At 36.8% G+C, this 72089-nt stretch overlaps 2 long non-coding RNA genes across 2 annotated transcripts; both read right to left on the bottom strand.

The window, feature by feature from the left end:
* Positions 1-30984: 30984 nt before the first annotated feature.
* On the bottom strand, positions 30985-34080 carry LOC113276541. The gene is made up of 6 exons (XR_003324452.1): positions 33723-34080; positions 33477-33531; positions 33196-33350; positions 32947-33050; positions 31793-31979; positions 30985-31682 (listed from the first exon to the last, which is right to left on the bottom strand). It is a non-coding gene; the product is annotated as an uncharacterized LOC113276541 (long non-coding RNA).
* A 29350-nt stretch (positions 34081-63430) lies between these two features.
* On the bottom strand, positions 63431-66412 carry LOC113276540. Its single transcript, XR_003324451.1, has 6 exons — positions 66169-66412; positions 65917-65971; positions 65648-65802; positions 65399-65502; positions 64247-64433; positions 63431-64136 (listed from the first exon to the last, which is right to left on the bottom strand). It is a non-coding gene; the product is annotated as an uncharacterized LOC113276540 (long non-coding RNA).
* Positions 66413-72089: the final 5677 nt, after the last annotated feature.

Raw genomic sequence — 72089 nt, 5'->3', positions numbered from 1 at the left:
TTAAAGACTTCATCGGTGTTGTGAAGCCAGACCGATACTACTTTTATCGTAGTTTTGTGATCTGATCTTGCATCTTCCATCATACGAGTACAATCAGATTGATTGGATTGAGATTGATATCTCTGATAGGCAAGATATAAAAAGTAATCGCAAACATATTCGTCTCATTGTTTGTGATTCCACAATATCTTGTTTCGCTACCATACAATTAAGATTGTTGTGAGGGGATTGATAACTCTAGGTTGTTCTTCGGGAATATAAGAACGGATTATCAGTTGGTTCCTGTTCACCTTGATTATTATCAAAAGACGGAACAAAACCTTTTAGGGTTTATCTGTGGGAGACAGATTGATCCTTTGATAGACTTGTCTGTGTGAGACAAATTTGTTTATTGTCAAGTCTTAGACTTTGGGTCGTAGCAACTCTTAGTTGTGGGTGAGATCAGCTAAGGGAATCAAGTGCGCAGTATCCTGCTGGAATCAGAGGCGTTTGGAGTAAAATTGTACCTTAGATCAGTGGGAGACTGATTGAGGTTCAACTACAGTCCAGTCCGAAGTTAGCTTGGAGTATGCGAGTGTCTATAGCGGCTTAATACAGTGTGTGTTCAATCTGGACTAGGTCCCGGGGTTTTTCTGCATTTGCGGTTTCCTCGTTAACAAAATTTCTGGTGTCTGTGTTATTTCTGTTTCCGCATTATATTTGTTTATATAATTGAAATAATATAGGTTGTGCGTTTGAATTAATCAATTGGAAATCCGACCTTCGGTTGTTGATTGATATTGATTGATCCTTGGATATTGGTCTTTGGTACCATCCAAGTTATTCCTTGTATTTGATTAGAACTCGTAGTTCTTGCTTGAGTAAATCAAATCAAGAAGGGAGATATAAACTCTTTGATATACTTTTAATTGATTGAGTCTTGTTGATTCTCTTAAAATTATATTCGAGTTTGTCCATACAGATTTCTTAGCGAAATATTGGGTGGTGTTGTTAGACCCCCGCTTTTTCAGTAATGTTAGCATTTCTCAATTAGTATCATATCGAACTTAACTTAACTAAAATTTCGATAAAGGTATATAATGATAAAAATAATAATCATGATTAAATGTCTATGAAATATTATTAACACTTATCTACGGTTAAGTTTTGTAAATTAAACTAACGAAAAATTAGAAATATATGTTTTGCGTTTAAACTAGGCAGTTAATATAATACTTACTAGACATCAATCAATAACCTAAACACCCAACCACATCTCTCACACCACATCGAGAGTTGCGCTTACCTCTCCTCCCATTAGCCGGTGAACAAAACCCTCGCTTCTGATTGGCTAAAATACAAGTTAGCCTCCTTACATATAGTGGCCGTCAATTACTAATTAAATTGATTCAATCTAATGATCCGCGTTAAACGATAACGTTCACCTGCTTTTATGTTGGTAGGTCGACGAAACCCTTGATCCTGATTGGTTGAGATTTGATTAAAAATTCTTACACTTGATTTACATTAAAAAAATAAAATCCAAGCCGCTGGAGTTTTATTTGTAGCTTTCTTAAGATTTTTTTCTTTTTTTTTGTGAAAACTATCAGTATTAATGGTAAGTGCTCCTATATAAGGCGCGTACCTAAAATAGGTAACAACTAATTTTAGAAAAAAAATCTAGGACTACTAAATGAACTTAGATACTTACTATCCCTACGCCAAATATTATAAGTTTATAGAGGTATGGATCGATATATTTCCAAGACAATTTTTCCTTTCATGGAATTTAATGGTTCACATTTCAGGAAAAGCCAAATCCTTCTTGCACCCACGCCTATTTCATGTTCTTCTTCTCTCTTCTGAAACCCTAATCATGTTTTTATTCATTACTGACCGATCATGTAATTAATAAACACTACTTTCTTCTCTTCTTCTCTCTTCTGAAACCCTAATCATGTTTTTATTCATTACTGATCGATCGTGTAATTAACAATGACTACTTTATTTTTATATTTGTTTCAGAGATTAATGTTGGTTCTAAACAATCTTTTTGCATCAAATCGATTTTACCAGGTACTGTTGTTTTAACTGTTTCATAAAATTGAACAATTTTAATGCTTTTATCATTGGTCATCTTGATGATTCTGCTGAAGATGTTGAGAGAGTTAGATTTTTGTATACAATTTGTTTTTTTTTTCCTTTCTGTTGTAGCTTGATTAATAGTTAGATTTTCTATCCACTAATTTTTGTTGTTGTTTTTGATTGCCAGCAATAATAACGGATCTAATCTCTTGTGAATTCTTTATGCAACAAGAGATTTAGGCCTGTTAGTCATCCCAGTTAGCTGTCTGACTTAGTGTATCTGACTGAGTTAACTCAGTAACCAGACTTGACCGAGTTAACCTTGACCGATTCCTGTTTGACTTAGTGAATCTTGATCGAGTTAACCTTTGACCGTGGAATGGACTTTGACTGACGTTTACCGTTAGTTGACTCAGCTGATCGTTAGAGACCGTTAGTTGACTAGTTGGAACATGCCTTTGATTAGTGGGCATGTTTAATGGACTTGGGCTTAGGTTTAGTGTCCTATTTTGATGTATTGGACCCTTATGGTCTGATTTAGCATTTGGTTCCTTCTACAAAGTTGTAGTTAATCCTGAGACTTAGCTAATGGACTAAAGAACCAATCCAATTGAATTAGTAAACCTTAGCTATGATAAAGATAGAGAATGAAAAGGTGTAAAGTCATATTTGGGCTTGGAACCATCAGATAGACTTGTATGATTCTTGTGTGAGCCATTTTGGCTAGATTCTTAGAGTTCTTGTGTGATTAACAGTTAGTCTTTATTAACAACGATCGATTCAAAGGATGAACCAGTGGATCATGGATCTCGAGATAGGCGTGGCTTGTCATCAAAATAGGTGGGAGTTTACATTTAGCTCTCTTGTGATTATTGTTGTTTTCTTTTACAAGAGTTTATGTTTATCAAATTCATGATTATCCGGTTGTGCTTTCAATGCATTGTTTAATTTAAATTACGAAAGTTCTGTTGATTCCTTTAATATTTCCATGGTTTGGAAAGCAGTTGTAATGCTTTGTTTGTCTCTATGAATTGTTTGGGAAATAAGAATTTCCATTTGAATGCTTAGAAAGTATGATTTCCCATCTGTGGTATATAGGATACTGCTCCTTCATTTATACCTACTTACTTTCGAGCTTTTATGCTATGGCTAGGGCGATACACCGCAATATTAACTAATAGGTGCTGGAATTTGGCATTTAATATTATACATTGTTTGACGAAGGAGTTAGTTCCATATACATGATTGTTTAAATCTGTGAATTGGTTGCCTATTTATGTTTAGGAAAAACATGTAATGTTTTGTAGATCATTCCAGTGATTATTTTAAAGTTAAATGTTATTCATATTGGGCACCCCTTTTAGGGATTACGTGCTCACTCATTCCCACTTTCAGTTTCAGAGAAAGATCAGAGTTGCGCAGCGAAGCTTCAAAGAGTTGAGTTTGTTAGTTGGTTAACTTCGGTGATGTTTATTATGTTATATATTCTATTTGTAAACTAAATGACTATTATATATGTATCATATGAGAGAAGTTTTTGTATATATATATCTCAGAGCGGGGCTAGTTTTTGTAGCAGATTTCTTAATTGAATGCTTAAGTATATGATTTAGATTCTTAATGCCTCTGTGTTTAGTTAATCTCTTGGATTAGTCAGCTGCTAGCTTTGGGGACGCTACAATTACCCTCCATTAGCATGGAACTAAGTTCCATCTAACGAAAAAACGTGAACTCTTCCTTCAGTAAATTATTTCTACAATTAACTCAAATTCCAGTTTGATCATGTATATTATGCAATTATACATAATTCTTTTACTTAATTTGAAATAGAATAAAAAGAAGACATTATTTTCGATCAAAGAAATCACAAATAAATATTAAGATAAAATGGGTTAATAAACCTACCTTAATTTTAATTTAGCATCTCATAGTTGAAAACTCCAATAAAACCCATAAATTACACCATACCACAACATGTTTCTTCTATTCCATAGACCACACCAAATATTGTTGTTACAAAAAGGTATAATAGGAAACTAATATGTGGGAGTTTAATTTTATAAGGTACTAGTTTATCACCCGTGCTATGCACGAGATTATTTCTTGTTTAAGGTATATTGGATCATGTTTTGATACTAACTTCATTAGGATTAAAAATATTATTACAATAAACTGGTAGAACATCATAAAACAAATTCTACAGTTAGTGTGCAAGAAAATAAATTAAAACAAAAAAGGTTAAAATAACAAACTCCAAGACGCATCCGGAAAAAAGAAAAAAAAAACTCCAAGGGGGACAAAAGTCGCAACAACATGAAAATAATCTTCATCTTAGGATTCTTCCATATCCTCTCAGTGCTGGGCGCAAAGCATTATCTTTTCCGTCGCTGCGAGATGCATATGTTTATACCTTCAAGACCAAGAACTTGTTTGATCCATCTTTCATGTTGAACACTAAAACAACACATCAAAAAAATATTGTGTCCATCATTCATCAAATAGTGCCAAAGCGTCTTCCAACTACCTATCCTCATCCTCATCAGAGCCAGGACTCCTGTCCTTCTTTTACACACACCTTAGTATAAAACAAAATAAATATGAATTGCATCTCTATGCTCTACTTATTCATAGTCAACAAAATACATCCCTGATAAGTAAAAAAAAAATAGCATAAATTATACATGTAACCATGTGTCAACAAAACGGAACAAATATTATACAGGTAATGCAACAATGCACACAATCATGTGCCAAAACAAATCAAAAATTATACATGTAATGCAACAATGCAAGCGAACTCAACATTCAACATGACTTAAATCAAGGCTTTGGTATCTCCTCTCCATGATTGCGTTTTTGCATTTTTGGCTATTTTGCTTGCTCTGGATCCATCCTTGGTTGTGTCGGAACCATCTTCGAACGTATACTTCCCATAGGCACTAAAATGCATTCCAAATAAAAATGGAATCAAAATATACAATCATGCACATAGAACAATAATATACATATACATGTACCTGCATTTGAACTCGGGATCATTCCACGTTGTCTATTGCTTAGAAGTCACTGGTTCTAACAGTCTAATCGGTTTCACAGATTTGCTCAAGGATTTGCTTGCTGCATTATATCAACAAATAATAAAATTTATTCCCTTAAACCCAAAAAATAAAGCATGCGATCAAAATGTAAAAATAAATATGTTGCGCACAAAATGTAAAAAATTCACACCAAAAAAAAAGGAAAGAATAAGAATCACTCCTTGTTCATTCTGGTCACTCGCGAAAAAACTCCACAATAACAAAAATTAAAAGCAACTTCCAATATTATGGAGCAAAATTATCTTCTAAACTTACGAAGTTTTTCATCCCCATACTTTCCATTCCGTCTCGATCTATAGACTGATAATATGTACAAATCAAAGCACACCAAAGATATTTAAAAGAAATATCTAAAAGTATGATAATTATCTTGGGAAAAAATTTCTTCTAAACTTATAAAGTTTCTCATATCTCCACTCCAATTTCTACTCCTTCTCATTTATATACGGATATAATACTATGTACAAACCGAAGCATAAAAAAGATATTTATCTTCTAAAGTGATCTTATGGTCTTTATCAAATGGGGGTAATCAGATCCAATCAAAATCCTATTCCGATCTAAAATACTGTTTGGGTCAAGGAATTGAGTTTTTTTACTCCGGGTTTAATCTGCTACTACCACTTTACCACATACATTTGTTAGCATAATCCAACTCTCTAATTTATTGTCAATATGACGATTAATTGTTGGTCATCAATATAGTGCTTCAGGTGATACCAATTACATTTACATTTATATTGTGTGCAATGCTCCTCCCAAATTGTACATATCAACAAAAGAAAACTAAGCCGTTAAACCTAAATAAAAGAGTTTAGGTAAAGTAAAAAAATATGATCTACACTAATTAGTCCCTGTAAAAGGATATGTAGTACATCCAAGACACTTTTATAAGATAAGTTCAAGTCTAATTCAAGGGTAGTTGTTTGATTCTGATTTTACTTTTAAGGGATGTTGTCGCAGATGCATGCACCAAATCAATATCCAACTCATTACATATTTCAATTTTAGTCTATCGCATTTGATAGCTGGAACCGAATTGCAATACACTAAATATCACATCCAATAAAGTGTTTTTGATTCCACATTTTCTGATTTGAACTGAACATGCAGTTTTTCATATTAATTTATATTTGACATCCGCTCCTCATATCGGTTCAGATTACAATAGCTATCTATCAACGATTCATCGCTTCGATAAACAAAAGTTAAAAAGCACACCAAGTCGCCGATATCCACAATCACCAAAAACACATAAACTCATGAAACACCCTTACCAAAGAGCCAACTAACCAAATCCTTCTCAGCACCTAAGATAAACCATGCATGAAAACTACAAATCTATTGGGAAAACATATATACAAAAATAAGTAAGGCCACCAAGATGAAACTGAATCGCAATAGTTTACTTGGCGATTTGTATCAAATGTCCATGGCATGTCTTTGGCTTGTATCAACGTCGATCGTATTTTCATTGGTATCAGTAGATAAACTAAAACATAGAGATAATCAAACTCATCAATACCTAAACCAATAACCAACATAATTCGGCAAAACTTCATGATTAATCAATCAAAGAGCAGTTTAGTTATACCTGAAGCAACTATATTTCTCATAAACTTTGGTGAGACAACCAAAAACCTGTACTTGATTAGGACCTCATGATCCAACGAAATCAATTCAAAAACCGGAGGTTTAAAATAGATTCCCCTGGAAATATATACTCGTTAAGAATATTAGAATTCCCAGTTTCACACCACTTCACTGCGTGGAAGTATCATCACCATCTACAAAATAAAATCAAGAAAATATAACAAGAGTACCAAACAACGAATAAAATAGTCAGGTAAAATGTTAGTTTTTATCGACCCGGATCTTTGCACAGTTTAAACTCATAATCATACGCCACCATAAGCTCAAAATTTGATAGAAAATCAAAATAACTAAGAAGAGAGTAAGAGAGATGTTGACCATGTTATCAGGGGGATCTATGTATAGACTCCCCCTGGCTTAAGCCAACCCTACCAAAAAAAAAAAATAGTTCACATAGGCAGTAAAAGATAGCTCATCTTAGTTGGAACCCGTGTATACCGATAGCAAAGCCAGGGTAAGATTAAGATAAAGAAAATCTATGAAATCATTACCCGGACCATGTTAATTGCTAATGGAACATAATGAAATTCAATCTCTCGGAGTGGTATGAATCGTGAATCCAAAATCAGAAATCCGGTGTAAATCAACCAAATAAAAAACTCATGATCAAATATATAAGAGCGATAAAAAAATTCCCAGCGATTCATTATTATGTAAAAGATTCAATTAATAAAAAAATGGAACAAAACTGTATAAAAGATAGAATAGAAAAACGTAAGCAAACTCACTGTCACAGGAAGAAAAAATACTACCTCATCGAAAACTTGTGTCGAGAAAGTGAGAGATTGCATCAAGAAAATTAGGGTTTTGGCTCCGGTTCAACGTCTTATATAGACACATTAATCCTAAAAATAGTATTTAAATTCCATAAAAATGGAAACAATATCGATCAAAATCTAAAAAAAAAGTTACCTAATGTTTGTAATTTTGGATATCCATTGTGTATATGGATAGAAAATTTATTTTCTGCAACATTTTTGTTCCAAAAAATATTATGCATATCCTTAATCATCTTGGAATATAATTCTATTAATTTTACCAGAAAATATTGTTCACAGAAAAAAAAACTCTCCATGTTTAGAGTTTCCAAGAAAATCGTGTTTTTATTTTTAGAATTTCTTAGAAAAAATTTACACTTATTTTTTTTGGAAACTTTTTTGTTTTTATCTTTTAATAAAATGAGTAAATATTAAGAAAAAAAATTAATATAATTCATGATTGTACTTCTCTATTACTATCATTTTGCATAACTTCATGTTCAAAGACTTCACGGTCTTGTATTAATGATTTCTCTTTCTTGATTATTTGACAGGAATAACAATTAATTATTATATGGAAGAGAAAGCAGCCTCGGTCTACAGGTAAGTACGTACAATTTATGTACTTTGATTTTAAATTTTAATAAACGATTTAGATTTGAACAAAGTCCCTTTTAATTTCTTTGGAGTTGTAATTATAAATTGCTATTAGAGTCAGTTGAATTATTATTAGTCAGGAATTGTAATTAGGACTTATTTAATTTTAAGAAGTGTAATTGGACACTGGGCATTGAGAATTTTTTCTTTTATGATTCGTTTAATTTTGTGATGAAATTGCGATGGTAAATGCATATCTTGATGTGATTTTATTTAAATTTCATTTTTACTTTTATTTTAATATTATTAAATATATTATACCTTTTTTTATGTATTTTTGAAAATGAGATTTTATAAGATTTAGTTTATTTACTTAGACAAAAAATGATTTTGCATGTGATTGGCCGAAAGATATATTGTGGGCCAAAATATATTCTCTTGGAATTTTTTTCCTCGAAATGTGATAACATTACAAAAAAAAAACTCATGGTGGGGCCAGAATCAACTAGAAACTCCGATTAACCACGTCGCTCGAAAAAACTCTGTTTTTATATAGAGAATATTGGAAAACAAAGAAAAAGGAAGAAGAGAAAACAGGAGGAAGAATGTTTGCATCTTCTACTTACCATCTCCATATATATATATACTAGTATATGACCCGTGTCGTGACGGTCCGTAGTTTTGTTTATTATTGCTTAGTACCATATCATTGCTTGTTTCTTGGTATAAATTTTCTTTTGATACGTTTACTCTTTTTTTTTTTTTGATAACACAGTGATTCCAAATATTTCACTCCATGTATCTAGTTGAAGATAAACATAGCATGGATTTTATGAGTGCTATAATTTGAATTTACATAAATCTCAACTTTTAATTCATCGTTAGTTTACTATGCATGTCATATGATGTATATATGAGTAACTTATTTGTCCCAAAAAATTTGTTCCACGCATTTAATTTGAAAGGGTCTATTTGATGTCTAGTAATCTCCCCAGTGTGAATTATGACGATATCTCAGCAACTATGAATATGTATCATGTAATATACTGCTTTGTGTCGTTACTCATTAGTTTTTACTTTGATGGGCCTGATGGCCATACGTGTATGTACACCTTTCATCATCCACCACGTGTACAGAAAGAGACACGTGGAAGGCATGCAAAACAAGATATCAAAACATGATAACAAGCATCTCATCAGAAGATGCCACCGGTCAGCAGATATGACGGTCAGGGACAGAGGATCACAGAGGTATGATGGCTTAGAGGAGCACCAGATAATACCCCTCGGGTGTTCATACACCCAATCCCGAGGAAGATCCCAGATCAACGGCTGAGAGGAAGTTTGACTGACACAGATGTGACCAGACAGAGAGCCACTTGTCTGACACGAGCAGACACCCATGTACCAGCATTAAATACCAAAGAGATATACACGTGTCAATCAGCTCGTGGAAGAGGCGAGGATAACCCTTCGTATTCAAGCTCAGGGCAGCATATGCCGAAGACCTCTGCGTAATGGGCACAAAGCACAAGAAGATAAGATTACAACGGCACCTCAGAAGTGGGACCCACGTTCCAACCCTATAAATACCCCTCTCCACTAAGAGAGAAGGGGTCGACCAATCCAGAGAAATTATAGGAGAATATAGGAGAGAGAAATAGGAAGAGTAAGTAATCCCCCTACTTCCGCAGACCTATGTATACTCTAAAGTCATTCGACTATCTTTGTAATCATTCAATACATAGTGAAACACCACCCCGTGGATGTAGGCCTTAGTGCCGAACCACGTAAATCTTTGTCTTATTTACATTTCAGCATTACATTCAGCGTTGAACTTCATGTGCTTTACATTTATACTTGATTCTGTTTATTCCTTTATACGAACATTATTTATGATAATATTCGACTAGACAATGACAAGCTCGAAGGCTTCGAGTCGATGAATCGATATAATCATCCCCTTTACACATACGACGTACAATTTAGAATTAGATGTATGCGAATATTGTTTGTGAACACGTGGATGGCTTCGTGATTTATGTGTTCACAATCTGGCGCTAGAAACAGGGACTTTGTCCCGGTAAAAGATTTATCTTATCCTGTGATTTCACCTTAAACGCGCATTATGGTTGTGCCCTATTCTGGGTTCAGCGTGCTTTCAAAACCTTTTTTATTCTGGGTTCATGGTCTTCATTTTCACAAACACCATTTCAAAGCAGACAAATCCACGGCTATCTATCACAGATTTGCACGTGAGGCTTTTCTTTTAAAACTAAGACTTAATAATCCAGATTCATGAGTTCTCGCTACGGATCTGCCTTTTCAAGAGTTTTCCTTTTCAAAAGTAGTCTGAAAACAAGGTCCATGATTGTTTATTAGAGGATTTGTATTGCGAAAACTAGACCGATGGAGTCTTTATTTCTCTTTTATTAAGGCCCTTGGGCAGCTCATTTCCTTTATTCCAAATTTTGCGGATACGAATGGCACTAACCCGATCCTCGTGGATATCTTTGGTTCTCTTTATTTATTCCCCTATGCAAAAAGACTAAAAATGGAAAAGATACTAGAGGCAGGAAAAACCAAAGCCTCATCAAAGGAGACACCGAGGATTACCCCGGTCATGACCCGAAGCAAGCAGAAAGGAGACAAAGCTAAAACAGCTACTCAGAGGCAGGATGCTGCGGAAATCACCTCCTATGAACACTAACTCCATTGCAGCCGCGGCTCTCAAAGCAGCAGCCACAAAGAACAACGCAACTGTTGCGGCCCTCCAGGCTACAGAAGCTAACAAGACTTTGGTTTCAAACCAAATCCATCAACAAAGAGAAGGGGTGGCAGAATCTATGACACATCAGCCCGCACATCCACCAGTCTTCGGAATGCCGTCAACCAACGGTCAGAATCAAACCATACCAGTGGTTTTAGTACCGCGGGTGGAAGCTCAACCGAGGGGACCAAACTTGGAGATACCAACAATTGAAGCTGATCCTCTACCACCCTTAATACACACAGTAGACGAAGGGGAACTATGGCCGTAGGGGTACAAGCCGGAACTCCCAATCAGGGATCAAACCAGTCCCACCGACTGATGGTAGAGCTCGAAGAATTGAAAAAGAGCCAGCAGGTCTACGCAGATGCCGTAGCTCTTCTGGCCAGGAGAACCAAGACTTGAAAGATAGGATTGCCCAAAGCACGAAGACTAGCCAACAACTGGACGAAGCAAATTCTAAGCACCAGAGCCTAATCGAGACCGAAGAATCATCCTAGCAAACGCCGCTAGGGGAAGCAGTGCATCCGATCCGGAATATGCCGCCGAAGACTTAGACTATTATGACAGTGAAGTTCGAAGAAAGAAACGCTCAACTGAGCATGAGAACGTGGGACATTACCGCGCAATGGAGAGCTGCGTGATGAGATGATGGCTGAGATCAGGCAGTTAAAAGCCAGACAAGGCGGAGGAAGGCTTGAAGAGGTGATGAAAGAGCTAACTCCACGCCCCTAACTCATCGCCTGGCAAATACCCCCATTCCGTTAAAGTGCCCTGTCCCAACTTTTGAATGCTATGACGGATCCAGTGATCCCGCGGCACATATCCGGTATTATAATCGTATCTTAGCCCGATGGAGTCAAAACGACGCCGTCCTCTGTAGGTATTTCCCATCAAGTCTGAAGGGATCGGCTTTGTCTTGGTTTGACAACCTGCCACCTGATTCCATCAACTCCTACGATCAACTCGCAGAGAAATTCTTGAGAACCTACATGTACAACAAAGCTGTCAACACCGGAATGGATAAACTTTTTTCTCTGGCAATTGGTTACAAGGAGAACACGAGGGAATACACCAACAGATGGCACAAGATCTGCCAAGCCATAGGGAGTGTGGATCCGTAGTAAGCATCAACTGCTACAAGTGGGGATTAGACCGAATGAGTCCACTATTTGTTGAGATCCACGGAAGCGTACCTAAGACAGAAGGAGATCTTCGAATAATTATTGAGAAGTATGCTCGTCTTGAAGAAATCCAGCGTGAGAACCCGAGGGCACAAACGCAGAGGTCTCACCGTACCAATTCCGCAGAACAAACCAGCGGGGCCAAAAGAAATAGCTCAGTGGAACGACCGCACGAAGATAGGAAGGAACGAAGAGATGAACGACGAAAAGACGATCGAAAATTCGAAGATCAGGTTTACACGAAGCTCAATGCTAGCTACGCTCGGATCTTGCGAGAGATCAAAGGAAGGGAAAATTTGGAGTGGCCGTGGTCTAAGGGAAAACAGCCCCCAAGGACCGAGAAGTCTAAAGATTACTGTGAGTATCATTGCTTCAATGGACACCAGACCGAGAAATGCAAAAACCTCAAAATAATGATCCAAAAATTGATTGATGCTGGCGAACTCAAGCAATACATACGAAAGGAGTCACCGAGGACAGATCCAAACGAACCAAGCAAGTCCAACTTCCAGAGGGAAACCGCACAATCAACACCATCTCGTGTTCCGAAGCCGCAGGGCCCTCACTTACAGCGCAGATAGGAAAGAGGCTACGAAAGCAATTCGAAGACCACTGCGAATTATATAAGATTGATGGCGTAGAGGTGGACGAGCACGAAGAGTGGATGGACGCACCTATCATCTTCGATACTGAAGATATCGAAGAAGATATGGAAGACCATAACGATCCCTTGGTCCTCACACTACCAGTGGCCGGATGTAACCTCAAAAAGATCCTCATCGACGGGGGAAGCTCAGTGAACGTTCTATTCTACGACGCCTTCAAACGGATGAAGCTCCATGATGAACAGCTGATGACCTCTTATTACACCATCTACGGGTTCAACGGAGCGCCCACAAAGCCATTGGGAGACATCGTGTTGCAGGTGAACGCCGGGCCCATGAAAGTAGAAACACGATTCAGCGTGGTAGACGCCCCATCCCCCTATAACGCCATTATTGGACGAAAGTGGGTACATAAACTCAAGGGAGTGGCAGCAACTTACTACCAATATCTCAGGTTCCCTACACCCGAGGGAGTAATGGAAATCAAGGGAGATCGGGTCTCTGCAAAAGAGTGCCAGGCCACTCAGGATCGTATCAACAACGAACAGGAAGAGCAGCGAAAAACCCGAAGGATCAAAAATAAAGAAGCTGCGAAAGAAAAGGCCATAGACCTGTTCCTCAAGGAAACCGCGGGAAGGGCTTGACAAAAGATGATAATGTCCTTAACACAGAGGCAAGTACTTCAGCAGCCAACGAAGGACAAACATACCAAATAGCAATTAAAGAACGTCCCAGTCCTTGGGGACCCGAAGCCGGTGTTCACACCAGTGGAGCCCGTAAAAGAAATCAACATAGGAACGGAAGAAAACCCGAAGATGATCAAAGTAGGGACCATAATGGACGAAAAAAGAGAAGATTCCTTAACCAAATTACTTAAAGAATACGCGGATGTATTCGCCTGGAAGTTAGGAGACATGCCGGGGATTGATCCAAAATAATCCAACACGAGCTGCGCATCAAACCAGGCACGCCACCTTTCAGGCAGAAAATAAGAAAAGTTGCACCAGAGTATCATAAGGCAGTAGAAAAAGAACTTCGGAAACTACTAGAAGCAGGCTTCATCAAGGAAGTCAAATACCCTACATGGATCTCCAACATGGTCGTCGTTCCTAAGAAAAATGGAGGGGTTAGGATATGCATCGACTTTACTAACCTCAACAAGGCATGTCCAAAAGACAGCTATCCCCTACCGAGCATAGATCAACTGGTTGAAGCAGTGGAAGGGTACGAAGAGCTGTCATTCATGGACGGATATTCTGGTTACAACCAAGTAGCCCTGGCAGAAGAAGATCAACTACACACACATTCTACACCCCGCATGGCCTTTATTGCTACACTAGAATGCCCTTTGGACTTCGAAACGCAGGGGCAACTTACCAGAGAATGGTCGATGCTATCTTCAGGCCATGGATTGGTAGTACCCTAGAAGTCTACGTTGATGACATGCTCGTCAAAAGTAGGCTGCGCAAAGATCACCACCAGGACCTGAGAGATATTTTCGAAGCAATGAGGAAACATCACATGAAAGTAAATCCAGAAAAATGCACTTCGGTGTCACCTCAGGGAAATTCCTCGGATATCTGGTAACAAAAAGGGGTATTGAGGTAGACCCCGCGAAGATTCAGGCCATGTGGAAATTCCATCTCGAAGAACTTAAAAGAAGTGCAAAGCTCAATGGGTCCTTAGCAGCCTTGGGCAGATTTATTGCCCGATCCTCGGACAAATGCAAACATTTTTTCAATATTCTCAAAAAAGGGAGTAAGTTTGAATGGACCGCAGAATGCGAAGAAGCCTTCCAAAGAATCAAGGAACACCTGGCTTCAATTCCAATCCTGCAGAAGCCTGATCCTGATGAGGTTTTGGCATTGTACATAGCAGCGACAGAAGACGCAGTTAGCGCAGTGTTGGTCAAAACCAATACGAAGATAGAACAACCTATCTATTATGTCAGCAAGACCCTCAATTCTGCGGAAAGGAATTACACGAAGATCGAACAACTCATCCTGGCATTAGTATGGGCTACTCAAAAGCTGAGAACCTATTTCCTAACTCACTTCATCCGCGTCCCATGCAAAGCACCACTGGAAGCAGTCCTCAAAAGCGCGGGAAAAGTAGGTAGAATAGCCAAGTGGAACACCCACCTGGACCAATTCAACATCATTCATGAAATTCAACATTCCCAAAAATCCCAAGTTTGGCGGATTTCTTAGCAGACCTCCCCCTGGACAACGATGAAGAGATTAGGGGAATACCAGAAGCCGACGAGGAAAGCAAGGATCCAGTTGATGTCCTCGAACCCGCGAGTCAAAGACAATGGGAAGTCTTCGTTGATGGTTCCAAAAATAAGGAAGGGGCAGGAATAGGCATTGTCATCACCACCCCAACTGGAGAAAGGATCGTACAGGCACTCAGGTTAGAATTCAAAGAGCATACTAACAACATCGTCGAATACGAGGCAGTCGTACATGCCCTCCGCTTGATAATAGAGATGGGGGTAACTGATGTAAGACTGACAAGTGATTCGCAGCTTGTCATACGGAAATAGGGCTCGAATACAATGTGTACGACGACACCCTCTCAGCTTACATGGCCTTGGTCCAAACATTGGCATCACAAATTCCGAACATCAAGTTCCGGCACTTATGCAGAAGGGATCTCAGGCACGCGGATGCCCTAGCATATATATCATCCATGCTGAAGGACAAGAGTATCGAAGCTATCAAAATAACAAGGGTATACGAGCCTTCGATTGCATCACAATTTTCCTTTGCTACAAATCAAGATACAGTGGAAGAAAATATCGAAGATCAGGTGGGAGAAGACATCCGTACGATTTTGACGAAGAAGATATCCTGTCAAGAGCAAATCAAGACGAAGATTTCAACAACGAAGATGATTGGAGAATGATGATCCATGCGTTTCTCAAGGATGGAACCTTACCCGCGGATCACAAACAAACCAGGAAAATACTCTCCAAAGTAGGAAGATATGATCTTCGGGATGGGTCCTGTACAAGAAATCTTTCCTCGGACCGTTACTACGTTGCTTATCCAGGAAAGAGGGGCATCGAATTCTAAACGACATCCATTATGGTGACGCAGGGAATCATAGCGGCATGAGATCACTAGCCGACAAAGCAAAAATGCAAGGATATTACTGGCCCACAATGATACAAGATGCTGCAAGAATGTCCCGACGATGTGAAGAATGTCAGCGTTTCGCCAAAAAGATACACGCACCAGCAACAACGTTGAATTCTGTGGATAGTCCGTGGCCATTTGCAAAATGGGGCATAGATATCGTTGGGCCTTTCATCGAAGGATCAGGGAAAAGACGATTTTTGATAGTAGCCACGGACTACTTCAGTAAATGGGTGGAAGCCAAAGCCTTAGCCAGGATCAGAGACGTGGACGTGTTTACTTTCATATTCCAAAACATTATTTGCAGGTTCGGCATACCAGCGGAAATCGTGTCCGATAATGGTAAACAATTACAGGGGAAAAACATAGACATGCTCTTCGACACTTTCAAAATAAGGAAAAACAAGTCCACCCCCATATACCCTCAAAGCAACGGACAAGCGGAAGCTACTAACAAGACCCTCGCCCTTATCCTCAAAAAGCAATTAGACGAACACAAGGGGCGATGGTGTGAACAGCTACACAATGTATTATGGGCATACAGGACAACACGAAGATCTGCCACTGGGGAGTCCCCATTTCTCCTCACTTATGGAGCTGAAGCAGTCATCCCAACAGATCCTCATGCCAACCACAAAGACCGAAGCATGGGAGAAAAATCTCACAACAGACATGATGTTAGAGAGACTGGACGACCTGGAAGAAAGGAGGGAAAGCATTGCAAAAGATGGAAAATTATCAACGGAGATAGCGAGAGAGTACAACAAAAAGGTTAAGCTTCGAAATTTTGTAGAAGGGCAGTATGTGCTAAGAACAATCCCGCAGTATCAACGAGAGAAGAAATGGGGAAAGTTAGCACCTACATGGGGAGGACCTTTTATAATACACGACATTGCGGGAAACGGTTCCTACTATCTTCGCAATCTGAAAGGCGAGGTCCTCCGGCACCCTTGGAATGCTAAATGGCTCAAACCGTACTACCCATAGGAGCAGCGCAGCTTTGCATCTGCGTGAAGAATACCAGAAGAAGAAGGCAGCGTAACCGCTTTACATGTTTCTATCTCTGGACGAGGAGTAGCAGGCCTCAACCTATCAATCAAACAAACTTTTTGGGAAATCTTCAAGCAAACGAAATGGTCAAAAGGCCCGCTGGGTGAACGCATGTACATTACATAATAAATTAACAATATTGGGGAAAGTAGTTAATCTACAATCTCTCAGGGCTCCCCTATCAGTGTCTATGAGTGTAAGACCAGGGGGAAGGCACCCAGAAAGAGATACCCAACCAATTTTAAAGGCAGCGGGTCGACGGAATGGGTGCATGTAAATATTTCAAATAAGCATCCCATATCCTAGAACGCTGCCTCGGCCCCCACCGTTTGGGAATCCTCTGGCCCAGGATTCGCCAGCGGGGTGACAGGTCTCAAGACGATCACGAAGGTATTTACCTTCGGTGTCGCACCCAAACACTCTCAACATTTTACAAAGCAAGTTATTTCTAGTTTAACACTTCACAATACTTAAAATAAAAATGAATTGATAACGCAGGTATGCCAAAAGGATGATCCATTTCATAAAGAGTTGATTACAAGTTCAGCAAATAAGATAAAGCAGGAAACACATCAAAAAATGATCCGAAATTATATAATCAACAAGGATCAACTTTCTATGACTAATAAAATAAATCTACTTGGACGATACAGGTCCATCAACAGGGTTGTCTCTGCGAGATGAAGGTACGCTACCACCTGAAGAAGGCCCAGAAGAACCAGGCAAGGGCGCGGGAAGGGGACGACGCGGATAATTCTTGACAAGACCATGTTCGACTTTAAGATCAAGTTCAATCTTATCTAGGACTTTGTTGGTCTCTTCAGCCAACTGACATCGAGCTTTATAAGTAATAACAGCGGTCCGCTGGTTGGCCTGAGACAGCAATGCAGATAGGCGTTCCGCCTCTTTGGAGGCAATCTCCGCTGCTTCCTCACGAGACGCGGCCAACCCTTTGAAATAGTTGGCTTGTCCTTCCTGCTGCACTAAGGCAGATTGAGTTTTTTTAAGCTCATCATTTTCTGCGTGAAGCTGTCCCTCGAGTGCTGAAAACAAGAAATACCAAGGGGTTAAAACGAAGAAATAACAGAATCACACTCGATAAAACGAGGTTATACCTTCGACATTAGCTGAAGCCTCTTCATACTCATTAACAACTGCGTCCCGAGCCTCATCAAGAAAGTCATATTCGTCGGATAGTTTCTTATAATCCGCTTGAAGGTTCGTAAGAGCAAATTGACACGCGTCTAAGTCTACCTACTTCATTGAATCCAAGTGACGAAGATGGTTGACTTCGTCACTCATCTCCCCCATCTTTTTATGGAGACGATACACATTCACTTCAAGATCTCTTTCAGATTCCACTTGGAGAGCAACATCAGCTCGAGACGCTGCTAGGATTTACTAAGAGCACCAACCTCATCCCTAGCTTTATCTCTTTCCTCGGAAAGATGCAGCATACTATCCCTAACCCCGGGGCCTAAGAAAGAACGAGCCTGTTGTAACTCTCCTTCCAAAAAGCGCACTCTAGCCTCTAAGTCTGAAGCATGTCCTAGATCATCACGCAGGTTGTCACGCGTCCATAGCAGCGTATCATTAAACAGACGACGGTCATGATTGTACTTATTTTGCATATCAACCATCAATGTTCGCTTTTCACGCCACTCAGCTGCTAAGGCGTTGTGCTCATCAGCACGAGCATTCCACTTTACGGCTTCGCTTTTCAACTTACCCACCAGCTCTGCAATGTGGGATTTCTGTCGTTCCCTCTCTTTCCGAAGCCATATGAGCTCGGGGACTCCACCCACTGAATATAGGGTGGGGAGACTGAGACAGAACACCAAAGTACAAATAGGGAATCACGAGGAGTAAAAGACCAATAAAAAATACGAACCTGTGAGGGACGATACATTTCTGCGAGCTTGCTCCAATTCGTTGCGGACTATAGCAAGTTCCGAACGAAGACTATCCTCGGCATTACCTAGCCGCTCTTTTTCCTTCAGGCGACCCTTCAGTTCACTTATTTCCATCTCGGCCGCAGATAGTTCTTCTTCTCTATGACGAAGCTTAGCCTCCAATGGTAGCTGGGCAAAGAGTACCTAAAACTACAACCTATATTTTACCTACAAGTATACAGGGTCTTGATGAAGCTAGTGTGCAAGTAGGGGAAAGTCCACGGGGACAAGGAGGGTGATATGTTGTTTTCTAAGTGATTTCCTAAAGAATTCTAAATGGCAGTGATATGGGAGGGACTAGGATCTTGAATCCACCCTTTTCCTAAGCTAAGTCCTCCTAGTTCTAATAGAGTCTTGTTCCTTGTATAGATATTAGTGAAGTTCTAGCCTCATGTAACTATCTAGATGGCAGTTGAGGTTCTATGCCTGCTGCTCATCAAAGGATGGTCTTAGGAGAATGGTTCAGTGTCTCTAAGATGATCCTAATCCTAGTTCTAGCTGCCTTCTCACAATGCAACTAACTATGGATTAACCTCTTAGATAGCTAAACAATCCTGAAGGATATTCTAATCGCAACTAAGATATTCCTACAAAGTACTAACTGTCTGATTAAAGTACAATTAGTCAAAGTTATGAACAACAATCTGTTAAGCATGAGTTGCAACACATTCAACATAGAAATAACCTGACTACAATGGATACAAGGCATACATTGTGAAAGTAAAATGCTGACATGTTTAGATTATATTTATCCACAACATTATATCACAACAAGAACACTGTCTAGAATATGAACAACTTAACATCAGAATTGGGGTTTCATCTAAACCCTAGACATGAAATCAGAACATAACAAACATTGTGAAAAACAATTGAAAATAACACAGTTGAGGAACTGGCTAGTCCAGTCCTCTTGGGTGAAGCTCTGGCTAGCCCAGGCATACCTTCTACAACACCCACACATCCCTATTTATAGTTGCAACATAAAAATATCAAAATCCCCAAAAATTAGGGTTTCACCTAAATCGAAATTAAATCATACCAACTCTATGAAATTTGATTTTGATTTCGACCCATACCTCTTGTGCGTCTCCTACATCTCCTGTTGCTTCCAATTTCATCTTTAACCTAACCTATTTCATCAACCCCTAAAACTAGGGTTTCAGAGAGAAAAAGATCGAGAGGTTGATGTAATAGGTAGATAGAGTGATGGGTGTTGGTTGTTAGAGTGATATGATGAAGGTGGTGGCGGTATAGAAGGTGCAGACGGAGTTGGTGGTGGCAGTGGAGTAGTTGCAGAGGGAGTGGGAGGAAGAAGATGGGTTCGATGGAAAGAAGGAGGGGAGTGTTTGGCGATGGGTATAGGTGTAGGTTGTTACAGTGTGAAGCGGGTGTAGCCAATTCGATGTCCAGCGAAGCTGAGCCGTGGGATGCGGAAATGATAGATAGATTTAACGGCTACAAGTGAATAGGTTGGTATCGACCGTCGGATGCCTGATACAACGAAACTGACGGCTCAAGATGGGGTTAGGTGCTGTAGTGTTAGACAGGAGCTTCAGACTTTGATGTACTGACAATGCTGCGACCGTAGGATGCTGAGATGATCCAATCTGACGGCTAGAAAGGGAAACGGGTATGGATATAGGAAATGGGTTTGGGTAAGGGTTTTGTACCTTGGGTATGCCAATCCCATATCTTCTTTAAGAACAATTCTTCCTTGTTAAGCCCATTTCTAGCCTTTTGGTCTTGTGCACAACATTCCTCGCGGCTTCCTTGCGTAATTCCTCTCGGCTTCCACCACTTTTCTGCTTTTTTCGCTCCGTAATTCCATCCAAACTTTATTTAGAACCTAAAAATACAAAATTAATTAAGAAAAGTATTTATTCTTGAAAACAATGAAAATACAGAATATGGGATAAAATGGAGAATTAGAGCACAAAAGATGAGTTAATTGCCAAGAAAAAGATATAGAAATATGCACTTTTTGGCACTCATCAAATACCCCCAAACCTGAATTTTACTTGTCCTCAAGTAAAACAAAACTAAGGAAATCCTACCTATCCACTGTCGCTGGTCTCTCGAATGCATTTAGCGTATGCACTAAGCCTTTTAAACCACTAAGTGTCCCTAGTGGACGAGTTGAAGTCTCGTGAAGGTTTGCTTAGAACGTACCTACAAAGTTCTAGGACAAAATATAAGCTCAGATTCCATGAAATGTGACATGTGCAAGACAGTTTAAGCTCACAGCAAAATGGATATGTCAATCTAGCTATCAAAGGCACAATCCTAGCACTGATAACAAATAAAGACATGTGATAAGAGTGTAAAGTGTATCTACACATGTGTAAAGAAAGATCGGATGTTATGACTACTAATCACCAAGAGATAGTTTCTCAGGCTAAGAACCAAGGTCAAAATCTAGCTAGCTGTCCGGACTTTACGAGAATTGTGAATGAATTGGAGGTATTTCACAATTACTCGCGTTGTACATCAATGGCATACACCCTTCCTTGTTTATTACAATAAAACAAAAGATGACTCTTTACATGACTCTTATTTACATTGACTACTCTCTTTTATTTTTGGAACAAGAGAGGGTGGAATTGATAAATACTCTTTTTTTTTTTTGAATTTTTTTTCTGATATTAATTTTTTTTTTTTTTTTCTGAATAACATCATATTTTTTTTTAACATGGTAACACTTTTGATACATATAGGAAACAAAAAAAAACATGACTCTTAGCAAGAGGTAGCCCTTTTTGATGCACTCAGTTAAATTCGATGGTTGTCTTTCTTAATGTAACCTCCACCTTCTATCACAACCAACCAAAGAACAAGCTAGTCAAGTTTGGTTCAGTATTCTAAAGTGATTGGCAATCGTGACTTCCGATAGAACACCTCAAGGATGAGGCTATACATGTATTGGTAGATCGTGCACGTGCAAGTTTCTTATCACTATGTGAATTGTGCTAGAATCAGGGTGCCTAAATATCTAGACTAAGAATCCTTATGTTTACATACATGCACAAGAGTCAACATTTCAAGGTAAATGAGCTCCATTTTTATGTTTTTTTTCAATTTTTTAATTTTTTATTTTATTTTGATTTTTTTTCATTTTTTCATTTTTTTTTTTAACAAAAAGAAAGAGTTCAGTTTCAATTATAGCATGTGATCGTGGTATCTATACCATACCCCCAAACCTAAACTAAACATTGTCCTCAATGTTCCAAAATATGAAAAGAATTATAACATACGAAGAGGATTATGCTGAGTAGAGAGAAAGGAAAGAGAATACCCGATTTGACGGCGAAAGCAAAATTAGAACTCGTTATTCAAGGCAAAAATCCAACATATTTCAGTTAAGAGTCACATTGGATTAGCAAAATATGTACAAAAGAAACAAAAGATTTAACTAAGAAACTATCTACTAGATTCTATACAAGAAAATTTGGTTTTTAATGGGATTGGACTTTTTGGAAAAAATTTGGTTTTGTCGGGAGACATTTGATTTTGATGGGAAAAAGAAAAATTTTTTTTAGGGAATCATTTGGTTTTTAATGGTTTTGAAAAGAAAAATTTGGTTTTAAAATCGGGAGCAAGCCCACATTGGTGGAAGAATGCACATCCCACTAGAAATTTGAAAACAGCCCACAACTGCTGTGCAAAATGAAGCCTAGCTGAGTGTGAAGTCAAGCCCAACGAATCAGTTTGAATTGAGCCCAGCAAAAGGTTTTGAATAAAAGAGCCCAACCGTTTGGGGCAAAGCTTGGTCCGAAGCCCAGATGGGTTGTTTTTGGAGACCAAATTTGTTTTAAAAACTTTGATTCTTAGGCCCACTGTTGGTGAGTAAATCTCACCGTTGGTTTTTTGGAATTTTGAAAGTTTGGCCCACTCGAAGTTTGGTTCAGGCCCACAGTTCAGAAACAAGCTCAGAGTTCAGAAACAGTTGGGTTTTTGGGCTAGCAGTTAACTGGAATGCGAGGCACAGCTGGGTTTTAAAACTTTAAAAACGTTTTTCAAATTTTTGGTCTGGGTCTAAGCTCACAATGTAGGGGTTTAAAGTTCAGTTGAGTCTAAGCCCACGAATGGTTGGAGCCCACAGTTTAAACAAATTTCAGTTTGAGGCCCAAAATGTAACTAAGTCCATAGTCCAGTTCACAAGCCCATAATCACTTTTAGAAATTACACAGCCCAAAAAGAAGTGCAACTGGGTTTGAAAATGGCTGTCAACTTTTTTTTGAGTCAAGCCCACAGTTCAGGCTTACTCTTGTAGCACAGCCCAGCTGTTCTGTTTTAGTTGCACATCCCAGTTGGGCTTGGTTCACAGCAACAGCAACTTCAGCAAGAGCACCAGAGGCTCATCAGCAACAGCAACAAGAAGAAGAAGCAGCAGCAGTAGGAGGCAGCAAGACAGCAGCAGCAGCAGTAACACAGAAAACAGCAGCAGCACCAGAGGCTGGCTGTAGCAGCACCTGTTGGCTCAAAAGAGAAGATCAGTCTCTTTGAAGCAAATGGGTGAGGCCAAGAAGCAATGAGGAAAAAGGGCAAGCAGCACAACAAGAAAATAACAAGTATGCTCAGGCAGCAAGTTTCAGACAAGGCAATGCTATAGGTGCTAGGCCACAGGGCAATGCTGCAGATGAAGCAAGGCTGCAGAGCATCATGCTTACAGGGCATGTCAAAGTTACAAGCAATGAGCACAGCTGAAGAGCAAGGATGCAAACACAGATGCAAATGCAAGATGCAGATATGGAGAAGATGCGGGCATGCAATGATATGCAAGTGACAGATGCAAGTTATGATGACAATATGCAAACTAGAGATGATGCAGGTATGCAGATATGGATGCAATGGATGCAATGCTTACAACTAAGATGCAGATGCTAAATGATGCAGGTATGGATGCAGGAGATGCAGAACTACAGTTACAGCTAAAGCTAAGTTACACTAAGAGCTACACTAAGTTACAGATGCAGTTATACTAATATAGCTAAGTTATACTAAAACTATTACACTAATATAGTTATACTAAGTTACAACAGCAAAACACTAAGTTACAGCTACAACAGGCTAAGTTACACTAAGACAGGTACACTATTTTTTTTTTATTTTTTTTCTTTTCAACTACACAGCACCAGTCCCCGGCAACGGCGCCAAAAACTTGGTGGCTCTCTAAAAGAGTCACAGAAATGATACCTGCAAGTGCACAGGGTCTGTTGTAGTGAGTGCAAGAACGAGTCATTTCCACAGGGACTAGGGTGTATAGTTGAAGTTTTTAAGCTTGTTATCTAAATTAACAAGGCAGTAAGTAAAGCAATGAGGTAACAGTGACAGAGAACAAAGAAACAGTGAAACAAAGACAAAAAAACCAAGGCTGTGAGCCAAGGGCAGTGATGGAAGCTAAGGGATAAGGTGAGAACTAAGGCTTCAATTCCACCCCTAGCTGCATATAATTCTCTAAGATGATATACTAGTCTTCTCCTATCACAGCGATGCCTTAATCTCAACTATCATATGTCAATCCCCTAGCATTACTTGTCTTTCTAAGGTACAAGCAATCTAAGATTATACTACATTCAGTTCATATAGCCTTTTCGGAAATTAAAACATGCTTGTCATCAAACTGTCATGGAGAAGAAGTGCTCATACAATAGGGTTATATTTATCTAGAGTTTCATCTCTGCCTTAGTAGTAGAATTAAAACATGATGAAGTTCTTAAACATGTTGTTTGTCAGACAACAATGTATAAAACTATCCTACTGATGCTAACATAAGAACATAACATGAACATGAGCTTAATGAAAATTGTAACAATCACACAATCACATTCAAAACATGTTGGAGTTCTGAACAACAAATATTTAACAGTGCATTTGAATTGAAAATTGTGGAACTGAAAGATTGACAAACCCTAAAACTAACAGTTCATGGAAATGTAAATTACAAAATAAAACCTAAATTATTCCTATTGATGCTCTGGATAATCCAGACATACCTTCTACAACACCCACACATCCCTATTTATAGTTGCAACATAAAAATATCAAAATCCCCAAAAATTAGGGTTTCACCTAAATCGAAATTAAATCATACCAACTCTCTGAAATTTGATTTTGATTTCGACCCATCCCTCTTGTGCGTCTCCTACATCTCCTGTTGCTTCCAATTTCATCTTTAACCTAACCTATTTCATCAACCCCTAAAACTAGGGTTTTAGAGAGAAAAAGATCGAGAGGTTGATGTAATAGGTAGATAGAGTGATGGGTTTTGGTTGTTAGAGTGATATGATGAAGGTTGTGGCAGTATGGAAGGTGCAGACAGAGTTGGTGGTGGAAGTGGAGTAGTTGCAGAGGGAGTGGGAGGAAGAAGATGGGTTCGATGGAAAGAAGGAGGGGAGTATTTGGCGATGGGTATAGGTGTAGGTTGTTACAGTGTGAAGCGGGTGTATCCAATTCGATGTCCAGCGAAGCTGAGCCGTGGGATGCGGAAATGATAGATAGATTTAACGGCTACAAGTGAATAGGCTGGTATCGACCGTCGGATGCCTGATACAACGAAACTGACGGCTCAAGATGGGGTTAGGTGCTGTAGTGTTAGACAGGAGCTTCAGACTTTGATGTACTGACAATGCTGCGACCGTAGGATGCTGAGATGATCCAATCTGACGGCTAGAAAGGGAAACGGGTATGGATATAGGAAATGGGTTTGGGTAAGGGTTTTGGACCTTGGGTATGCCAAGCCCATATATTCTTTAAGAACAATTCTTCCTTGTTAAGCCCATTTCTAGCCTTTTGGTCTTGTGCACAACATTCCTCGCGGCTTCCTTGCGTAATTCCTCTCGGCTTCCACCACTTTTCTGCTTTTTTCGCTCCGTAATTCCATCCAAACTTTATTTAGAACCTAAAAATACAAAATTAATTAAGAAAAGTATTTATTCTTGAAAACAATGAAAATATAGAATATGGGATAAAATGGAGAATTAGAGCACAAAAGATGAGTTAATTGCCAAGAAAAAGATATAGAAATATGCACTTTTTAGCACTCATCATCCAACTTTAAAGACTTTGCTTTAAAGAATTGGTATAGAACATGGTTACAATGTTCGCTCCTCATCATATATGTCACAAACGACAAACATTATTATACCCAAGGGATCGGATATCGCGAAGAATACAATGTTCGTATATCATCAGGGAATCAGTACAAGGATTTACCTCTAAGACACGCTGCTGGGGAAAACCGTATTTGTACCCATCACCTATGGCCATCATATCAGCAACAGAGGAGGGAGGGTCAACCAATAGGTTAGCTTCTGAAGCTCTCAGATTCTTCTACCACATCTCAGCAACGCGGACTTCAGAAGACACTTGCATCATCTGACGAGTATAAGCGTCAGAATTCTTCTCACCAGGGACCACTAGGGCAGGGTTGGAGACGAACATCAGATTTTTCTTCTTAATCCAAGCCAAAATGGCATCTTCGCCTTCAGGCATTGCGAGTAAGGGAAATCCTCTGAAGGAGATTCAACCGCAACTTCCCTTTGGCTGTTCTCTCCTCACTCGCGCAGTCTCGATCACCAGCCTCAGTATGACCACCGGCGTTTTCAGCCTGCTGACCGGTGGCATCTTCTTTACCAATATCCCAAGCACATCCCAATCATCATTTGGGGAAAGCAATGAGAAGTCTTCGGCAAGACCCATGGAGCATTCACATCAAAGGATTCCCCCGCGGAATATATCCTACCAAAAGAAAATTCAGGGGAAATAACGGGCAGAGTACCCACACCAACAATATTATCGCCAACAGGGAAGATCCACCCCCCCAGTACCACCAACGGTAATATTACCCTCAGACTCACCATCACCACACCCGCGAAATTTCTTCTTCACCATCACCACCCGCGGCAACTTCTTCTTCACCATTACCACCTTCGTCATCAGGGTGAGAAGTATCGGTACGCTCTTCTCCATCGGACATTTCTTCATCCTCAGCATACCCTTCGTTTACAGGACTCGTAACCTCCTCATAAACCTCAGCCTCACCGGTAACCACAGTAGAAGATTGTTTGGGTCCAAGTTTCTTCTTCTTCGACACCTACAAACCAGTACACATCCCCACAAAGGCTCATTTTTTCCCTCACTTCAAAAATGAAAATTATTTCAAGCAAGGAAAAAGGGGCAAATAGAATAGAGAATATAAGAAAAACTATACCTTGGCAGCAGCAGCACTCTTCGGTGGATGGGTAGTACCAGAACCCTCCTTCTCATCTCCATCAATGACATCAAGAGCGTAAGGAAAATTCATGCCCGCGAAATTCGGACGCCAAGGACAGAAATCTCCATAACGAGCAGGAGGAGTTTCACGAGGCTTGCTGTTTTCAGAAGGACGCCAACCGCGCGGACCAGGAATCCAACCATAAGCCCAAGGACCAACTACCTCAATAACAGTAGCATGCCATTCATAATCATGGTCACGCTTAATCCTTTCACGAGCAGGAAAGAGTTTCCGTTTAGCAGATCCCTCAGTACCAGGAAAATACTTCAGCTTGGCATCACTCACCTCACTCAAAAGACGAATTTCACCACGAGGAGCAGCAATATTACGAAGACTAACACTCCACGGCTTACGGTTTCTACTGTTGACATAATCCCCAAAGGAACTGTTAAAATTCTGAGGAGTGTACCACTCTCTCTCAGCAGGATTTGGAACATAGCAGGTCATCATAGTCTCTCCCTTGCTTTGCAGGTAACATTCCTTCAGTGAACGAAGATAATTCCCAGATAGTTGTGACACGGAACGATTATGAGTGTTTGTAGAAGAGCCTTCCCGACTAGCCAACACGTGATAATAAAAGGAGTCACCCGACTTATATAGGGGCAACATGAGACCCGCCTCGAAGGCTCCAACCGTAGTCAATATATGAAACTCGTCAAACTGATACTTAGCAAGGAGCTCGTAAGTGATATCATCGTCAGGGGCATAGAAGCGAACCTCAAAAGCTTGAAGCTCATGTTTTTCCTTGAACTTCTCAAGATCAATATGCTTGAAAGTGACCTTCTTCTTACCAACTGAAATGATGCGTATCACGGGGACAGTTTCTTCTTCGTCTGCGGAATCAGAAGTAGGACTCAATTCCGAAGCTTTCCTTTTAGAAGAAAGATTTTTAGACGGATCAGCTCTCGACATAGTACCCTTGGAGTACTTCCCTTTGAAAGAAACCGTGGGAGGAGGAGGCAAAGATTTCTGCGGAGGCACTGAAGGAGGAGCCATAGAACGAAGGGGCGGAACATCCAATGCTTCATTACGAGGAGGAGGAGCCCGCGTACTCCTAGAGTCATCACGAGGCGGAGCCTGCGTACTCCTAGAATCTTCACGAGGACGAGAAGGGGCACGGTTAACATCATACCTAGACCCAGAAGGACCCTTCGGCACATCCCCTTTCTTAGTAGGCACAACCTTCGCACCAGAGGAAGATGAAACCCTATGACCCCGAGGATCCGATTGCGAAGACTTGTGAGGACCTTCCCCAAGTGGAGATCTGCCAGAATCTCGACGGGGAGGGGATCTTGGCGGACTAGACGGCGGGGTTTGGTAAGGAGCCCGCGGACGATCAGACATATGTACAAGAAAAAACAAAAACAGTTTAGAGAAGAATACGAGGAGATCACTAAAAATAACCAGAAATACTCCATCAAACTCCAGGGATAATACTTAGATACAGACTCACAGACTTCGTAACAAAGAACAGGGGAAAGCATATATGCTTCGACATATGTGTTCTTCATCACAAAGCCAAGAATACAGCAACAGGAAACAAACGGGTAGATACATAGATAAATCAATGATGAGCAGCTAATGAAAAACCCCATACCTGTATAGAAGAGGACGACAAGCACCAACCACAGTCGAAGAAAGGAGGATCGGAGATATCAAAAGCTAGTTGTCTGCGATACAGGGGCAACAACAGTCGAGAGCGAAAGAGACAGAAAATTGAATGTTGTTATCTTCCTCACAAGAATGACGATAATAAATGACTAAAGAACAAGAAGAGGATAAACACTGACAAGAAGAGGATAAAAGTTTTTTTTCATATTCTCTTTCCTATTTATGAAGCTAGAGAAGACAATAACTGTCCCTCGTACCAAGGAGCAGTTATGGGGAAAGTCAATGCAAAGTGGGAAACGTGCCCGTATCTATAGGGGAAGTTATTTCAGGAGAGATAAAACGTGTAGGACAACCTTTCTTCTTCTAAATTGCAAAATGCGCCCAAGTCACAAGAAGAGGGCAAATTGTATGTACACCTTTCATCATCCACCACTTGTACAGAAAGAGACACGTGGAAGGCATGCAAAACAAGATATCAAAACATGATAACAAGCATCTCATCAGAAGATGCCACCGGTCAGCAGATCTGACGGTCAGGGACAGAGGATCACATAGGTATGATAGCTTAGAGGAGCACCAGATAATACCCCTCGGGTGTTAATACACCCAATCCCGAGGAAGATCCCAGATCAACGGCTGAGAGGAAGTTTGACTGACACAGATGTGACCAGACAGAGAGACACTTGTCTGACACGAGCAGACACCCATCTACCCGCATTAAATACCAAAGAGATATACACGTGTCAATCAGCTCGTGGAAGAGGCGAGGATAACCCTTCGTATTCAAGCTTAGGACGCAGCACATGCCGAAGACCTCTGCGAAATGGGCACAAAGCACAAGAAGATAAGATCACAACGGCACCTCAGAAGTGGGACCCACGTTCCAACCTTATAAATACCCCTCTCCACTAAGAGAGAAAGGGGTCGACCAATCCAGAGCAATTATAGGAGAATATAGGAGAGAGAATATAGGAAGAGTAAATAATCCCCCTACTTCCGCAGACCTATGTATACTCTAAAGTCATTCGAGTATCTTTGTAATCATTCAATACATAGTGAAACACCAGCCCCGTGGATGTAGGCCTTAGTGCCGAACCACGTAAATCTTTGTCTTATTTACATTTCAGCACTTTACATTCAGCGTTGAACTTCATGTGCTTTACATTTATACTTGATTCTCTGTTTATTCTTTTATACGAACATTATTTATGATAATATTCGACTAGACAATGACAAGCTCGAAGGCTTCGAGTCGATGAATCGATATAATCATCCCCTTTACACATACGACGTACAATTTTAGAATTAGAATGTACGCGAATATTGTTTGTGAACACGTGGATGGCTTCGTGATTTATGTGTTCACAATACCATCAAACTACCCGTTGTCGTTTCTCGACCTATTGCAATTGTAGGACTGTGAATGCAGTTGAAATCCTTGGAAGGTTAAGAGTGCCAAATCACTTACGCTAATCCCGAAAACTCCATGTTTCCATGTAAAGAGATCCTACGCCTTTCTCATTTGCATTATGTCCACTCCAAGAACGGAACAGCTGTCGAACCCAAAAAGTGATTCGATTATGGTAGCCTTTTATTCCATCCGCAGTAACCTAGGAGGGAGATATGTATTTCCAAGGTATTTTTGGTCGTCGTCCCAGTTTTTGGTGTTTGGAAATTTTCGCTAGTCATAAATTCGTATGCACTACTTGTGTAAATCAGATTTACATCATCAAATTGTAACCAAAGATTGTGGAAACGTATGCGAGTCCTCTATGATAAAAAATTTCTTTTATACATCATTAAATCCTACCATATAGATTTCCAAATGAAACCCCGCTTTATACAGGTTTGGGAATGAATGCGTATACACCATGATCGTGATGTCTAACTTATGCTTAATCAGTGATTCTTCCTGGTCTAATGCAGTTGTTACATCAATATAGTAGTACAAAACCAATGACATTCTCTTAGGGCATAAGCCCGTTAATCAGTGATTGGGGGAAGTATGGATCTAATGCGAAGGCTCCTAACCAAACCATTGGCTAAAAGATGTTTCTCAGAAATGAATTGTACGTCATTCCCCAAAAAAAAGAACACAAAAACATAACATCTTTAAACCGTACCTTATTTCAGAATATTAAGCAATATATCTGGTTGTGTTTCTGTAACGACATATCAAATTATTATCACACGCCCACGAAAATAGTCCAACCAAGTTAACCAAAAATATCTAATTCGAGTAAATTAACAAATAGTATAGTATACACACATAGATTTAGAGCAATAGAACGATAACTGCTTACCGGGTAACTAACTGCACAACCCTAATCGTTGTTTATTACCTCGAACAGGCAATCAGAAAAGTAGCAACGTGTGATTTCCTAGATCAAGTTCTCCCGATGTGAGCAATACATAGGCAATTTACAAAACAGATAATGTGTCGCTATTTTATAAATGTTTACTAAAGTTTCTTGCACATAAAATTACCACATGTCAATTGTACATTTTGTTGTCAAGCACCACCACTTCACCTCCTCATCCTCTATATCCATCACCCCACCTCGTCCAGTAGCTTCATAAAACATGTGTAAAGTTCGTCAAATGTGTACATGTCTGATACAACTGACTGTGCCCTTTGTGAAGATGATTGTAGTAGTCACAGTTTGTGAATGAGAACTTCAGTAGGTGAGAATATCAGATTTTCATGTTGACGCTTTTAAAAGGTAAGAATTGCAGAAGATCTTGGTTTGGAAGTAACTAACAAAAATCCTTGCAGTTGTTGAGAACCTTGAAAATCCTCTTCCTGGTGAAGAATTTGTGTGAGAACCCTGAAAGCACGGCTTTCTTCAATGATTCCAGCAGATTTTAAGAGTGATAAAAAACGGCAGTATGGTTGCATCATCAACTTCAACGTGGATAAGGTACCTGAGTGGGAAACGGGTAGGCACCAACAAAAATAAAATTGGATTATTAAATATCACGGTATTAAGCAAAGATCACAAACCGATCTATGGGAAGGTCGACTTTGGCCTCACATTTTATGCATCAATGGTCAGCATCCTCAGACAACTTCCTTGTTACACCCATAGAAAGAAAGATAACACCAACCATTCTCAATAAGTAATTTCGAAATACAGAGTAACTGGGAAATGGTTAGCTGGTTAATTGGTCGTGACTTTGTCAATGTGCAGGTCGGGCTTTACATACAACGACATTAGCAGCCTGTACACAGAGACAGGAGATTGATTGAGCAAATCAGATTTAGTCAATGGTATCAAAGGGTGAAATTAAGTGTGCACAATTTGAATGGTTGCAATAATAACAGAGTAGTTGGGTTCGATTCAGAATTAAATGGTCAATGCCTCTATTGTCATAAGTATTGAGTTCAGGGTTCATTACATCTATCTCTATTATCGGAGCATGAATTTGTAAAGCACAACAACCTTTCCATCAAAACCCTCGTACAAGCATTAAGAATTCTAGTGAAAACAACATCATCATCGATTACAATTCACAAATTCATTTTCAGATTCTTATTTGTTTCTCAAAAAGAAAACAAAGAACAATAACATCATATTCGGTCAACATGAAAAGCCATAATCTATGAACACGGGACATACTTAAGCCAATTTATGTTTTTTCCCTTAGGATAATAACTTGACGTGCACCAATAATCTACGAACGTAGGAAATAATTAGGCCAATTTACGTTTTTTCCCTTAGGATAATAATGTGACGTGCACCTTAGTGTTCTATTCTTAGTATAAAATTTTCCATCTAAATTTTATCCAACTAATAAGGGCCAAACTACATGTACATAGAAAATCAAATATCAAATGTTGGAGAGTCACGCTCCTTTATTTGCTTGTTTAATCACCCTGTTTATACACATTGAAATGGAGCTGAATGAGAAGGATGTAATGTAAAGAGTATATATTTTTTTAACTCAAAAACCAATATGTCTTCTACATTTTGGGCCAATAACTAAAGGGAGCTAATCAGATCATGTACTGCAAACATGGTCTTTCGTCATTAGTCATAGTAGAGTACTATTTAGTAATTAAAACTGCCAATAGTTAATTTACATGGCCATAACGGAAAGGTATAAGTATTCACTTACTTTTAAATCATATGGACATTAACACATCTAAATACGCAATCAATCGATGTTGATGGTAATTTTTACTGACCTTTCTTACATTAGAATATTTCAGGTAAGTCAATGTTGGTGTACACTCTGTTGACGTCGGTTGAGGAGAGGGTGAATTTGCCTGTGCAGTGCATCAGAATGGTTCTGTGAAAGTGTAAAGTACTAAATAATCAGAAACTTCTGTGTACAAAAAATAACAGAAATATAGTGAGACCTGAATAATTATTCACAAAAATGGAGTAAAAAACAATCATAGGATGGAGTCTTGACTAATTGGATCAGTCTATACCTGGTGTGTCGAACTACCTTAATTACCATTCACAAAAATGGAGTAAAAAACAATCACTGATGCCAAGCACAATGGGAGAAGGCATCCCTTCCCTATCCCTCATATAAAGGGAAGGGATATGGCTCAAAAGGCAGAATTGAATCTTGGTAAACTCACTGCAATGAAAAGATCAACACTGATTCAAAATGAGTGATGGTTAGCAAAAATAAATAAATAAATAAATAAATAGAACCCATGATTAACCAAAAAAAACAAATTTATTTTGATAAATAATTACTTACAAACCCAAATCTTCTGCACATTCTACCTGGAATTGTCGATGGTAAGGGGAAAACCCTATAATGAAGAAAGAAAATCAAATTAAAAATTGAGGAAAGAAGAACCTAACCGTGAATCAAACAAAATCAGAATGATTTTTTTTTTTTTTTTTTTGAGATATGGAAGAATCAAATATCCGAATCAAATATCCAATTGAAGAAATCAATTCGACAAATTTAAAGAAAAATTAAATTAAAGATGGTACCGACCTAATAGCCTTGATAGAGCATGCAGAACAAAGAAATAGAGAAACCTGGGAAGATGATAACTTCTGTTGAGGTTTATATAGGGAAAATTTCAAAGGATAACTCTTCTAATGTAACGCATCATTATCATTGTATGAATCAAAGGGGTTGAATGGCACAAATAATGGTATTGTTGATGGAGGAGAAGACGGGACTAAATGCGATGAGATATCGGTGATAATGGGTTTTGTAACCGAAAGAGGATCAAGGCAAGTAGAGATTTGGGACGTTGGATTCGGACGTAAAAGGAGGGAGCGTTCTCATCCACAATTTGTGTTTTGCACTTTTAGGGGAATGTGAGCCGACGATCACTCAAAAACGATCATTCACCCCATCTGATAGTGAAAAAACCATTTATTTTTGTAAGATATATATTTGATATGTTCTGAATTTTATACATGTAGTTTGTCTTCGGTTATTAAATAACATGACAATTGATTTCGATATTATTGTTTAAATTATCATGTGCTTTAATCAAATTTGTTTTAGCATTAAAATGATCGATCACTTTTTATATTTTATAATATTAAACGTTTTGTAGCGCCATGGGAATAACATAAATTATTATTACTTATTAATACCCGTCACCACCATAAAACCACATGATTTCATTTTTTTCTCTAACACCACTCAATGGCGGAGTCAGAAGTTGGCTAACTTGGCTTTATTCCCATTAAAATTCTAATAAATACATAGAAATCTTGAATGTCATCCTATAAATAGTACTTAGACCGTCTATTTTTAGGGTTTAGTCCACCAAAGTTTACATTCTTTAAAAGAAAAGCATCCCCTCAATATCAATTTTTGACTCCGCCGCTGACACCACCACTGTCATCCACCCTTGTAGGTTGTTGGGCGTAATTCTAATTTTGCAATCACAAATGCGATGTACGAGGTTAGATCGAATAAAATTAGGTCGTCGTTTAATTATTCCATTATTTATTTTCCCGTATTATATTGCAATCAATTTTATTTTAACATTAAAAATCATGATTTATACAATCTGGGACCAAAGATTGCAGAGTACCATTTGGGTGATCCTACGGTCGTGAACATTCCTATACGATTTGATATCATCCCTGAAATATATGGTACCTGCCTTTATCAATCGTGATAAAAACAACCAACTATATCTTTTACAATACAGTGTTATCCGTGTTGTAACGACAGAGAACTAATATTGTCCACGACTTCTCACCGGCACACACCGCCACTACTTCTTTCACCACTACCACCACAAGGACGGAGTTAGAATTTTGAGGAAGGGGGAGAAAAAAACCTAGGCAAATTGAATAGGGGTGCAAAACGGACTTAGTAACCCATTTTATGATTAGAAAACCAAAAATGATTACAACGAGGCGTTGCTCCGTCCCTGATCACCACTAATGTCTCTACCTCATCACTTTCTAAGAACCGCCACCGCTTCCACCACCCACTACCGTCATTAATGTTTGTTGATGTTATTTTTATCAAAATTATTCATTAATGAAAATACGTATTTATTAAACTAAATAAGGATACATTTATAATGAAAAAAACAAATAGATCATTTATTATGAGCAATTAGTGAAACACTAACTAATAACACTTTATAATGAAAATAATTAATAAATCATTTATTATGAGCAATTAGTGAAGCACTAATTAATAAAGCACTTACAATATTTAAGTTGGACAAACCATGACCGTAGATTTATCTTCCTTCCTAGACAAATCTCGGGCGTTATTTATCTAGTCTAACTTATCCAAGCTTTGACTACAATCATAGATTTATCTTTTCCCTAAAAAAATCCTGACCACTCTTTATCTAGGCTAACTTAGCCAAACTGTGCTATGTATTCTAGACAATATTTAAACATATGTTTCCTTTAATTAGTATTTAATTGCATTACTAATTGAAATTATAATGATACACAAATTTAAAAAGTAAGAGCCATGCATATTTTATTTAACAAATATACCAAATTAATGTTGACATTTACATTAACCATCACCTTTCTTACACAAATGAAACTTATGTTAATAATATGATACTCATAATTTTCTTCCACTGACCTTTAAGCAAATTAACTTTAATGGACTTTTTTACATTCACATGAAGTACAATTAAACAATAAACACTTCCATGCTCATGCAGTACATTTTATTATGACTATTTATTTTTACATTAATAAACAAAGCCTATGAAAAAAATACTAACATCTAGAATACATAGCACAGTTTGGATAATTTTGTATATGTAAGTGGTGGTCAGGATTTGTCCTTCGCAAAGATAAATCTACGGCTCTTAGGTGATGCTAAGCATGCTGAAGACCCAGTTCCCATGCGCGGCTTAATGGTGATGCTTCCGCTCTCCACTTTTGAGAAAATGAAGAGACAGAGAGAAATAATAGACTATAATTTCTTGGCTGAGCTTCAGAGAAAAAACCGTAAATCTGAAATAAAAAAATTTTGCTCAAACCCTAGGAATGAAAAAAAAACAAAAAAAAACATGATCTCCTGTTGATTGTGGCACCTGTATTTGCATCGAAATGGGATCAAATAAGATTAAGGTATTAAAAATAATTATAGTTGGTGTCTTTTTCCTTTCTCTGGTCTCTCAGTCTTCTTCCACCAAATCCTAGATCCATGATCAATCAAACTACTCTAAGGTGTGAATATGGGAGAAAACCCTTTCTTTTCTGATTTTTTGCATGTATAAGTTTTATAAATCATAGTATTATCTAACTAAGGGTTTATGATGTTTTCTTTTTCATATATAATTTTTAGAATTCTGATTAAGGGTTTATGATGTTTAAAGTAGTTGTATCAAAAACTTTTTATGATGTTTAAATTAGCTGTATCTGTGGGAAAATCCTTTCTTTCCTGATCTTTTCATGTACAATTTTTTAGAATTCACAGTATTATCTGATTAAGGGTTTATGATGTTTAAATTAGTTGATTAAGGGTTTATGATGTTTAAACATTTTTTTTGGTAGCATCCAGGTACTACTCCATCTCTACCTCTTTATTTGCTACTAATTCGTTGCCCGCGTTTGAAACTAATTCTAATTATCTTCAATTCCCACGAGAATCTTCTCAATAATCCTACGAATCAATCCACTCCCATCTTCAATTTGTATTGTTGCTCATCCATAGGGAATGGAAGCAACTTTTGATCATAAAGATTTAAAAACTACATGGGTTATAGTGATAAATCTTATGTTATTTCTTAATTGGGTTGTTGTTGTTACCTCCATGGATTTTTGAAATTTTTTGTATGTGATGATTAAAGATGAATTTGTGTATGGTATCACATTAATTATTGATTGGGTATTTTGATTATGAATTAGTGCTCTTAATCTGTTTGGTAAAAAATTTAAACCAATGTAGAGAACTATCACCCACGAAGTGATCAAAGGCGCTTGAAACATGAATTCCAACCTAAGAAATACTAAGTACTGCTTAATTTTTCATCTATGAATACATGTATACATCAACATATTGTCTTTCGAATCCATGTATATTTCAGGTTTACAAGATTTGATTGAATTAAGATTTATGGTTAACAACACTTGGTTGAATTAATGGTTATTTTGTACACTTGCTAACTCGTTAAATTTATTTATTTTGTTCCTATGTAGGCAGCTGGTGCATTATCGAATAATATTCATGAGCAAACTCATTATTTCCTGGGCATTATTCTTACTTTTTCTTTTAATTACAAATTAACGATATGTTGGAACTTTAGTGTTAGTTTAATGGAAGTCTATAATTTCTTCTGTTTCCTTAAACAACTACCGGAATATGTTGAGATCATACAACATTCAATGAAACTGTTCAAAAAATCTTTGGGTGTCGGGGCAAATACTTAGTTACAACAATTCGAGGTATGTATTGTAGATATATAATCGCTGAAACTGTAATTAACTCTTCAGAAATCTTTTTAACTTAATTATGTCTTCTACCTTCAGAGTTTTTATGATTTAAGGTGTTTGTCATTTACACGCTTAAGGTTATCGATGGTACTACATGTACTTATTACTTTCCAAGTACAGATTGTGCAACTACTACGGTGAAGGTAGTTGCTAACGGTTATGGGTGAAACTTTGTTGCAGGGAAAAGCCAAGGGACTTGCTTAAGCCCAGAGAAGTAAAGGAGATTCACATGGTGATTAAGAACTTTGGAAGGTTGAGCGCTTATTTTGGTACATCCAATTTCACGCACTAAATTTCTAGCCATTTTTAAAGTTCTGTTCACTTGAAAAGAAACAATATAATTGTGATGTTAAGATATCAAAAATACAATCTAATGGTCGTCCTACAGTCGAAATCGTAGCATGAACTTATCAAAAAATAAAGAAAAATCCTTAATGTTTGATTCGTTGTATTTCTTCATATGTTTGGATATCCTTTAAATATGTAGAAAGTGTAAACTTACTTGTGCCCTTTCTATGCAGATTACATCCGCAAGTGAAACTGATGAAATGAAACCCCTTTGTCACTATGTGAAACTAAAACTCTGTTTGTGGGTTGTATGAACCAAAGAACCAAGCCATTTATCTTCTTCACAGACGCAAATCCCAGGTATGATTCACACTCATTCATGCAAATCCAAGATTCTTTAATAAAGAAATCATTCAATTAACCAACAACAACTATGGATTGTTTAACAATTGGAGTGGTAAATCTGTTAATTTATTTTTGGAATGTAGCGCCTTTCTTGGGTCGAGTTTGGTATGTATTTTATAAAAACATTAAGTGGATTTTGGGTGGTTATGCTCATATGTGAAACTCATCATGAACCTGTTTCGTTCATCACCCAATTTCATTGTTAAAGTTAATTAATGATTATGGAATGTATTATATTAACAGTGAAGTATGATTTAATCGCTGCATATATTTCTTCGCGGCTGTGCTGACGTGCAAGAAAAATAGGTTACACTATATGTCTCTCATACTTCTTATGTTATATTAGCTTAGTACATCATTTTAAGGCATGCCCTGTAATGGATGCGTATGGAATGTCTCGAGGGAGACGTCAGTGGGAGCAAGACAATTCTGCCTAAATCGAATTTCGTTTATTTAAGGCAATTGTGGTTTTGATTCACACATATTTTACTGCATTACAGTAGGAGTAACAATGCTTTCATTGAGTAGTTTCCGCAACATTGTGGTTGTCAAAGAGCTTGAATTTCAATTTTGGAACATCTATATAGTAGTTACTACAATCTCATTTTGTTAGGGTTTCATGTTTATTTAATGTTGTCTTTTCACATTTTATGTGTTCTTGGTAATTCATAAATCACCCATTCAACGCATAATTTGTGAAAAAGCGGAGGTACAACAACCACACACAATATTTCGCTTAGAAATCTGTATGGACTAACTCCAATATACTTTCAAGAGAATCAACTGTACTCAATTTTAATAAAGAATATCAAAGAGTTGTAATATCTCGATCTCTCGCTTTAATCCTTACTCAAGCAAATAGAAATCTGCGAGTCCGATTAAATATAAGAGACATTACTTGGATGGAACCAAAGACCAATATCCAAGTGTCAATCAATGTAAATCAACAACCAGAGGTCGTATATTCTAATTGATTGAACTAACGCACAACCTTTAATATTTCAATTATATAACAAAATATAATGCGGAATAGAAATAACACAGACACCAGAATTTTGTTAACGAGGAAGCCGCAAATGCAGAAAAACCCTGGGACCTACTCCAGATTGAACACACACTATATTAAGCCGCTACAGACACTAGCCTACTACAAACTAACTTCGGTATGGACTGTAGTTGAACCCCAATCAATCTTACACTGATCCAAGGTACAATTATGCTCCTTACATCTCTGATCCCAGCAGGAACTACGCACTTGATTCCCTTAGCTGATCTCACCCACAACTAAGAGTTGCTACGTCCCAAAGTCGAAGATTTTAATAAACAAATTTGTATCACAGAGAAAAGTCTACGGTAATAGGTAAATCTGTCTCCCACAGAAATACCTACGAGTTTTGTTCCGTCTTTTGATAAATCAAGGTGAACAGGAACCAATTGATAAACCAGACTTATATTCCAGAAGAACAGCTTAGTATTATCAATCACCTCACAATAGTCTTAATCGACGTGGCGAAAGAAGATATTGTGGAATCACAAACGATGAGACGAAGATGTTTGTGATTACTTTTATATCTTTCCTATCAGAGATATCAATCTTAAGCCAATCTTTGCGATTGTGCTCGTACGATAGAATATGCAAGATCATATCACACAACTACGAGAAATTAATATCGGTCTGGCTTCACAATCCCAATGAAGTCTTTAAGTCGTTAACCTGGTTTTCAAGAAGAAACCTAAGGTTAAAGGAGAATCGACTCTAGCTAATACAACTAGTATCATACATGAGGTGTGGGGATTAGGTTTCCCAGTTGCTAGAGTTCTCCCTTATATAGTCTTTCAAATCAGGGTTTGCAATCAATGTTAGCTTGGTAACAAAGCTTTCAATATTCACTGTTAGATGAAAACCTGATTATATTCAAGCTAATATCTTTCAACCGTTGGATCGAAAACTTAGCTTGTTACACACAAATGAAATACACGATTTTAGGTTTGTGTAACCGTGCCCAAACATGTACATTTGTTGGTTCAACAATAGTTAACCAAATGGTTAGCCATATGATCACTTTCATATCAACCATATTCTTCTTCACCATAACTAGTTGAAATGACTCAAACGAACTAGTTAGAGAGTTGTTCAATTGCTTAGATCTTATAGAAGTATACAATACACAATCGAAGCAAAAACGATTTGATTCACTTGAATCGATTCATGAACTTTATAGCCACGGTTTGCAAACTTGCATTCCTTAGTTTATATAAATATAAGTTCACAAATAATCTTCTTTAGAAATAACCAACTCAAGTACGCGGACTAAGTTCGCAGACTTAAGTTCCCGGAAGGAGTTCACAAACTCCAGCTGATTTTCTCGGGATGATAACCTCTGCCAGTTCGCGGACTGAGTTCACGGCTCTTGTTCCGGATTTCCTGATCAACAAAGTACGCATACTTTGGTTCAAGGAATAAGGACTTATACATATACGTGTTACCACAAAATGCTTATATCCAAAATTGGTTATATATTCTAAACACTCATTTAAATCATTGAAACATTCTTAGAGGACGTTATATAGTTGTTATTCACAAACCATTTTTCGTCAAAGCCATTTTGAAAGTGATTGAAACATAACATGACTTTCTTCACTAGGTAAAGATGAACTTGGCCAAAGTGAAAGCTTACCAACACATATTTCGAGAAATAGATAAGCGAGATAAACTAGGCTCGAAATAGCAAATGTGTATAATCAAAGTCTATATAGCAAAACGACTTTTTTCTCAAGATAGGAGATAGAGTAGATAGACTTTTGAGTGATAGATAAGTTCAAGTCTCCACATACCTTTTAGTCGATAAAGTTCCACCAGTTCCTTGAGTAGTTCTTCGTCTTGTATGATGATCGCCATGGAGTTCTTGAGCTCAACTACACTTTCTATCCTAGTACGAGACTTAGTTATAGTAGACTAGAAATCAAGACTTATAGTTTTGATCACTAACATTGATAAACATGCTTGAGATAGCAATGCATGCGAGTTCGACCGAGCAGTGCTCTAACAATCTCCCCCTTTGTCAATTTTAGTGACAAAACTATTTTAATACATATAGAATACAAAAATAAATAAATAAAATTTTGTAGATCCTATTCCACATGCCTAATCTTCAACATTACTCGAAATCTTCGTCACTTCCAAGTACTCCAATAATTCCAAAGGTTGTAAGTTCAGCATCATCGTTGTTGAAAATCCGTAGCTATAACAATGAGAAAACATAATTCTCGATCATTGCTATCCAGTGTCATAGTATCATTATGCAGCATCAAAGTTCAATTGTATCACAACTTCAACAACAATACTATGGTGATATGTATCACTCACACTTAGTCAATACTCCATATCACATGGAAACCACTCCCCCTTACATAATGATCCGAAAACCATATGTATTTGTAGTGTGAACCAATGTAGTCGATCTCGGGTGTCTCGGCCGAGATCTTGGCGGAATACCGGGTACCGCTCTTGGGGCGAGACGAATATCAAATATTGTTGAGACGATATTTCACCGATTATCTCGGCCGGAATCAATATAACACGGTTAAAACCGGTTTTCTCGGCCGGAATTGTTGTTTTCTTATTTAACTAAAATAAAAAAGGTTCCAAATTTCTGAACCAACATAACATAAAAATGGCAATTGTATGATCCACATCTTTGAAAATATTAAGGATTTACAAGCTAATGAATCAATGATGGATTCAAATATGCATCCTTGATCCATGTAACATAAAAAAACAAAATTAGAGCGAACTACATAAATCAGTTTGATCCGTTAATGAACTATACAAATAAAATAAACAACGATGGATTGGTGGTGGGCTTCGTGTCGGTGGAGGGAGGAAGCAGTGGGGACGGTTGTGTGTGTCTAGTGTGGAAAGGAGAAACACAGATCAGAGAATGGGGAGAAAAAGACGAAGATATGAAATGTGAGAAATTACGGCCTTCAAGGTCAAAGGCGGAGTAAGCTAGGGCCAATACAGATGGGTGGAATTAAAACTTTAAATCCAACGTCTAATATTAGTAGACACACACTCATTAGGTATAAAATTTGAGGCCCAAATGGCACCGAGATTGGAACCAAAATCTGCCCGATACAAAGTTGTACCAGTGTATCGGTCCCCAACCGAGACAAACCGATATTAACTACATTGGTGTGAACTACATATCAATTCTCCCCCTTTTTGTCAATAAAATTAGCAAAGGTGCAAGAACGGGATCCTATTGAAAATTTCCGTAGAGACAAATGCAGAATTGAAATAAACACTTACTAGAGTTCCAAACTCAATTGCCTAAAAGATCGAGATAAGCATAGGGGCAAGAGTCATGGAGACAACTAATGAACCAAAACAACACCAATAGACCGTCGTAAGTGTTGAAATGTAGCAGTGTCTAATGGTTTGGTGAGAATGTCAGCCAACTGTTGTCGGAAGGCACAAATTCCGTATTTATGATACCATTTTCATAGAGATCTCGAATAAAATGGTACTTTATATCAATGTGATTTGTTATTGAGTGCTCAACGGGATTCTCAGTGATTCGAATCGCACTAGAGTTATCACAAAAGATCTTCATTATTCCAGTATCACTTCCATAGTCGGCCAGCATTTGTTTTATCCATAGAAGTTGAGTGCAACATGATCCAACAACAATATATTCTGCTTCACATGTAGACAAGGATTGTGAATTCTGTTTCTTTCTATGCCAAGCCACAAGATTCAGTCCTACGTAGTAGAAACCCTCTGATGTACTTTTTATGTCTTCTACACATCATGCCCAATTAGCATATGAATAAGCAGAAAGGTCAGTGTTAGTATCAAAAGTGTAGGACCATACCCGACATTATGATTGACATATCGTATGATCCTTTTTGCAGCTGCAAGGTGAGATTCCTTTGGGTTAGCCTGAAATCTAGCACAACAACCAACACTAAAAGAAATATCAGGTCTAGCAGCTGTAAGATATAAAAGGCTACCAATAATATATCGATACAATTTTTGATCCACTTTTACTCCTTTCTCATCTTTGTGCAGTTTACCAGTAGTGGGCATAGGTGTCAGTTTTGGAGTTGACTTATCCAGACCGAACCTTGAAACAAGATCCTTTGCATATTTTTCTTGGGATAAGTAAATTCCATCCTTATGTTGTTGAATCTGTAATCCTAAGAAGAACTTCAATTCACCAACATTACTCATTTCAAATTCTTTAGCAAGAGACTGATAGGTGTCTAAAACACCTTGTTATTTATCTATTGTTTATGCTTTCTTTGCTATGTTTTCTTGTTAATTATGTATCTTATGTTTGCTTTTGAGTGTTTAGGTACTTTGGAGTCATTTGGAACAAAAGAAGAAGAAACTTCGCTTAAAAGTGCAACTGCTGTTGGAGATGAAATAATTTCTCATTATTTGCTTTTGTTTCTTCATCTCTGTCTGAAAAGCATGTCGGCTTTAGTGATGCAAATTCATCGCCTGAAAAGCATGACAACTTTAGTGATAAAAATAAATTGAAGAAAAGAAGTGGATTTGAGAAGTAAAAGACGTCTGCTGTTGGTGGAAGAATTCAAGAGAAGGAAAGAACATTCATTTGGATCAAGGAGGACAGAATCGTCTTTGCACAGGCAAGCGCTATCGGAAGCATAATGGAGCAAATCATTCTATGGCGGCTTGTATCAATTCTTTGGTTGTCTAAAGTCATCTGGGTACCCCGTATTTACTCTCCTTGGGTGGCTTTATCCACTTCCATTCCAACACAAAACCTAAAATTCAGGGAGAAATCAATTCTGTCATCATTTGCGTTTATTTCATTTCTTCTTCCCTACCAGTAAAGAGTGGCGGCTTCTTAGCTTTCATGGAGAAGAAGTCTGAGAATCAAAGAAGAAGGGAAAGCATTTTGGGTTCAGAATTCGTGGAAGATCCAGATATGATTACCAGCCGAGATTAAACAGAAATGAAAATGAGATGATGTTGGATTCTGCAGCGAGAAAATTGGATGTTTGAATCTGAAGAATTAATCATAAATTGGGGGTTTGAGTATGAAGATGCAGTCTCTGTGTGATGAGAAATGATGGGTTCATGTTTACAGCCAAACTCGAAAAGGAATCAGGGAGATTTGTGCTTTATTGTTCTTCCCCAAATGAAATTATGGTTCTGATATCAGAAATTTACAAAGATTCGAAGAAGAAATCAGATACAGTCAATGATGTTGGTGGATCTGATATACGATTCAGAGCTAGGGTTGTACTGTGTTGGAGGATTGATAGAATCAGAGCTAGGGTTTGTATTGATTTGTATTTGAGGATTCAGAGACAATGAAGATAATCAAGGGTTGCTGTTGATTTCAGATAAGATGGGTTCTTATTGGGTTCGAATGGGAAGCTAATTTGGGTCAATTCTGGTTTGAATTGGTAATGGTAGTTCGATGGTTGATGTAAATGAAGAACAAGGCAGTAAGGGTTTGAGCTGAGTCTGAAAGTGTTTATATGAACTGGAAGAAGAATTTGTAGCTAAGAAACGGCTCTGGTGTGAGTTGCATCTGCATTTACAAGCAGAGAAGCATCAACTGGTTGTGCTGCAATGAAGCAAAGAAGATATGGGTGTTGAATGGATAAATTTTGGCAGAGTGGTTAATTGGTTGTGCTACAATGATGATGAATTAAGGGTCTAGTGGTCAGAGGCTGTGATGGTATCGGAGACGGAAAGCTGAGTTTGAATCGGATTTGTATTTGGCAGGGGAGAGGCTCAAAGGAAAGTCTTTGTTGTTGTGTTTGAGATGCATTTGGAGATGGAAGTGGTGGTGTTAGCTTAAGTGCAGCGAGTGCTATTGCAGTAAGAATGGTTAATTTAGAAGAGGGGCTGTCTGTGGAGGTTAAAGACTTGATACATGAGATGGATTTTGATGTTAAGAAGATGATGTTGTTGCAGCAGGTGGCAGATCAGCTGGTGTTGGCTAATGAGAAAATAATGGTGGTGTTGGTTTCGAATAGGGCTAAGTCTCCACTGGCATGTATTGAATTGGTCATATGGGCTGGAGTTGTTGGTTTGATGATTTACAGGGTTCGACGACTACTGGGGAAGCAATAAAGAGGCAATAATGGTATGAAACTGCAGGCGATGGCGAACTCGCAAGTGAACTTGAACTGCAGATGTTTTTGAAGGCTAGGTGTTGCTGGTATCTTGAACATTGGCTGGTAGCAGCTGTACGACTATTGTCGTATGACTGGAGAAGCTACGACATTGAGGTATACAGGACAAGCTGGTGTTGGATTCCAGTTACTATTGAAGAGATGGCTTGAACTATGAAATAGAGGTGGTGCTGAGTTGCAACTAAAATGGTAAGGGAACTGAGCTTTAAATGGAAGTTTGTGCTGTTGCAGGATTATGCAGCTGCAGTTAGTGATGGAATGACGCTTAACAGAGATCGATGGAAGGCAGTAGTGCTGTGTACTGAGATGGATGAGGAATTAGACTTTGAGGTGTTGTTGCTGCAGTGAAGAGATGTGGATGAATCTTTACAGTCCCAGAAGTGAGAAGAGAGGCTGGTGGTTACGAAATGGATGTGATGGTTTCATTGGATGTATGCTCAGGAATGCATGGGAGATGGCCGGCTGTAGGAGGAATTGATTGAGCAAGAGAATAGGCTGTCAGTTCTCTGGAACTGACAGGCCAAAGATTTATTGGGCTTAAGGAAATTAGTGGTATTGGACCATGACCAGATGGGTGTACACATGGGTTCATTTGGTAAGCTCTGGCCGAGACTAGGAAATTGGTGGACCAAGAGAAACATATAAAAGAAACTTCTCCCTGCCTATATCAGGGGATCTAATCTTTGCTTCTACTTTTATTTTAGGGTTTAGAAACATGGTAGGTTTTCTCTTCCTTCTTGTTATGAACTCCACTGATATGAGTAGTTAATCTTATTATTAGTTATGGATTAATTTGATTTTACAAAGCATGCTTCTTTTATCAATTAATTAGTTTTGTCTCATAATTATCGATCTTGATTCACTATATATATCGCCATGTATGATTTGAACATTTTTTTAGTTGAGTGGACAATTGATTGAACTCGTATTCACATCTAATGCTAGTTTAGGGTGTTTCATACGTAAAAGTAATGCATCTTGAATACAAGTAGCACAAATATGGTTATTGCTTGTAGTGATATATCTTAGTAACCATATGTGAACCTTGACCTTTATTAAATCGGATTAGTGCTTTTACACATTCGATTACTTTGATTGGTCTGATTTCATAGAACTTAGTGCATATAGAAAATTAAACTTGATTAGTGCTTTTACCTGTTAGGTTGTTCTCTTAAGTAGAATTCATATTCGCATCTTTTAATGTGTTTGTTGATGACAAGAGGAAATTAGCGGGATATTCTTGCGATCAAGGTATTTTAGGGCCTTTGATAATAAGATATTAAATATCAATTCTAGTTATTATGACAAGAGCATGTTAATGAATGAAAACGAAATCCTTAACCAATATTGTTACATCTTGATTTGCGTGTTTGCTTTGCTTTATATGTTTCAATAATCTTAAAAATTGCTTTGACGAGAAATGGTGTAACAACTATATAACGTCCTCTAAGAATGTTTCAATGATTGAAATGTGAGTTTATATTACATAACAAATGGGGGACATAAGCATTGTTATGGAAACACATTTATATATAAGTCCTATTCCTTGAACCAAAGTTTGCGAACTTTGGTTATCAAGAGAACCGGAAGAATGGTGCGAGCCAAGTCCGCGAACTGCCGAAGTTCTCAAACCCGAGAAATTTTGCTGGAGTTGACAAACTACTTGCGTGAAACTAAGTCCGCGAACTCAGTCCGCAAACCGGCGAAGTTCTCATACCCGAGAATTTCTGCTAGAGTTTGTAAACTCCGCCCAGTAACTTAAGTCCGCGAACCTAGTCTGCGAACTTGAGAAAGTTATATATCTGAAGATGATTTCTAAACTTAAACTTAAAAAGACTAAGGAATGCAGTTTGAAAACCATGGCTATAAAAGTTCGTGAACCGATTCAAGTGAATCAAATCATCTTTGCTTCAATTGTGTCTTGTGTAGTACATGATATTTCCTTGCAATTGAACAACTCTCTAACTAGTTCATTTGAAATCATTTGAACTAGTTATGGTGAAGAAGAACGTGGTTGATATGGAATGCTCGTATGGATAACCTTTTGGTTAACTATTGATTGAACCAACAAGTGCATAAGTAATTCTAGGCTACCATACGATTAAGACTGTTGTGAGGTGATTGAAATCTCCGATAGGCAAGATATAAAAAGTAATCGCAAACATATTCGTCTCATTGTTTGTGATTCCGCAACATCTTGTTTCGCTACCATACGATTAAGATTGTTGTGAGGTGATTGATTATTCTAGGATGTTCTTCGGGAATATAAGAACGGATTATCAATTGGTTCCTGTTCACCTTGATTATTATCAAAAGACGGAACAAAACCTTTTAGGGTTTATCTGTGGGAGACAGATTGATCCTTTGATAGACTTGTCTGTGTGAGACAAATTTGTTTATTGTCAAGTCTTCGATTTTAGGTCGTAGCAACTCTTAGTTGTGGGTGAGATCAGCTAAGGGAATCAAGTGCGCAGTATCCTGCTGGGATAAGAGGCGTTGGGAGTAAAATTGTACCTTGGATCAGTGGGAGACTGATTGGGGTTCAACTACAGTCCAATCCGAAGTTTGATTGGAGTAGGCTAGTGTCTGTAGCGTCTTAATACAGTGTGTGTTCAATGTGGACTAGGTCCCGGTATTTTTCTGCATTTGTTGTTTTCTCGTTAACAAAATTTCTGGTGTCTGTGTTATTTCTATTTCCGCATTATATTTGTTTATATAGTTGAAATAATACAGGTTATGTGTTTGAATCAATTAATTGGAAATCCGATCTTCGGTTGTTGATTGATATTGATTGATCCTTGGATATTGGTCTTTGGTACCATCCAAGTTATTCCTTGTATTTGATTAGATCGCGCAGTTCTTGCTTGAGTAAATCAAATCAAGAAGAGAGATATAAACTCGTTGATATACTTTTAATTGATTGAGTCTTGTTGATTCTCTTAAAAATATATTCGAGTTTGTCCATACAGATTTCAAAGCGAAATATTGGGTGGTGTTGTTAGACCCCCGCTTTTTCAATTGGTATCAGGCAAACACGTTTAAGACCTCACAAGTATGTGTTTGCAGCGATCCGACTATATGGACAAGAGTATTATCTCTGATAAACGCGTTACCAGAAATAAAAGTTCTATCTCGTTTAACTATATTAAATAGAAGGGTTCTACAATCTCGAATATAGATGAACCTTCTGTACTGACTAGACAGACTAACACTGACATGAGTATTTCCGATTACCCTTCAAATGTGAGCCTCTCCATTAATGAACGAGATCCAGCTGAAGAGAGTGAATTGATTCTAAATCTTGTTAGAATCCAAGCTGATAGATTCAATCGGTTGAAGCACCATGTCAATGTTCTACTTGGTGTAATAAGAGATTGCAAACCCAAAAGTAATTCTTAAGATCATGCTTCGTGTACGTCTCTTGAATCTAGCCTCGGAAGAGATGCCTTGGAAATTGAACATCGCTTGAGTAAGCTCTCTATTCAAGGATGCTCAAAGCAATCTAATATGCCAAGTACTTCTGACACAACTAAAGATGGTTCATGCTCAGAGGTCAAAACGGAAGCCCCTTCTAGTAAAACGGATGTGCCTGAAGTCACCATCTATCAAGGATGTTGCACATCAAATGGAAGGAAGAAATCTTCTAACGATTATATTAAGACTGTACTATCTAATCATTTTGATGATCAGAAAGTATGTCTTGTCTGTGAGACAAAGAGTTCTGTTAAACGAAAGGGAACCTCTAGGTTGAAGAAAACTCCTTGTTTCAACTTCAACACACCTTAGATTTAATTATTAAAGGTGTAACTGACATTCGTAGAACTAAACCTATTGGTTTTCATACCTACCATGTGTATGTTACCAGGAAAGTCAGTTCAATGAGTTCCTCGAACACTCAAGAACAAAACAGACGTCTTAATAAACATCGTCTAAAGGAAGATCGTGTCATGGTCTCTGAAAATAACGTTGCCCCTGATGAGAAAGGAAGTTCAGAAGAAAGAAGAAAAATTGATGAAATAAGAGATAATCTGAAAGAGATAGTTAAAGGGTATAAAAAATTCGTCAACAGGTTATCTACCTCCTCAAACCAAAATTCTTCTGGTAAGAACTCAAACTATGTCTCGTATTTTGATGACAATAAGTTTTATGATAATTTCTCACATAAAAAGGGATCCTTCTCTAGATTTAGGAGGAAAAAGAGACTTGATCATAAACAAAAATCTCTTGATGAGTGTGTAGCTCATACTTGTGCTAATTAATCACAAAGTTTAAAGGCTTACTCATAAAAATCCCCTTGAGTAAGATGTGTTAATAATTAGGTATATTTTTTCTTTTTGCGTCTGTTAAGTTGAGCTATTTTCTTATCGTCCATAGCTAAACTTTTGATTGCAGACATGTTTTACTTAAAGTATTGGTTTTGCTTTATAATGTTGTTTCTCGTTGTTAGGAAGTTTTCTTTTATTTTCTTCTCATGGTCCTTGCTACAACTACTCTGAATTGCTTCCCTAATTGAGTTTACTGAGTTTTAATCTCGGTTGTAACAAAAGTTTTGTTTGTGGGCCTTACTTTTCTGGGTGATGTTGCACTCGAATGGGTATCCATGTTCTGGCACGAGTCAACTGTTTAAAATCCCTTCCTCAGGAAACCCTTAAATACTTACCTATTGAGTTACAAAAGTCACGTACGCGTACTCTAGGTTGGTTTCTGGGTTGTCAAGAATGTCTTCTTCTTCATCTTGCTATGGTGATTTTGCAAGAGGATTCCTTGACAAAGGTTTTGTTGTTGAGTCCAAGAAGAAAAGAACCCTTGTATATGAAGATCATCCTAATGCTTCATGTTATTTTTCTTATGTTCATGAGGATGCTGAAAAGGATGATATGATCTCTGCTGAAGTTGTTCATGACTTTCTTAAGTACTTTGGGGAAGCAAAAAAAGAGCTCATTGTTACTCTGAAAAACCTTGATGCATTGAAAACTGAGTTGGAAAAGGTTACTGCTGACCTTGGTCTCATAAAGTATTAAATCAATGATCTTCGCAAAGAGAATCACCTCTCTAATGCTGCAATGAATGTTGTTGTTCACAAGCTCAAAGACCCGTTATCTCATGAGGATTCTGAACCGTCCATATGATCTTAGTTCGTGTTCGGAATAGCACTGGAGTCTGTTTTCCTTTAGCTTGTTTTATTTGTTGCCTAGTAAGTATTGTTTTTGATTTAGTTGGAAGAATAACTAGTGCTTTCAATAGCAATGATTGTGACTACACATAGCTATTACTTTTCATCTTCTTGTCCTTTTTTTAGGTTTATTGGTTTATATTCTAAAAATATTTGGAGGATGATGTTTTGCAGTATTAATATTTATGATTTGTTATATTGCAATTTGTTATGTGATATTGGTGTTTACGTCCGTGAACTATGTTCGTCCCATACTTTGTCAAAATTAAAGTCGTTCGTGATCGGTATTCACGTACTGGTAACAGAATGAATGGACTTTTGACAAATACAAAAGTTAAGCCTATATTGTCAAATATTTGATGGAAGATAGGTTAAAATCTTTTGTTTTTCAAGGATTATGTCTATTAATATTGTAATGCAAATAGTGGTGGAAAATAGAATGAATCCTTGTGTATTCCGCAGTATTAATCATCCCTGATCCATATTTTATGTATTACTGTGAAGCTACGTAATGTATCTTATGTTGAGCACTATACAACCAAGTTTATTTTTTAACTTAGTTGTTGTTCCGTGAGATATGTTATGTCGAGCATATTGAACTAAATTAATCATCTTGTTTGGTTATTTAGTTATTTCTCCGTAAGTTTTCTTATGTCGAGCAAAACAAATGACAATTAAATTGATTAGTTTGGTTGTGTATTCCAATTAGATTAATTATGGGTTCTCTTGTAATTAATCTAGTTGAGTATTTTCTTGTCTCCATAAGTTCTCTTATGTTGAGCATAATCAATTGAATTGATCACTTCTTGTGTTTAATTTGATTGCATATTCCCATTAAATTAATCATGGGTTTACTTGTGATTAACTTGATTGAATTTTTGGATATAGGAAATCATTTTCATGGTTTTTTTTGTATCCAATAAAAATCCTTCTTTTCTTTCGAAATTAAGGTCGCTCTTGTTGTTCTTTCGGGAATGACATCAAATAGGGGAGAGTCCTTTTGAACTTGTGCTTAATGGTCATATCTTGAGGGGTGTGCGGATGTGGAATTTTAGAGGGGTTATCTTGTATCTTTAAACTCCTTGACGAATGCATTTAGCTTCGGCTTTATGTTTGCATCTAAATTAGTTGGTATATATTTTTTTTCCTTTTGTCATGAAATGTCTCTCTCGGAAATTTCATTAGGATCCCGTTCTTGTACCTTTGCCAATTTTATTGACAAAAAGGGGGAGAATTAATATGTAGTTCACACTACAAATACATATGGTTTTGGGATCATTGTGTAAGGGGGAGTGGTTTCCATGTGAGATGGAGTATTGACTAGGGGGAGTGATACATATAACCATAGTATTATTGTTGAAGTTGTGATACAATTGAACTTTGACAATGTGTAATAATACTATGACACTATATAACAATGACCGAGAACTATGTTTTCTCATTTCTATAGCTACGGATCTTCAATAGCGGTGATACTAAACTTACAACCTTTGGGATCATTGGAGTACTAGGAAGTGATGAAGACTTCGTGGAATGTTGAAGATTAGACATGTAGAATAGGAGATACTAAAGTTTCTTTATGTTTTTTGTATTCCATATGTATTGATAGTTTTGTCACTAAAATTGACAAATGTGGAGATTGTTAGAGCATTGCTCGGTCGAAATCGCATGCGTTGATATCTCAAGCATGTTTGTCAATGTTAGTGATCAAAACTATAAGTCTTGATTTCTAGTCTATTATAGCTAAGTCTCGAACTAGGATAGAAAGTGTAGTTGAGCTCAAGGACTTCATGGCGATTCATCATGCAAGTAGAAGAACTACTCAAGGAACCGGTGGAACTTCTCGACAAAAAGGTATGTGAAGACTTGAACTTATCTATCACTCAAAAGTCTATCTACTCCATCTCCTACTCTTTGAGACAAGAAGTCGTATGCTATATATATAGACTTTGATTATACACATTTGGTATTTCGAGCCGAGTATACCTCGCCTATCTATATCTCGAAATATGTGTTGGTAAGCTTTTCGCTTTAACCAAGTTTATCTTTACCATGTGACGAAAGTCATGATATGTTTCAATCATCTTGAAAATTGCTTTGACGAGAAATGGTGTAACAACTATATAACGTCCTCTAAGAATGTTTCAATAATTGAAATGAGAGTTTAGATTACATAACCAATGGTGGACATAAGCATTGTTGTGGAAACACATTTATGTATAAGTCCTATTCCTTGAACCAAAGTTTGCGAACTTTGTTGATCAAGAAAACCGGAAGAATGGCGTGAGCCAAGTACGCGAACCCAGTCCGCGAACTGCCGAAGTTCTCAAACCCGAGAATTTCTGCTGTTGACAAACTACTTGCGTGAAACTATGTCCGCGAACCCAGTCCACGAACCGGCAAAGTTCTCATACCCGAGAATTTCTGTTGGAGTTTGTAAACTCTGCCCGGTAACTTAAGTCCGCAAATCTAGTCTGCGAACTTGAGAAGGTTATATATCTGAAGATGATTTCTGAACTTAAACTTTAAAAGACTAAGGAATGCAGTTTGCAAACCGTGGATATAAAAGTTCATGAACCGATTCAAGTGAATCAAATCATCTTTGCTTCAATTGTGTCTTGTGTAGTACATGAGATTTCCTTGCAATTGAACAACTCTCTAACTAGTTCATTTGAAATCATTTGAACTAGTTATGGTGAAGAAGAACGTGGTTGATATGGAATGCTCATATGGCTAACCTTTTGGTTAACTATTGATTGAACCAACAAGTGCATACGTGTGGGTACGAATAATAAACCTGGAAGCGTGCATTGTCAAGTGTGTGTAACAAGCTAAGTTTTCGATCTAACGGTTGAGAAATATTAGCTTGAATCTAAATCAGTTTTTCATCTAATGGTGGATATTGATTGCTTTGTTACCAAGGTAACTTAATTGCAAACCCTGATTTGAAAGACTATATAAGAGGAACTCCAGTATCTGTGCAAAACTAATCCCCACACCTCACATGTGATACTAGTTTGCGTGGTAGAGTCGATTCTCCTTTAAACTTTGGTTTTCTTCTTCTAAAACCAGGTTAACGACTTCAAGACTTCATCTGGATTGTGAAGCCAGACCGATACTACTTTTATCGTAGTTGTGTGATCTGATCTTGCATCTTCTATCGTACGAGTACAATCAAATTGATTGGCTTGAGATTGATATCTCCGATAGCCAATATATAGAAAGTAATCACAAACATCTTCGTCTCGTTATTTGTGATTCCGCAACATCTTGTTTCGCTTCCATACGATTAAGATTGTTGTGAGGTGATTGATAACTCTAGGCTGTTCTTCGGGAATATAAGACCGGATTATCAATTAGTTCATGTTCACCTTGATTACTATCAGAAGATGGAACAAAACCTTTTAGGGTTTATCTGTGGGAGACAGATTGATCCTCTGATATACTTGTATGTGTGAGACAGATTTTTTTATTGTCAAGTCTTCGACTTTGGGTCGTAGCAACTCTTAGTTGTGGGTGAGATCAGCTAAGGGAATCAAGTGCGCAGTATCTTACTGGGATCAGAGGCGTAGGGAGTACAACTGTACCTTGGATCAGTGGGAGACTGATTGAGGTTCAACTACAGTCCAGTCCGAAGTTAGCTTGGAGTAGGCGAGTGTCTATAGCGGCTTAATACAGTGTGTGTTCAATCTGGACTAGGTCCCGGGGTTTTTCTGCATTTGCGGTTTCCTCGTTAACAAAATTTCTGGTGTCTGTGTTATTTCTATTTCCGCATTATATTTGTTTATATAATTGAAATAATATAGGTTGTGCGTTTGAATTAATCAATTGGAAATCCGACCTTCTGTTGTTGATTGATCCTTGGATATTGGTCTTTGGTACCATCCAAGTTATTCCTTGTATTTGATTAGAACTCGTAGTTCTTGCTTGAGTAAATCAAATCAAGAAGGGAGATATAAACTCGTTGATATACTTTTAATTGATTGAGTCTTGTTGATTCTCTTAAAAGTATATTCGAGTTTGTCCATACAGATTTTTAAGAGAAATATTGGGTGGTGTTGTTAGACCCCCGCTTTTTCAGTAATGTTAGCATTTCTCAATTAGTATCATATCGAACTTAACTTAACTAAAATTTCGATAAAGGTATATAATGATAAAAATAATAATCATGATTAAATGTCTATGAAATATTATTAACACTTATCTACGGTTAAGTTTTGTAAATTAAACTAACGAAAAATTAGAACTATATGTTTTGCGTTTAAACTAGGCAGTTAATATAATACTTACTAGACATCAATCAATAACCTAAACACCCAACCACATCTCTCACACCACATCGAGAGTTGCGCTTACCTCTCCTCCCATTGGCCGGTGAACAAAACCCTCGCTTCTGATTGGCTAAAATACAAGTTATCCTCCTTACATATCGTGGCCGTCAATTACTAATTAAATTGATTCAATCTAATGATCTGCGTTAAACGATAACGTTCACCTTCTTTTATGTTGGTAGGTCGATGAAACCCTTGATCCTGATTGGTTGAGATTTGATTAAAAATTCTTACACTTGATTTACATTAAAAAAATAAAATCCAAGCCGCTGGAGTTTTATTTGTAGCTTTCTTAAGATTTTTTTTTTTTTTTGTGAAAACTATCAGTATTAATGGTAAGTGCTCCTATATAAGGCGCGTACCTAAAATAGGTAACAACTAATTTTAGAAAAAAAATCTAGGACTACTAAATGAACATAGATACTTACCATCCCTACGCAAAATATTATAAGTTTATAGAGGTATGGATCGATATATTTCCAAGACAATTTTTCCTTTCATGGAATTTAATGGTTCACATTTCAGGAAAAGCCAAATCCTTCTTGCACCCACGCCTATTTCCTGTTCTTCTTCTCTTCTTCTCTCTTCTGAAACCCTAATCATGTTTTTATTCATTACTGTGATTCTTGTGTGAGCCATTTTGGATAGATTCTTAGAGTTCTTGTGTGATTAACAGTTAGTCTTTATTAACAACGATCGATTCAAAGGATGAACCAGTGGATCATGGATCTCGAGATAGGCGTGGCTTGTCATCAAAAGAGGTGGGAGTTTACATTTAGCTCTCTTGTGATTATTGTTGTTTTCTTTTACAAGAGTTTATGTTTATCAAATTCATGCATTATCCGGTTGTGCTTTCAATGCATTGTTTAATTTAAATTCTGAAAGTTCTGTTGATTCTTTTAATATTTCCATGGTTTGGAAAGGAGTTGTAATGCTTTGTTTGTCTCTATGAATTGTTTGGGAAATAATAATTTCCATTTGAATGCTTGGAAAGTAAGATTTCCCATCTGTGGTATATAGGATACTGCTCCTTCATTTATACCTACTTGCTTTCGAGCTTTTATGCTATGGCTAGGGCGATACACCGCAATATTAACTACTAGGTGCTGCAATTTGGCATTTAATATTATACATTGTTTGACGAAGGAGTTAGTTCCATATACATGATTGTTTAAATCTGTGAATTGGTTGCCTTTTTATGTTTAGGAAAAACATGTAATGTTTTGTAGATCATTCCAGTGATTATTTGAAAGTTAAATGTTATTCATACTGGGCACCCCTTTTAGGGATTATGTGCTCACTCATTCCCACTTTCAGTTTCAGAGAAAGATCAGAGTTGCGCAGCGAAGCTTCGAGGAGTTGAGTCTGTTAGTTGGTTAACTTCGGTGATGTTTATTATGTTGTATATTATATATGTAAACTAAATGACTATTATATATGTATCATATGAGAGAAGTTTTTGTATATATATATCTCAGAGCGGGGCTAGTTTTTGTAGCAGATTTCTTAATTGAATGCTTAAGTATATGATTTAGATTCTTATTGCCTCTGTGTTTGGTTAATCTCTTGGATTAGTCAGCTGCTAGCTTTGGGGACGCTACAATTACCCTCCATTATCATGGAACTAAGTTCCATCTAACGAAAAAACGTGAACTCTTCCTTCTGTAAATTATTTCTACAATTAACTCAAATTCTAGTTTTAAGATCATGTATATTATGCAATTATACATAATTCTTTTACTTAATTTGAAATAGAATAAAAAGAAGATATTATTTTCGATCAAAGAAATCACAAATAAATATTAAGATAAAATGGATTAATAAACCTACCTTAATTTTAATTTAGCATCTCATAGTTGAAAACTCCAATAAAACCCATAAATTACACCATACCACAACATGTTTCTTATATTCCATAGACCACACCAAATATTGTTGTTACAAGAAGGTATAATAGGAAACTAATATGTGGGAGTTTGATTTTATAAGGTACTAGTTTATCACCCGTGCTATGCACGGGATTATTTCTTGTTTAAGGCATATTGGATCATGTTTTGAAACTAACTTCATTAGGATTAAAAATATTATTACAATAAACTGGTAGAACATCATAAAAAAAATTCTACAGTTAGTGTGCAAGAAAATAAATTAAAACAAAAAAGGTTAAAATAACAAACTCCAAGACGCATCCGAAAAAATACAAACTCCAAGGGGGACAACAGTCGCAACAACATGAAAATAAACTTCATCTTAGGATTCTTCCATATCCTCTCAGTGCTGGGCGCAAAGCATTATCTTCTCCGTCGCTGCGAGATGCATATGTTTATACCTTCAAGATCAAGAACTTGTTTGATCCATATTTCATGTTGAACACTAAAACAATACATCAAAAAAATATTTTGTCCATCATTCATCAAATAGTGCCAAAGCGTCTTCCAACTACCTATCCTCATCCTCATCAGAGCCAGGACTCTTGTCCTTCTTTTACACACACCTTAGTATAAAACAAAATAAATATGAATTGCATCTCTATGCTCTACTTACTCATAGTCAACAAAAATACATCCCTGATAAGTAAAAAAAATAGCATAAATTATACATGTAACCATGTGTCAACAAAACGGAACAAATATTATACAGGTAATGCAACAATGCACACAATCATGTGCCAAAACAAATCAAAAATTATACATGTAATGCAACAATGCAAGCGAACTCAACATTCAACATGACTTAAATCAAGGCTTTGGTATCTCCTCTCCATGATTGCGTTTTTGCATTTTTGGCTATTTTGCTTGCTCTGGATCCATCCTTGGTTGTGTCGGCACCATTGTCGAACGTATACTTCCCGTAGGCACTAAAATGCATTCCAAATAAAAATGGAATCAAAATCTACAATCATGCACATAGAACAATAATATACATATACATGTACCTGCATTTGAACTCGGGATCGTTCCACGTTGTCTCTTGCTCGGAAGTCACTGGTTCTAACAGTCTAATCGGTTTCACATATTTTCTCAAGGATTTGCTTGCTGCATTATATCAACAAATAATAAAATTTATTCCCTTAAACCCGAAAAATAAAGCATGCGATCAAAATGTAAAAATAAATATGTTGCGCACAAAATGTAAAAAATTCACACCAAAAAAAAAGGAAAGAATAAGAATCACTCATTGTTCATTCTGGTCACTCGCGAAAAAATTCCACAATAACAAAAATTAAAAGCAACTTCCAATATTATGAAGCAAAATTATCTTCTAAACTTACGAAGTTTTTCATCTCCATACTTTCCATTCCATCTCGATCTATAGACTGATAATATGTAAAAATCAAAGCACACCAAAGATATTTAAAAGGAATATCTAAAAGTATGATAATTATCTTGGGAAAAAATTTCTTCTAAACTTATAAAGTTTCTCATATCTCCACTCCAATTTGTACTCCATCTCATTTATATACGGATATAATACTATGTACAAACCGAAGCATAAAAAAGATATTTATCTTCTAAAGCGATCTTATGGTCTTTATCGAATGGGGGTAATCAAATCCAATCAAAATCCTATTCCGATCTAAAATACTGTTTGGGTCAAGGAATTGAGTTTTTTACTCCGGGTTTAATCTGCTACTACAACTATACCACATACATTTGTTAGCATAATCCAACTCTCTAATTTATTGTCAATATGACGATTAATTGTTGGTCATCAATATAGTGCTTCGGGTGATACAAATTACATTTACATTTATATTGTATTCAATGCTCCTCCCAAATTGTACATATCAACAAAAGAAAACTAAGCTGTTAAACCTAAATAAAAGAGTTTAGGTAAAGGAAAAAAAATATGATCTACACTAATTAGTCCATGTAACATGATATGTAGTACATCCAAAACACTTTTATAAGATAAGTTCGAGTCTAATTCAATGGCGGTTGTTTGATTCTGATTTTACTTTTAAGGGATGTTGTCGCAGATGCATGCACCAAATCAATATCCAACTCATTACATATTTCAGTTTTAGTCTATCGCATTTGATAGCTGAAACTGAATTGCAGTACACTAAATATCACATCCAATAAAGTGTTTTTGATTCCACATTTTCTGATTTGAGCCGAACATGCAGTTTTTCATATTAATTTATATTTGACATCCGCTCCTCATATCGGTTCAGATTGCAATAGATATCTATCAACGATTCATGGCTTCGATAAACAAAAGTCAAAAAGCACACCAAGTCGCCGATATCCACAATCACCAAAAACACATAAACTCATGAAACACCCTTACCAAAGAGCCAACTAACCAAACCCTTCTCAGCACCTAAGATAAACCATGCATGAAAACTACAAATCTATTGGGAAAACATATATACAAAAATAAGTAAGGCCACCAAGATGAAACTGAATCGCAATAGTTTACCTGGCGATTTGTATCAAATGTCCATGGCATGTCTTTGGCTTGTATCAACGTCGATCGTATTTTCATTGGTATCAGTAGATAAACTAAAACATAGAGATAATCAAACTCATCAATACCTAAACCAATAACCAACATAATTCGGCAAAACTTCATGATTAATCAATCAAAGAGCAGTTTAGTTATACCTGAAGCAACTATATTTCTCATAAACTTTGGTGAGACAACCAAAAACCTGTACTTGATTAGGACCTCATGATCCAACGAAATCAATTCAAAAACCGGAGGTTTAAAATAGATTCCCCTGGAAATATATACTCGTTAAGAATATTAGAATTCCCAGTTTCACACCACTTCACTGCGTGGAAGTATCATCACCATCTACAAAATATAATCAAGAAAATATAACAAGAGTATCAAACAACGAAGAAAATAGTCAGGTAAAATGTTAGTTTTTATCGACCCGGCTCTTTGCACAATTTAAACTCATAATCATACACCACCATAAGCTCAAAATTTGATAGAAAATCAAAATAACTAAGAAGAGAGTAAGAGAGATGTTCACCATGTTATCAGGGGGATCTATGTACAGACTCCCCCTGGATTGAGCCACCCCTACCAAAAAAAATTAGTTCACATAGGCAGTAAAAGATAGCCCATCTTAGTTGAAACCCGTGTATACCGATAGCAAAGCCGGGGTAAGAATAAGATAAATAAAATCTATGAAATCATTACCCGGACCATGTTAATTGCTAATGGAACATAATGAAATTCAATCTCTCGGAGTGGTATGAATCCTGAATCCAAAATCAGAAATCCGGTGTAAATCAACCAAATAAAAAACTCATGATCAATTATATAAGAGCGATAAAAAAATTCCAAGCGATTCATTATTATGTAAAAGATTCGATTAATAAAAAAATGGAAACAAAACTGTATAAAAGATAGAATAGAAAAACGGAAGGAAACTCACTATCACAGGAAGAGAAAATACTACCTCATCGAAAACTTGTGTCGAGAAAGTGAGAGATTGCATCAAGAAAATTAGGGTTTTGACTCCGGTTCAACGTCTTATATAGACACATTAATCCTAAAAATAGTATTTAAATTCCATAAAAATGGAAACAATATCGATCAAAATCTAAAAAAAAGTTACCTAATGTTTGTAATTTTGGATATCCATTGTGTATATGGATAGAAAATTTATTTTTTGCAGCATTTTTGTTCAAAAAAATATTATGCATATCCTTAATCATCTTGGAATATAATTCTATTAATTTTACAAGAAAATATTGTTCACAGAAAAAAAAACTCTCCATGTTTAGAGTTTCCAAGAAAATCGTGTTTTTATTTTTAGAATTTCTTAGAAAAAATCTAAATTTATTTTTTTTGGGAACTTTTTTGTTTTTATCTTTTAATAAAATGAGTAAATATTAAGAAAAAAATTAATATAATTCATGATTGTACTTCTCTATTATTATTATTTTGCATAACCTCATGTTCAAAGACTCCACCCACGGTCTTGTATTAATGATTTCTCTTTCTTGATTATTTGACAGGAATAACAATCAATTATTATATGGAAGAGAAAGCACGCCTCGATCTACAGGTAAGTACGTACAATTTATGTACTTTGATTTTAAATTTTAATTAACGATTTAGATTTGATCAAAGTCCCTTTTAATTTCTTTGGAGTTGTAATTATAAGTTGCTATTAGAGTCAGTTGAATTATTATTAGTCAGGAATTGTAATGAGGACTTATTTAATTTTAAGAAGTGTAATTGGACACTGGGCATTGAGAATTTTTTCTTTTATGATTCGTTTAATTTTGTGATGAAATTGCGATGGTAAATGCATATCTTGATGTGATTTTATTTAAATTTCATTTAGTTTTATTTTAATATTATTAAATATATTATACCTTTTTTATGTATTTTTGAAAATGAGATTTTATAAGATTTAGTTTATTTACTTAGACAAAACTGTCCCTCGTACCAAGGAGCAGTTATGGGGAAAGTCAATGCAAAGTGGGAAACGTGCCCGTATCATAGGGGAAGTTATTTCAGGAGAGATAAAACGTGTAGGACAACCTTTCTTCTTCTAAATTGCAAAATGCGCCCAAGTCACAAGAAGAGGGGCAAATTGTATGTACACCTTTCATCATCCACCACTTGTACAGAAAGAGACACGTGGAGGCATGCAAAACAAGATATCAAAACATGATAACAAGCATCTCATCAGAAGATGCCACCGGTCAGCAGATCTGACGGTCAGGGACAGAGGATCACATAGGTATGATGGCTTAGAGGAGCACCAGATAATACCCCTCGGGTGTTAATACACCCAATCCCGAGGAAGATCCCAGATCAACGGCTGAGAGGAAGTTTGACTGACACAGATGTGACCAGACAGAGAGACACTTGTCTGACACGAGCAGACACCCATCTACCCGCATTAAATACCAAAGAGATATACACGTGTCAATCAGCTCGTGGAAGAGGCGAGGATAACCCTTCGTATTCAAGCTTAGGACGCAGCACATGCCGAAGACCTCTGCGAAATGGGCACAAAGCACAAGAAGATAAGATCACAACGACACCTCAGAAGTGGGACCCACGTTCCAACTTTATAAATACCCCTCTCCACTAAGAGAGAAAGGGGTCGACCAATCCAGAGCAATTATAGGAGAATATAGGAGAGAGAATATAGGAAGAGTAAATAATCCCCCTACTTCCGCAGACCTATGTATACTCTAAAGTCATTCGAGTATCTTTGTAATCATTCAATACATAGTGAAACACCAGCCCCGTGGATGTAGGCCTTAGTGCCGAACCACGTAAATCTTTGTCTTATTTACATTTCAGCACTTTACATTCAGCGTTGAACTTCATGTGCTTTACATTTATACTTGATTCTCTGTTTATTCTTTTATACGAACATTATTTATGATAATATTCGACTAGACAATGACAAGCTCGAAGGCTTCGAGTCGATGAATCGATATAATCATCCCCTTTACACATACGACGTACAATTTTAGAATTAGAATGTACGCGAATATTGTTTGTGAACACGTGGATGGCTTCGTGATTTGTGTGTTCACAATACCATCAAACTATCCGTTGTCGTTTCTCGGCCTATTGCAATTGTAGGACTGTGAATGCAGTTGAAATCCTTGGAAGGTTATGAGTGCCAAATCACTTACGCTAATCCCGAAAACTTCATGTTTCCATGTAAAGAGATCCTACGCCTTTCTCATTTGCATTATGTCCACTCCAAGAACGGAACAGCTGTCGAACCCAAAATGTGATTCGATTATGGTAGCCTTTTATTCCATCCGCAGTAACCTAGGAGGGAGATATGTATTTCCAAGGTATTTTTGGTCGTCGTCCCAGTTTTTGGTGTTTGGAAATTTTCGCTAGTCATAAATTCGTATGCACTACTTGTGTAAATCAGATTTACATCATCAAATTGTAACCAAAGATTGTGGAAACGTATGCGAGTCCTCTATGATAAAAAATTTCTTTTATACATCATTAAATCCTACCATATAGATTTCCAAATGAAACCCCGCTTTATACAGGTTTGGGAATGAATGCGTATACACCATGATCGTGATGTCTAACTTATGCTTAATCAGTGATTCTTCCTGATCTAATGCAGTTGTTACATCAATATAGTAGTACAAAACCAATGACATTCTCTTAGGGCATAAGCCCGTTAATCAGTGATTGGGGGAAGTATGGATCTAATGCGAAGGCTCCTAACCAAACCATTGGCTAAAAGATGTTTCTCAGAAATGAATTGTACGTCATTCCCCAAAAAAAAGAACACAAAAACATAACATCTTTAAACCGTACCTTATTTCAGAATATTAAGCAATATATCTGGTTGTGTTTCTGTAACGACATATCAAATTATTATCACACGCCCACAAAAATAGTCCAACCAAGTTAACCAAAAAAATCTAATTCGAGTAAATTAACAAATAGTATAGTATACACACATAGATTTAGAGCAATAGAACGATAACTGCTTACCGGGTAACTAACTGCACAACCCTAATCGTTGTTTATTACCTCGAACAGGCAATCAGAAAAGTAGCAACGTGTGATTTCCTAGATCAAGTTCTCCGATGTGAGCAATACATAGGCAATTTACAAAACAGATAATGTGTCGCTATTTTATAAATGTTTACTAAAGTTTCTTGCACATAAAATTACCACATGTCAATTGTACATTTTGTTGTCAAGCACCACCACTTCACCTCCTCATCCTCTATATCCATCACCCCACCTCGTCCAGTAGCTTCATAAAACATGTGTAAAGTTCGTCAAATGTGTACATGTCTGATACAACTGACTGTGCCCTTTGTGAAGATGATTGTAGTAGTCACAGTTTGTGAATGAGAACTTCAGTAGGTGAGAATATCAGATTTTCATGTTGACGCTTTTAAAAGGTAAGAATTGCAGAAGATCTTGGTTTGGAAGTAACTAACAAAAATCCTTGCAGTTGTTGAGAACCTTGAAAATCCACTTCCTGGTGAAGAATTGGTGAGAACCCTGAAAGCACGGCTTTCTTCAATGATTCCAGCAGATTTTAAGAGTGATAAAAAACGGCAGTATGGTTGCATCATCAACTTCAACGTGGATAAGGTACCTGAGTGGGAAACGGGTAGGCACCAACAAAAATAAAATTGGATTATTAAATATCACGGTATTAAGCAAAGATCACAAACCGATCTATGGGAAGGTCGACTTTGGCCTCACATTTTATGCATCAATGGTCAGCATCCTCAGACAACTTCCTTGTTACACCCATAGAAAGAAAGATAACACCAACCATTCTCAATAAGTAATTTCGAAATACAGAGTAACTGGGAAATGGTTAGCTGGTTAATTGGTCGTGACTTTGTCAATGTGCAGGTCGGGCTTTACATACAACGACATTAGCAGCCTGTACACAGAGACAGGAGATTGATTGAGCAAATCAGATTTAGTCAATGGTATCAAAGGGTGAAATTAAGTGTGCACAATTTGAATGGTTGCAATAATAACAGAGTAGTTGGGTTCGATTCAGAATTAAATGGTCAATGCCTCTATTGTCATAAGTATTGAGTTCAGGGTTCATTACATCTATCTCTATTATCGGAGCATGAATTTGTAAAGCACAACAACCTTTCTATCAAAACCCTCGTATAAGCATTAAGAATTCTAGTGAAAACAACATCATCATCGATTACAATTCACAAATTCATTTTCAGATTCTTATTTGTTTCTCAAAAAGAAAACAAAGAACAATAACATCATATTCGGTCAACATGAAAAGCCATAATCTATGAACACAGGACATACTTAAGCCAATTTATGTTTTTTCCCTTAGGATAATAACTTGACGTGCACCCATAATCTACGAACGTAGGAAATAATTAGGCCAATTTACGTTTTTTCCCTTAGGATAATAAGGTGACGTGCACCTTAGTGTTCTATTCTTAGTATAAAATTTTCCATCTAAATTTTATCCAACTAATAAGGGCCAAACTACATGTACATAGAAAATCAAATATCAAATGTTGGAGAGTCACGCTCCTTTATTTGCTTGTTTAATCACCCTGTTTATACACATTGAAATGGAGCTGAATGAGAAGGATGTAATGTAAAGAGTATATATTTTTTTAACTCAAAAACCAATGTCTTCTACATTTTGGGCCAATAACTAAAGGGAGCTAATCAAATCATGTACTGCAAACATGGTCTTTCGTCATTAGTCATAGTAGAGTACTATTTAGTAATTAAAACTGTCAATAGTTAATTTACATGGCCATAACGCAAAGATATAAGTATTCACTTACTTTTAAATCATATGGACATTAACACGTCTAAATACGCAATCAATCGATGTTGATGGTAATTTCTACTGACCTTTCTTACATTAGAATATTTCAGGTAAGTCAATGTTGGTGTACTCTCTGTTGACGTCGGTTGAGGAGAGGGTGAATTTGCCTGTGCAGTGCATCAGAATGGTTCTGTGAAAGTGTAAAGTACTAAATAATCAGAAACTTCTGTGCACAAAAAATAACAGAAATATAGTGAGACCTGAATAATTATTCACAAAAATGGAGTAAAAAACAATCATAGGATGGAGTCTTGACTAATTGGATCAGTCTATACCTGGTGTGTCGAACTACCTTAATTACCATTCACAAAAATGGAGTAAAAAACAATCACTGATACCAAGCACAATGGGAGAAGGCATCCCTTCCCTATCCCTCATATAAAGGGAAGGGATATGGCTCAAAAGGCAGAATTGAATCTTGGTAAACTCACTGCAATGAAAAGATCAACACTGATTCAAAATGAGTGATGGTTAGCAAAAATAAATAAATAGAACCCATGATTAACCAAAAAAAACAAATTTATTTTGATAAATAATTACTTACAAACCCAAATCTTCTGCACATTCTACCTGGAATTGTCGATGGTAAGGGGAAAACCCTATAATGAAGAAAGAAAATCAAATTAAAAATTGAGGAAAGAAGAACCTAACCGTGAATCAAACAAAATCAGAATGAATTTTTTTTTTTTTTTTTTTTTTTTGAGATATGGAAGAATCAAATATCCGAATCAAATATCCAATTGAAGAAATCAATTCGACAAATTTAAAGAAAAATTAAATTAAAGATGGTACCGACCTAATAGCCTTGATAGAGCATGCAGAACAAAGAAATAGAGAAACCTGGGTAGATGATAACTTCTGTTGAGGTTTATATAGGGAAAATTTCAAAGGATAACTCTTCTAATGTAACGCATCATTATCATTGTATGAATCAAAGGGGTTGAATGGCACAAATAATGGTATTGTTGATGGAGGAGAAGACGGGATTAAATGCGATGAGATATCGGTGATAATGGGTTTTGTAACCGAAAGAGGATCAAGGCAAGTAGAGATTTGGGACGTTGGATTCGGACGTAAAAGTAGGGAGCGTTCTCATCCACAATTTGTGTTTTGCACTTTTAGGGGAATGTGAGCTGACGGCCCGACGATCACTCAAAAACGATCATTCACCCCCATCTGATAGGGAAAAAATCATTTGTTTTTGTAAGATATATATTTGAATCAAGTTAGCAATTCAGAATTCGGCAAACGTACGGAACGGCATACGTACGAGTATTATACGGTTTTGTAAAATTCAGATTCGGTCCAAAATTCGGTCAACGGGACGTGATTCGTCAGTAATTCGGAACGACATACGTACGTGTATAATTCGATTTATAAATGTGAGTTCGGCTCTGAAAATTCGGTATCTATATATAACAAATAATTTGTATTTATAAAGTCATAGACCAATTTTTATGCATGTGTGAGTTATTTAAAGAAAAAATAAACTTAATATGATGATATTAATAATATATACAACATTAGTTATCCAAGAGGACGTCGTATGGTGGTTTAGATGCTTGGTTAGTGAGTTTGAGATCTCTCTCACCTTCACCTTCAAATCTCTTCAGTCGTTTTTATTTCATAAAAATTATAACACGTCTAATATTCGGTCGTGTATGCTCGGGAGGCAGTAAAGCCCAAAAAGTGGAATCTTTGAAAAGTAAAAGCTAAAAAATTTATGGCGAATTAAGCGGACGTATCATTCGGGATACGTAAAATTCGTGAACGATTCGTGAATAATCCGGGAATGCCACATAATACGCGACTTGGGTTCGGAGTTGCAAACGTACGCGAATAAGACGATAAAATTCGTGATACGGAAAAATTCGCGAATAATTCGCGAATCATTCGCGAACTTACTAACTAGGTATTTGATACGTTCTGAATTTTATACATGTGGCTTGTCTTCGGTTATTAAATAACATGACAATTGATTCCGATATTATTGTTTAAATTATCATGTGTTTTAACCAAATTTGTTTTAGCATTAAAATGATCGACCATTTTTTATATTTTATAATGTTAAACGTTTTGTAGCGTCACGGGAGTAACATAAATTATTATTACTTATTAATATCCGCCACCATCATAAAACCACATGATATCATTTCTTTCTCTAACACCACTCAATGGCGGAGTCAGAGGTTGGCTAACTTGGCTTTATTCCCATTAAAATTCTAATAAATACATAGAAATCTTGAATGTCATCCTATAAATAGTACTTAGACCATCTATTTTTAGGGTTTAGTCCACCAAAGTTTACATTCTTTAAAAGAAAAGCATCCCCTCAATATCAATTTTTGACTCCGCCGCTGACACCACCACTGTCATCCACCCTTGTAGGTTGTTGGGCGTAATTCTAATTTGCAATCACAAATGCGATGTATGAGGTTAGATCGAATAAAATTAGGTCGTCAGTTAATTATTCCATTATTTATTTTTCCGTATTATATTGCAATCAATTTTATTTTAACATTAAAAATCATGATTTATACAATCTGGGACCAAAGATTGCAGAGTACCATTTGGGTGATCCTACGGTCGTGAACATTCCTATACGATTTGATATCATCCCTGAAATATATGATACCTGCCTTTATCAATCGTGATAAAAACAACCAACTACATCTTTCACAATACAGTGTTATCTGTGTTGTAACGACAGAGAACTAATATTGTCCACGACTTCTCACCGGCACACACCGCCACTACTTCTTTCACCACTACCACCACAAGGACGGAGTTAGGATTTTGAGGAAGGGGGAGAAAAAAACCTAGGCAAATTGAATACGGGTGCAAAACGGACTTAGTAACCCATTTTATGATTAAAAAACCAAAAATGATTACAATGAGGCGTTGCTCCGTCCCTGATCACCACTAATGTCTCCACCTCATCACTTTCTAAGAACCGCCACCGCTTCCACCACCCACTACCGTCATTAATGTTTGTTGATGTTATTTTTATCAAAATTATTCATTAATGAAAATACGTATTTATTAAACTAAATAAGGATATATTTATAATGAAAAAAAACAAATAGATCATTTATTGTGAGCAATTAGTGAAACACTAACTAATAACACTTTATAATGAAAAGAATTAATAGATCATTTATTATGAGCAACTAGTGAAGCACTAATTAATAAAGCACTTACAATATTTAAGTTGGACAAACCATGACCGTAGATTTATCTTCCTTCCTAGACAAATCTCGGGCGTTATTTATCTAGTCTAACTTATCCAAGCTTTGATTACAATCATAGATTTATCTTTTCCCTAAACAAATCCTGACCACTCTTTATCTAGGCTAACTTAGCCAAACTGTGCTATGTATTCTAGACAATATTTAAACATATGTTTTAATGTCATCCTTTAATTAGTATTTAATTGCATTACTAATTGAAATTATAATGATACACAAATTTAAAAAGTAAGAGTCATGCATATTTTATTTAACAAATATACCAAATTAATGTTGACATTTACATTAACCATCACCTTTCTTACACAAATGAAACTTATGTTAATAATATGATACTCATAATTTTCTTCCACCAACCATTAAGCAAATTAACCTTAATGGACTTTTTTACATTCACATGAAGTACAACTAAACAATAAACACTTCCATGCTCATGCAGTACATTTTATTATGACTATTTATTTTTATATTAATAAACAAAGCCTATGAAGAAAAATACTAATATCTAGAATACATAGCACAATTTGGATAATTTTGTATATGTAAGTGGTGGTCAGGATTTGTCCTTGGGAAAGATAAATTTACGGCTCTTAGGTGATGCTAAGCATGCTGAAGACCCAGTTCCCATGCGCGGCTTAATGGTGATGCTTCCGCTCTCCACTTTTGAGAAAATGAAGAGACAGAGAGAAATAATAGACTATAATTTCTTGGCTGAGCTTCAGAGAAAAAACCGTGAATCTGAAATAAAAAAATTCTGCTCAAACCCTAGGAATGAAAAAAAAAACAAAAAAAACATGATCTCCTATTGATTGTGGCACCTGTATTTGCATCGAAATGGGATCAAATAAGATTAAGGTATTAAAAACAATTATAGTTGATGCTTTTTTCCTTTCTCTGTTCTCTCAGTCTTCTTCCACCAAATCCTAGATCCCTGATCAATCAAACTACTATGAGGTGTGAATATGGGAGAAAACCCTTTCTTTTCTGATTTTTTGCATGTATAACTTTTATAAATCATAGTATTATCTAATTTAGGGTTTATGATGTTTTCTTTTTCATATATAATTTTTAGAATTCTTTAAGGGTTTATGATGTTTAAAGTAGTTGTATCAAAAACTTTTTATGATGTTTAAATTAGCTGTATCTGTGGGAAAATCCTTTCTTTCCTGATCTTTTCATGTACAATTTTTTAGAATTCACAGTATTATCTGATTAAGGGTTTATGATGTTTAAATTAGTTGATTAAGGGTTTAAGATGTTTAAACATTTTTTTTGGTAGCATCCAGGTACTACTCCATCTCTACCTCTTTATTTGCTACTAATTCGTTGCCAGCGTTTGAAACTAATTCTAATTATCTTCAATTCCCACGAGAATCTTCTCAATAATCCTACGAATCAATCCACTCCCATCTTCAATTTGTATTATTGCTCATCCATAGGGAATGGAAGCAACTTTTGATCATAAAGCTTTAAAAACTACATGGGTTATAGTGATAAATCTTATGTCATTTCTTAATTGGGTTGTTGTTGTTACCTCCATGGATTTTTGAAATTTTTTGTATGTGCTGATTAAAGATGAATTTGTGTCCGGTATCACATTATTTATTGATTGGGTATTTTGATTATGAATTAGTGCTCTTAATCTGTTTGGTAAAAAGTTTAAACCAATGTAGAGAACTATCACCCACGAAGTGATCAAAGGCGCTTGAAACATGAATTCCAACCTAAGAAATACTAAGTACTGCTTAATTTATCATCTATGAAGACATGTATACATCAACATATTGTCTTTCGAATCCATGTATATTTCAGGTTTACAAGATTTGATTGAATTAAAATTTATGGTTAACAACACTTGGTTGAATTAATGGTTATTTTGTACACTTGCTAACTCGTTAAATTTATTTATTTTGTTCTTATGTAGGCAGCTGGTGTATTATCGAATAATATTCATGAGCAAACTCATTATTTCCTGGGCATTATTCTTACTTTTTCTTTTAATTACAAATTAACGATATGTTGGAACTTTAGTGTTAGTTTAATGGAAGTCTATAATTTCTTCTGTTTCCTTAAACAACTACCGGAATATGTTGAGATCATACAACATTCAATGAAACTGTTCGAAAAATCTTTGGGTGTCGGGGCAAATACTTAGTTACAGCAATTCGAGGTATGTATTGTAGTTATATAATCGCTGAAATTGTAATTAACTCTTCAGAAATATTTTTAACTTAATTATGTCTTCTACCTTCGGAGTTTTTATGATTTAAGGTTTTTGTCATTTACACGCTTAAGGTTATCGATGGTACTACATGTACTTATTACTTTCCAAGTACAGATTGTGCAACTACTACGGTGAAGGTAGTTGCTAACGGTTATAGGTGAAACTTTTTTGCAGGGAAAAGCCTAGGGACTTGCTTAAGCCCAAAGAAGTAAAGGAGATTCACATGGTGATTAAGAACTTTGGAAGGTTGAGCGCTTATTTTGGTACATCCACTTTCACGCACTAAATTTCTAGCCATTTTTAAAGTTCTGTTCACTTGAAAAGAAACAATATAATTGTGATGTTAACATATCAAAAATACAATCTAATGGTCGTCCTACAGTCGAAATCGTAGCATGAACTTATCAAACAATAAAGAAAAATCCTTAATGTTTGATTCGTTGTATTTCTTCATATGTTTGGATATCCTTTAAATATGTAGAAAGTGTAAACTTACTTGTGCCCTTTCTATGCAGATTACATCCGCAAGTGAAACTGATGAAATGAAACCCCTTTGTCACTATGTGAAACTAAAACTCTGTTTGTGGGTTGTATGAACCAAATAACCAAGCCATTTATCTTCTTCACAGACGCAAATCCCAGGTATGATTCACACTCATTCATGCAAATCCAAGATTCTTTAATAAAGAAATCATTCAATTAACCAACAACAACTATGGATTGTTTAACAATTGGAGTGGTAAATCTGTTAATATCTTTTTGGAATGTAGCGTCTTTCTTGGGTCGAGTTTGGTATGTATTTTATAAAAACATTAAGTGGATTTTGGGTGGTTATGCTCATATGTGAAACTCATCATGAACCTGTTTCGTTCATCACCCAATTTCATTGTTAAAGTTAATTAATGATTATGGAATGTATTATATTAACAGTGAAGTATGATTTAATCGCTGCATATATTTCTTCGCGGCTGTGCTGACGTGCAAGAAAAATAGGCTACACTATATGTCTCTCATACTTCTTATGTTATATTAGCTTAGTACATCATTTTAAGGCATGCCCTGTAATGGATGCGTATGGAATGTCTCGAGGGAGACGTCAATGGGAGCAAGACAATTCTGCCTAAATCGAATTTCGTTTATTTAAGGTAATTGTGGTTTTGATTCGCATACATTATACTGCATTACAGTAGGAGTAACAATGCTTCCATTGAGTAGTTTCCGCAACATTGTGGTTGTCAAAGAGCT

Source organism: Papaver somniferum, chromosome 4 (assembly GCF_003573695.1).
Source record: "Papaver somniferum cultivar HN1 chromosome 4, ASM357369v1, whole genome shotgun sequence".
Lineage (NCBI taxonomy): Eukaryota > Viridiplantae > Streptophyta > Magnoliopsida > Ranunculales > Papaveraceae > Papaver > Papaver somniferum.
The sequence above is the reverse complement of the archived record's forward strand: the minus strand, read 5'-3'. Positions and strand labels throughout refer to the sequence as shown.